We start from the raw sequence: 65,269 nt of genomic DNA on the forward strand, positions 1-65,269 counted from the left end.
GCGGAGAATATTATGGCAGAGCGCACTTTTTAGAGTACAGATAGTCAGCCAGGAGGACGTCTCTACGAGTTGAAGTGTACAGCTGAAGAGATTAAGATGAAGAAACAATCTACTGGGGAGAGGTGGAGGCTGCAGCTGCATTAGCCGTGCTAGATATGGTAAGTGGGCACCATCCACAAAGGGGGAAAGTTGCGAGGCTAACTACAATCAACCAGGAAATAACGTAGTCGCTAAGTCGCTGCTAAGCTCTGGTAGCCTGTACTTGTGTTGTGTTGTGTTGTTTCCACAAAAACTGGGGAACTAGCAAGTTAATTACCCTTCATTTGTAAAGTGGAAACTATTTGTTTTCTTAATGTATTGAATTCCATTGGGCTTTACTATTATTTCATAATCAGGTACAGCTGTCTCAAAGCTGTATTTGCGACATTATACTTGATAATGCCATTTCACTTCAGTCTAAATTTCTTTCTACTCTTTGCCGTGAAATGTTTACACTTTCCGATCTGGCAGGTCCATAATGACATGTTGTGTCTCTAATTGACCAGCTGGCAGGGGTGCTGTTGCTCCTTATTGCCTACAGGTAAAAAGCCTTAAAGTTATTCACTCTGCATCCCAAAGGGATCCTAGGAAAACAAACCACCATGTTTGACCTTTGCAGAGACTCTTGTAGCAACAGGCTCGTCTTACAACTCATATCAGCTTCCATTGAAGTACAAACAAAGGCTTAGTAATAGTAACCAAATAGACAAGCTGAGCAGAAGTCTGACATGAGCTGCAGGACACGAACAAGAGGCAGATCCAGAGGGTCGCATGAAGGTTTCCTATGATATCAGATCCTTTATAATAATAATAATAATAATAACAATTAAAAGAATACATGTTATGGATAAATAACGATCAATAAAAGTTCCTATTTGACATCAAAAGTCACCATTTTCAAGCTTATATCCACAATGACATTGGAGAGGATGGTACTGCCAGGGGAGTAGCCCATTACTACTGATTTTATAAATATTTAAGCTTAGCCACATTAAGCTGATTTTGGTACTTTACTCTGCTGGTCTGCTGTGAACACTTGAGTATAAATCAGCTTAATATGTCCTGTGCCACTCTGCGCGAGTTTTGCATTCTCCCGAGATAATAGAAATGCCTGGTTTTGCAGTTATATCATTGTGCATTTCTTTTTACTTAATCACTCATGTATGTTATGCTGGTCTTTACTAGGTCAGAGTTTCTTTTTTGCAGCCGCGACTACGAGAAGAAAGGCTTCCGTCATCAGCTGGGAAAGTCTGAGCAGATCTGTGGCAATTGATTCGGGAAACAAAGACCTGGCAGTTGTGAGTTATGTGTGGTTAAGTATCCAATACCAGGTTATTGTGGCGAGACAGCGGAGATGTTGTGGTCAAGGGCTAGGCTAAACTCTCTGGGTGAAGAGTAGTGATCCCTGTGGTGCACTGAAAGAACAATTACTGGAAGATTAAAAAGGCATTTGAGAGAAAACACGATCGTGAGCATTGCAAGCTGAAATAGAGATGTTTGTTTTTACGTCGCCCCATTTTAGATCTGAGACATTTTTGTGGAACTCACTCAAAGAAAGGGATGCAGACGAAAAGACTGTGGTTCATCGTTCACCCCGGGTCTCAGGAACCGGCTGCAGAAGGGAACAGGATTCTCTCATGATGAAAGGTCGTGTTTCATACCAAACAACTCAACGTCAGGTATTAAAGATGCTGGAATATTGCAGAGGACAAGTGGAGCAGAAGAAAACCATGAATCGTTACTGTTTGTTCCGTTGTTTGCCATGAATATTTGAGCAAAACACATCAATTCATCCAGTGTTTGTTGAGATATTTAAATGTGGATCTAAATGGTGGGTGAACAAAGCAACAGTTAGTTAGCTGAAGGCATTCATTTGGACTTATATATTGCATGTTTGTATTTGTGCGACAAAGGCAGCCTAAATATTTACAGTGATACCCATCGGAAGCTCCTCCTCATGTGCATCAGTGCTGTGATTCGATCTGCAGAGAGCCTATTACCCTCACCAGCCTCTCCCTCACTGAACCTACTATCTTGGGCAAAATTCTTAACGCAGCCAATGACAAGCTGGTCACACAAGTATTATGTTTTATGTTTTCCCCATTGCTGTCTAATGTTTCACATAGAGGTTGGGACCATCAAGCAAACTACAGCTCACAAAAGAATGGGCCCATTGATTCTCAGAGGAATAATTTTAGTGGAGGGAGTATTTAGCACAGGCCCAGCTAGAGAGAGCTATTAGCTGCTTCTCCAGCTCTGTGATCCATGACTGGAGAGGCTCAGTGTGAGGAGAGAAAGAGGACCCTCGCCTGGCACAGCATCCACACCGGTTTCACCCTGCAGCCAGTGTGCAGAAGTCACATTTCATGGGCTCGACTAAAGCCATAAAAACATTGCTTCCTTGTTTCTTTCTTTCCCTTTTTTTTTTTTTTTTTTTTTATCTGAACGCTAAAACAAACAACGATTCAGTTTTACAAGAACATCAATTTGCGACAATTTTATCTCTTGATATGACGGGACAGGAAAAAAAACATTAGAAACGGTCAGCTGCGTCTGAATAGTAAACTTGCGTAGATGTGACATAAACAACGTTTGCGTTCAGGAAGCCGGCGCATTTGCTGTTGTTGTCGCTGTGCGCAAAAACCTCCGAGATCGGGGCCTGAATGCCTTGTTCTCAGGAGAAACCGAAGTGGTCCATCATTACCTCCTCCACACTCCCCCTTTTTCCCATTTCAGCACCACACTGAGCTAAGATATCAGCTAACACATTATCCTCTTAGCCCTGGAGACTGATAGCCAGCGAGGGCCTCGAGCCAGGAGCAGCCACACAGGTCAGAGAATAAAACTGGCATCACAGTTACAGCAACAGCAAATTTAACACACATCAGATATTGCGCACTTGTTGGTCTTTTTGAACAGTTGCACTCTGTATTTTCAGCCCCCTTTTTTTGAAGAAAAAAAAATACGTTATGCATAATTACTCTTTCAGTGAAAATATCAATTTTTTGGTTGTAGATCTATAAAAGCAGAAAATACCTGAATTAGCACTGGGACAACAAATTTAAAGCACATATATTCTGATAAATGCTTTTTATATTCACGTAGAAAGGAGCCCCGCCCTGTCCATTACAAGTTTACACTAACACTGCAGTGTAGTAACATCAGACCATTACCCCAGTATCACTGAATATCAGGTGACATTATCCTGTCTGTGTTGCCCACCATGACGGGCTTTTTCAAGAACATTTGATTGTATTTCTTGGCTCAGATCGCTCTGAGTCAACAGAGGAAGCCAAACCCAACAGGTTTTTATGATTAAGTGGACAAAGTCAGGAGGGTTTTATTCCAGACCGCTTGCCAAGTCATTTTATATCACTTCAACTAGCCAAAAACTGAACTTATGAAATTACATTAATAGCTGTCAATGTAAAAGAAACAAAAGTCTGTAATCGTTGAGAGATGTTTTACAAGCAAATCTGGCATTTCTCAGGCACAGTGCTTTTTTTTTTTATCAGAGCTCAGAGGCATTTTATGTAATAGCTCAAGCCCTAAAAGCTGAGATGTCACGCACCTAAAAACATTATAGCAGCCCCGCCGCATGCCGGCAGCCCCAAGATGCACCTGCACTGTCAATTACCCGGCGAGAGTACTTCGCTCCGCTAGTCTAGACACCCAACACCTGCTGCACATTAATCTGCAAGCGCTGCCGGATATTCCCAGTTAACAGAACAGCATCTGATTGCCACACCTTTTCCTCACACCCCCTCGGGGCTCGCTCTGTAGAGGTGGCATGCTCAGCCTTCTACCTTCTAACCAAACTGATACATGTCACCGAGTGTGTGGTTTGGGTCTCTGAAGGGGAAAACCAGGAAGGTGGCAGATCCGCTTCACATGATTTCGCCTTTCTGGCATCGTCGACTTGGATGAAATTGAACACCTCTATGCAGCTTCACTGGAAGGTTATAAGGGACCACATTCAATTTCTGGATGCGGTCCACGGGCTCGGTCCTTGCCAGCCACCTTCTTCGCGGTGACGTCACTATTCCCTGTGGTCGCAAATCAGAGAAGTAATCACAATTTGAACCGCATGCTCACATTTTTATGACCTCCCGTTTTTTAAACAAAGCTAAGCTGAGCATGCAGTCTGTTCCTGCGCCTAAACTGCACGTTTGCGGTCATTAGAAAAAATGTCAGAAAGCGGTGACGTGACGTGCTTTTTCACCAAACACTATCTGACCTTTGTTTTCGAAGGCGTGGACGGTCTGCAGAGCCTACGGAGGAGGAATTGTACAACAACAAACCTGGAACGGCAAAGCGCTCAGGAGAGAAAGCTCAGCAAAATGTGAGTGAACAGCTGTCCACTCTCACAGGAGTCAACACATTACTAATACTGGTATGTGACCCATATGTACAGTTTACTCAAGTGTCATAGGTTCATTACAGAAAACACACCTGCTTTATAATTAATTGTATTTCTTTGGCTGGACCAGCAAGTGTTGCAGCCAAAGCTTGCGGCATCGCTTAAATGAACTTCTCTGAATCTCAGTTGTAATGTCTGATCGATTGCACCGACATATAAATAGACACAGGATAAAAATAATGAACCAGCCCCAACTATTGTCATCGCCTCACTGCAGAGCATCGGCTCTAATGTGGGTGTAAGTGTGGGTAAGTTTACCCACATTAGAGCTGACACATTCACTGCAGAAGAAAATATGTGGGAAGTTTCATCGCTTTTTGTTGTTTCAAATTCACAAAGGAGCACACGTGCATCTCAGAGTGCTAGCGAAGAAGATGTCAAAGAGGCCAAAAGTGTGGTTGGTGAGAAAATCATTCACACGTTTTGTAGCAGTACGTGTTTTCTTATCAACTATCAAAGGAAAAATCATGACTTAAAAGATCCAAACACCTGGAAAATCTCAAAACTAGGAAGAATGTGCGTTAAGTCAAGCAAATATAGAAAAACAAAGTTCTATAAGATAAAGGACCAAAATCAACCTCTGTCAAAGTTTTGTAAAATGAAAAAAAGACAAAAAAACTCATCTGTCAAACATGACTGTGCTAATGCTAAAGGTTTGTTGCATATGTACGGCCAGAACAACCAGATAGATCTTCACAAAGTCGAGGAATAACTTCAGTTCAGTTGGCCAGTCATATATAATGTTTATCCCTGGAGTTGCTGTGGACCCAACCATGGAGAACTGAAGGTAGCAAAGAAGGCCGTTTGTATCTATCTAATGACAATGTGTATGTTGAACAGGCTGCACCTGACACTAATCTTTCGAATGAATGCAGACCAACGCAAGTTAAATTTGGGACATGGCAATCCTCAAGTCTTGAGGAGCAAAATTTGTACCTGCCCACATATCACACAACACATCAGTGTTGAGACACATGCTCACGTGCACTCTTCTAGCTAGCTAGCCCGGAGCCTGCCCAAATGTTCCCAGCCCACAGACATTTTGTTGGGGGGAGATGGTCCAGAGTGACTTGGTTGGGATTTGATTCTGCCTGAGATCTGCCTGGCCGGTCAAATTGTTTGAGCTTTATGCAGTGACAAGCAAAAGAGTAACAGTGGGGAAGTCAAGTCAAGTCAAGTCAAATTAAATTTGTTTACAATAAAATGATTGTGTTTTGTTTTAGGACTATCCAACTGGATGCACAAGTTATTTTTCTTTTCTTTGTATCATAGAAACACAATGAAATCCCGGTGCATGTTTCCCTACACACATTCTAGTAACAAATGAGTTTGAGCTACATGAACCATTAATTTTAGGTCACCCATGCACCAGTGTTGATACAGATTACTCCCAACTACAGCACATAAAAGCACTTGACCTCTTCCATTAAATGACGACATTGCAATATAAATCATATTGAGTCAAATTTTGCAGTTGGAGAGCTAGGTTCTCGTGTCATCTGACTGGTGTTTTGAGGAACGGGGTGAATGATAAAGACCTGAGGTCACTGTGATCTGAGACTGCAAGGTGCACTCGTCTACCCTGGCTGAGTGCAGCCAAGGAATGGAGCCCACACTGACAGCTGCAGCTCAGTGTTGAATAAAGTGAATGTAAGGAAACACAGAGAGAAGGAGACAGTTGCTCAACCTGTCGACAGCTCCTCCATAATTCAATAAGTCAAGGTGGAGGACCATTCCGGCGAGGCTACAGCAACTCCGTAAATAGCTGTCTAGCATGATGAGTGTTTTTTTTTTTTTTTTTTTCCATGGTAATCTTGCTTGTCTCTCTCAACAAGGCTGCTAACATAATTGAAAACACAGACGTGAAAAAGCACAAGTATCATTGACACGAGGAATGTCTCTTTGTCCTGGATGGTAACGCTTTCACTGTCCTGTTTTAACACGTTCCAAGAATCTCAGAATCTGTCTCCAGGTCAGCGCGTCTGACAATGAACCCCTTGTTCCATTATCTTTAAAATGAAATTATTCATCACTGTTTTCATGCATGATGACAATGTTTCTCGTGTTTGCATTGCCAACGAAATACTGTTCCATCAGTGCGCTACAAAGAAAAACATTTATCTAAGATTTTTGGCCACATTTGTGAAAGTTCTGCAATTTGTCTTTTCAATAAGTCAGCATAAAAAATGCTCTCATATTGCCAATGGGACTGTTTTCTTTGTAGTTCAAAAGGTCCGCTGCGTACCTGATGTTTTACAATCTGCAAATATTAGCAAAGGCAAATCACACCGCGTAGTGTGGTCAGTAGTTAAGGACATTTTGACAAACCTACCGCAGACTGTTGCTTCAATTTCCTCTTCAAATTCCCCTTTTTGTCAAAGGAAAGCGGCATTTCAACTTTCCCACCATCTCCTCTCAATATATCTGCTCCACTCCAATTGTGACTTAAGTCTCTGTTGGACCCGGGCCAGTGTGTTAACTCCAGCTAAATCAATGGATTAACAGTTTAGTCCAGCCCCACCACACACACTCACACCATCAACACCGGCAGCACTAATCTTGGGGAGCTGACCTCAGCCAACAAATGACCAAATTCACACAAAATGGAGACCCGCCCCCACCAACAATGTGGTCTTTCCTTTCTTCTGTCCTTATGAAGGGCTCCTATTGAAGCAGCCAACCACACTTGTTGAGATTGCGGTGACAGATCCTCAAGTACTTCTCTGTTAAACGAAACCACTATCCTCCGGGATTCAATTTAGTTGGCAAATGCTTGTCACAAAAACAGCAAGGGAAGGAATCCAGCTAAAGCAAACTATCTCGCATTTAGAGACGGGATTACTCTATGCTTAGCTCATATTCCCACACCAAATTTGTTGTTGGTGTGGTAGCGGTAGAAGCGATGAGTGAATGAATGAGCTGCCTTTCCGTGGGCCTCACGACTTAACCCTATTTGTGTTACACTGTCTTAATTTATGGGCAATAGCAATGGTTTCACTGCCTCCAGTTAGCAGCCTGCGCTGGTTGTGACCCATGAGGTCAGCGTTACTGTTGAACCTGTGCCACAGCGTCTGGTACAGTCAAGCGGGCAATGTGCAGCTGTGCAGCACTCTGGGCTGGAGGGCCGCTCAAACACACATACACACACACACACACACACACACACACAGACACACACTATGTTGTCACGCTGTTTGTCATTCCACATGTCAGTCATTCGGAGAGCTCCCAAGCCAACATGAACACGTTTTCGTAAGAGGATGCAGGAGGAAAAGCACGGCCTCTTCCTGTGTTAGCATCAATGTTTCCCATATTTTAAAGGTTTCCCAAGCTGTCTACTGTGCATATGTTCCAATACCTGCCTTTCATGACAAGTACAAATGAGTACATGCATAAGCCTTTATTTAGCTAGGCCTTTTTTTTTTTTTATGAGTGATCATGGCACATGTAAATTCCACCGTGTTATAAATGTCTAAGGCAATGGGATTTCAGGAATGTGCCATCTGACTAGAGCAAAATTCTTAATTGTGGTTTAAGAGAGTTCCTGGTTGTTGCTGTAGCTACATCCTGCTCCTGGGGCGGGGGCGAGGGGGGACTGCGGACAAGTGGTTAGAGAATTGGACCTAGGGCAGTACGATCACTGGTTGGAATCCCTTCTAGATCCACAGCTGATGTGCCAGTTAGCAAGACCCCTAACCACAAAATTACTTCCTTTGCCACTGGGTTTTTTTATATTTTACCCAAATGGGTGGGTTAAATACAGAGAGCAAATATAATAATATCCCCACTGGTGGACCAAAGTGCTTGCGCAACATCTTCGGTGTAGCTGCCCCCTCTTGGCCATTTTCTAACTTTAGTGTGTACGCTGCATAATGTGTTCCTCCTCAACTGGAGTGGCTACAATTGGTAGGTATGAAAATAATATATATGGGGACTGTGAACCCCTTGGATTGTGATTTATCATGGAAACTTTCTATTACAGATACTTTATACCTCAATTGCCTAATAGTTTCTTTCCTGACAAGTACTTTTGTACAAATCATCCAATTCATGACACAGCAGCTCCATACAAACCCAGCTATTAGAAGGACAATGTGGTGGCTTAAAGGAAACAAGGCAAGAAACATGGGCAACAACATGCAGCACAAGTCCAAGTGGATATTGAGTAGTGATGTGTTGTGGATTGTAAACAACAGGACTGTCACGGCACCCCTTGTTTAGTAATGTTGGCTACAGTGGACAAACCTTTCCATCATTACTCAGCTCGCCTGCAATGCATGACACGTTCATCTGGTGTTGCAACGCAGCTATCAATGGGCAAGATCTGAAACCATAAAGCATGACATGACTCACAAATCAGGGATAAAATTGTTGACAGTTCTGTTTTCAAAAAAGAATCTTTCCCGATTGCGTCCCGCCATCGGGTCGCATTCCACAGCCTTTAAAGGCAGCAACAGGGCGATGTGTCCTCTCGTGTCCTCAACAAAACCAGGTTTTATGTTGGGTGTTACCGGCCTCCACAGCATCACCCGTCCATCCTTTTTCCTCCCATCTCATCTCATTCTGCATTCTCCGGGTCAGAGGCGCCTGGTCTAGCCACGGTGCCATGTATCCTAATCACATAAGCACACGGGCTAATCCTCAGGACAGCTGGGGAATCTTTACTGCACAATTGAAGCATGAGCTGGACAGCAGCTTCACGGCCCATCTCTGTAAACCCCCTCGCTTTCATCAGCCCTCCATTGTAACCCCTGCTCCCAACCGACGCACACGCAGCCGCCGGCGCAACTGCAACTGACTTACCCAGCGTCACCCCACACACCGACGCAAACGAGTGGTCGTAGGTCAGCACAGCTGCTGATAGAAACTTCCAGGACCTCCTCGAGCCGCAGTTGTACAACTTTCCCTTATGTGCTTATATAACATCAACATTTCGGGAAAAAACAAAACCCACAATTTGTCCCAGTTGTTAATATCTCATACATCCTTGATGCACAAAACAGGTGTTGACCTGGTTGAAGGAAACTTCTCCTTCACAATTTCAAATCGCTGTTCTACTCTGACATTTTAAGCTGTGTAGTTATGGTATTGAATATCCATTCAGTGATCTCCAAAGTACTTACTGTCTAAGTAAATTGATGGACTGAGGAGAATATGTCCATCACATACGTCCTACTGGTGATACATCAGAACACTTTCTTGTCTAGGATATCTGCAATGATGAACTGTTTTCCTGCAAACGGTTTCTGCTAGAGCAGTTAGAGCATCCGTCTCCTCAGAGATTCTGATGAATAATGGAGTAATAGGAGGAATTTCCTCAAGAATAAAATGTTTCTAACCCTGCACCTCTCCTGGCAAGCGAGCCAATTCTCCTGGTGCATTTACAAGAGCATTAAGCTTGCCAAGAAAACCCAGGCGTCTACATAGATCTATGTTTATCCCATCCCCCTAGAAACCCCGCTATGGGGTCTCAGGGGCTTTCCCCGCGCCTTAAGTATGGTTGCCAATGCAAGAAACACATGCTTCATTATTATTTATAGAACAATTTGTTTGTTGATTATTGTATGTTTTATTTTTTTACCAGAAGGGAAATGTCAACTGAGGTCCTCTCAGATTTTGTACAATTTATGGGCCGTATAGAATTCTTCATTTGTGCTCGGGTAGGAGTGCAGCATGTTATAACAGGAGGAGGGTTTTTTGAAAAATGAGCTTTGTCATGTGAAGCTGACATTTTTATGATTGTGAGCAAGTGTTGAAAACCTCCCGAGCCGGTTATCATCATTATCCATCGCATTTTGTGGAGAGGCCTCAGTCACGGTCTATGAGCCTTCTCCCAAGACTCTGGGAAAAAGAAATGCTTGGACGTCCAGTCTGGAGTGGTTTGCTTCCAGTAAAATAACAAAAAAAAATGATAGTTTTTACAGTGATCACAAGACATATTCAGAATATATTACACTTGAGTGCTCATCCCGGTGTTTAATCATTTGAGCAGCCTCTTCTGTAATTTTTACTGCAGTGATTATTAAATGAATATTACTGTTAGCTCAGGAGTAAATGAAATGTGTCTCTGTTTTACTAACAGCTCCATAAACCCCCTTCACTCAACCTGACTGACAGCCTGCAAACCGATCCAAACAAAGTCATCCTTGTCTCAACAGTGGATCTGCACCAACAGATGTATACAGTACATATATATGTGTGTGTGTGTGTGTTTGTGTGTGTGTGTGTGTGTGTGTGTACATACAGTGAGCTGAGTGTTTTTCCTCAGTGCAATGCATTTTCTTAACTTGCTCCTGTTTTGAGAGATGCTGAGCTCACATGTTTTTCCAGGCGTGAGGGACAAGCAAGGAGCTCTGACAGGTACTTAACAACAATCAAAAACAGTTATAAACAGGGTAAGCTAGTGGGCAAGGTGCAGGAAGTAGGCGAGGAAGGCACTTACTCTTCAGACCCCTATCACACTTTCCAGAGAGGAACTCGCTTTTTTTCCCCCAGCAACCTGAAAAAAAAGCATAAATCTGTGAGTTACACAGACCTGCAGCATGAGCTAAGGTGTTTTCTTAGTGCTTTGCCCATACGTTTCAACCTGGTGTTTGAGAAGTTAATGCTTCCATTCTCATTAATTACCTTTCAATATCACATTTTTGTGAGTCTTGATTTAAACTATGTAGCATTTTAAGAACAAAAACACAGAATGAAAACGCTCTTCATGACTTTATAAATAAGTTCATTTGCAAGCAGTGGCGTGGACAGTGGGGTTTGCTGCATCAACACGTTTGTCGTTACGCTAATATAAAACATCATCCAGTCCCAATTCATCTTTCCTCGTTCACTCTTTGTTGCGATCTGGTCGCGCAGAACTTTAATTTCTTTGTTAATGTCGTCATTCTGCGTCGACCTCCGATCCAACAAAACTACAACACTTCTCTGCAAAAAAACTCCACGAGGAAGCAACAAATGCATCCTGTGCAGCGGGGGTGATGCTGGAATAACAAATCCTTCGTCGCTTTCTGCCGTTTTCTTTCTGCTTGACGACCACAACCCTGTGCGTGTCCGAGCAGACCAGGAGGATGACAGTGGGAGAGAAAAGGTAGCGGGGGGTGGGGGGTTGGGATGAAACTTGCCTGGATTTTTTTTTTTTTTTTTCAGCCTGTGTTTTAGTTGCACCCACTTCCTCTATGGTAACAGCTGTCAAAACGTTGTCGGATTACAGCGGACCGCAGTGTTACAGTTCATATTAGAGGCTGGTACAGGGCAGGAAGTCAGGAGGAGTCCAGCAAACGGGGTACATTCAAGCTTCTTGGTTTCCCAGAGCAAAGCGGGGAGGGCTCATGGGAGGAAGAGCTAACACCGGGAGGGTGCTACTCCTGCACTGCTAATTTAGGTACACGTGTCGGGGATAGCACAGGCTTTTCCACTGATGTTTTAGGTATTAGAACAGATACCCTCATAATTGTGTTTTGTTTTCAGTGGAAGCGAAGCTGCTATTCACAGAGTAGGATCACAAAGCCTCCGTTCCCTCGGATTAATCGAGCTTTGAGGCTCCTACGATGAGGCCTCGAGATATTTGTTGAAAGAGAAAACTCTGAAATCTCCCCTGCCGAAGGGATGGAGCTTGTTGAAATAATATCATTTCAGTGGGATAGCTCTCCGGCTCGCATGTACTGTATGTCTGAGTGCTGTAAACCCAAAACAGAAATGTTTAGATCTCACGCTAATGACTTTGTTTGACGTGGACGTGAAAACATCCCTGCTGTGGTAATGCGCATCGTAATATGACAGAGGCCTTGATAATCAGTTTACTGTAAATCAATATAAGATGTCAAAGCAAAGCGAGTCCGATCCTTCATAAACCTGTGAAGATCCGACAATGTCTGTATCAGGTTCGTGTAAACAGCTAACCTCAGACATGACGTCTCATTACGTAGCAGGAAAGGCTTTTTCTTTGCTCACTTCTTTTCTGTAAAAGGTGGGTCTGTAGGTCTCTTTCCCAGCAGCTCGGGGATTTGAAGTGGAGCTTCTTATGTCAGCTCCCACTGCCCTAATGTTTTATTTGTTTTATTTGGTGCTGTTGCGTGGGGAAGACAAACATGTCGGCATAGAGTCTCAGGGGTGAACCTGCGGGCAGACGAGCGGGCATGAGTTGTTCTTGTCCTGAAGATTCAAGAAAGAGTCCAAAATTAAATTCTTCCTTTGCAGTGAACGCCAAACAATATAAAGTCATTTAAATAGGGAGCAACATACAATAAAAACATGTAAACCGACGCAGTCCATGACGTAAACTACTGTCAACAGTTCAGGAGTCTGGTGGAGGTGGGAAAGAAAGAGTTCTTCAGGCAAAAGTTTGAGGGTAGAAGTGGGAACAGACCTAGCTAGGCGTGGGTGGAGTCCTTGAGAATGGAGGCAGCTCTCCTGTGGACTCTATGGTAGTAGATGCGCTGCAGAGAGGGTAGTGGAGTCCTGGTGGTCTTCTCAGCTTCTTCATCTCTCTCTGCAGGTTACATGGTCTCTACCATGCAGCAGTAGTAGTTGCTGAGGATCTTGGCCAAACCTCCTCAGCCTCCTCAGAAAGTGTTGGGAACAGTGGCCGACGAAGTGTCCTCTCCTCCTTCACGTCCACTTTAATCTACTTTGTCATGTCCTTGCACCATGACAACACACCGGGCACCTCCCTCCAGCAGACCTCTTCGTCCCCACCAGTGATATCATATCCTCGAACATTAGGCTGTTGTTGTCCTTGCAGGAGGCGACACTGTCACAAATGAACAGGGTGTAGATCATGGGCCCGAAGACGGATCCCTGTGAAGTGCCAGTGTTTGTAATGATGCTGGCTGACGTCCTATTGCTAATCATCACAGATGGGGTCTGCCAGTAAGAAAGTCTAGGATCCAGTCATAACGGGTGGAGTGTCGGCCAAGTGTGGACAGTTTGTGGGGGACTTTAAGGGACTGCAGGGGGTCCGGCATGTTGCTCTGAATGTGGGCCAGCACCACTCTCTCAAAACACTTAATGATGATTGGAGTGAGTGCCACTGGCGTGTCGTCATTCAGGCTACTAATCAGAACAACATCCCTATCAGGATGAATGTGCCTCTGTAAGCACGTCAGTCAGAACAAAGTGGCCGAGTGGGAATCCTTTTCGATCAGATCATTTTTCTCTGGGTGGAATGAATAAAGTCTCGAGGCATATTTGTTCCACATGGGGTAAACGCCAGATGATGTGATGAGTTCCCGGAGGGGTAGAAACGTGGAATTAATGAAATGTATGAGCAAGATCAATGTGGGCTGCACGATGGAAACAGGCTCCGTCTTGATATTTGTCTGCTGAATGAATTCAGTATTCTCAATAAAAACTGGGCATATTCAAAGCTCCACAGCAAAAAAATGTTATGCTGAGGCTGTTATTTTGGGGCATGTAAACATATATATTTATGGTCCATGTAAACTGTTAAGTTGGAATCTCTGATCAGAATAATTGCAAATGAGTTGACGAAATATTGCTCATGTAAACATGACCATTGAAACAAATGTCTGAGTAAATAACTGAAAGTTTCCATTTCTTCCAGTTTGAAGGAATGTTACGACCCAGCTCAAGGGCCGCAACACGAATTGAGGATTGGTGACAGAGTTGAAAATGTATGGTTTATTTTAAAAAAAGACAAAAAAGAATACAGGTTAGACTTGTTGAACTTGCCTTCGAGCCACGGTTCTTCATCCACACATCCTCCGATGTGGCTGATTAGGACAATTAAGCTCATGAAGCACTTAAAGACAAGTTATCGGTTTTACCACCGATAATGAAAACAGATAACATAATGCCCGGGTTGTACTGCTGTGCGCTCCTGCTGCTGCTACCTGTGGGGCCCTGAGACGTTTACTGGCGCACGATTGATGACATTATCAAAGCGCACCCGGAGCCAAAACAACATAGTGTAGCTAGTGTGGCTAACAGGTTGCTTGCCCTTAAAATTAGTCTGCATATAACGGTATACCATATCGGTTGATATCAGAAATGAAGAATTTGGAAAATATCGGCAAAAAGTCAGTATCGGGCATCCCTACAAAAAACACTTCTTATTTTTTAACTGTGTGCCAACTTTTTTACTCAAGAAATATACCACTTAGAATGATTCTGACTTTTGTGGTAGAAACGTGTCTTGGCTTTCAAACAAGACCAAGACCCTGTATGAACTCCAAAATGTTCATGAGCAGCATTCAGTTTACTTTGGGTATGTTATACACTAAATACATGTTTTTCTGCAAAAGGTCTTATGACAAAGCTATGGTTTGGTGTTATGAAATCCATTATGGTGCTTCTGTCATTAGTGCGATATATAACATTTTACCAGATCCTCTCACATTTTGTTTTAGGTTTTCAATAAGCAGAATCTGAAGATCCGGAGAAATGGGAATGCAATTGTTTAAATGTTTAAACACAGGCCATTGTTTAAATGTTTAAACACAGGCCATTGTTGAAATGTTGCCTTTTAAAAATGCCTGGTTAACTGTACATAATTCGAACCACCACCACTACTCAGACCTTTTTTTGTTTCATGTTTCCTGCTCTTTTATTTCCCTTTCTGCCTTTTGCACAGCCATATTTCTTTTAATTCTGTTGTCCTTCTTTTTGCACAGACATGCATGTTAATACATTATTCTATATATACGTTACCAGTCTTCTGTTTGTTATGTTATGTTGTTGTCTGTGTATGTTTGTGTACAAGCTACTGGACACTTGAATTACCTTGAAAAGGGGATGAATAAAGTATTTTCTATTCTATTCTATTCTATTCTATTTTCTAAGTATAAAACAAGGATAAAGTAGCAGGAGAAATAGGGAATGAAAAATCAAGACACAGAGAGAAAAGATGTGGAAATACAGTGCATTGGGACCCCAACACACCACCCTGCCAAAAAAAAAAAAAAAATAGTAGTTGGCTTTTTCACTCATTCTACAATTTTATAGAGCTTCCACTCTTAATGGTTTTTAATGTGAAATTTGGTTTATGTGACTTTCAAATTAAGAGCTTTACAGATTTCCCTCATTCAGAAACCACAAGCTACCGCGATGTTGGCCTAATAACCATCAGAAGCAATTTAAGTTTTAATCTGGGAGTTCAGCGGAAAATGCACTCCGCAGGTCTTCCATAGCATAGCCACAGTTTTTGTTCATACTCTGTACACAATATGTTTGATCATCTACCACCGACGGAATTAGTTCCTCAAAGCAGACTTTAAGTTGTGCATGGCATGGCTCCAAACTCATGGCACTAACTCAAACCGAGTCACTAGGGCCTCTGTTAACAGAGGTTGTGAGGTGCCATTTAGAATAACCTCTTTCAGACAAAATGTCCTGTTGTTTAAGGGTTAAAATATATGAAATAATCTACCTCCATCTATAAAGGAATTCCCCAGCCTCGCCACCCTTAAGTCCCATCTGAAGGCCTGGCCCAGATCAGTCCTGTAACCATGGAAACAGCCAGTAAAGCAGTATTAGCCCGATGTCTGGTTACTTTGGTTGAAATAAGTTTGGGTACGTTTGGGTACGTTTGGGTATATGTATTCTAGTAGTACAGTGGATATAGGGCTGCGTGCAGTTATAGGTTATGTACAGTCTGGGTATTTCTCCTTTCCTGCCTTGGTCACTAATGACTAATGATGATCCAGAGTCACGATGTGTTCTCCTTGTACTTGCTTGTCTCACTAAAATTGTATGTGTATGTGTATTTATTGATATTTTTTTGTTCCTCCCAGGGTATTTTCCACATTTTCTCCTATGTATTTTTCCCCCCCTCATGTTTTTATGAACATCAACCCGCCGTAGGGACAACAGATGGAAATTAGCTTCGGCTACAATCTGGCATATTTACCTTATTTCTAATGTTCATTAATATGCCCTGACGCTCATTTAAATAAAAAGAAAAAAAAACTCGTCCTATTATTTGTGATGATTTGTGGGACACCTTTACAGCAACTTCTCCAGAAAATGCTGTTACGTGTCAACTATTTACAGTCGTGTTACACTGATTTGTGAAAGCATGAGTCGTTGCCACAGTTGTTGTGTTGATGAAGAAGTAGGGCCGTAACTACAGGTTCATTTGACTATCTCTCAAAGATGAATTATAATTTAACAACGCATTATCATGTTTTTAATGAGGATTTTATTTACAGTTGCATTATCAGAAAGCACTAAAGAATGTTCATAATTTGTTCAGTTTTGTCGTGAGTGATCACAGTGAAGTTGACACCTGTTTTGCCGGATTCAGAAGTCATTCTCCATTTTTACTTGATAAAAACATCAAGTTTCACTAAATGCTGTGTTGAGTGTTATCATAAATTGACCATGTATTTCAGGATACGAACCAAAAGCTCCAACCAAATAATGAAACGTGAAATAATTTAAAAATTCATTTATTATTTCTGATTTTTTTTTTCCGCCTTTGTTATACAAAGATGTTAAATAACTTAAATACATTCTTACCAGTCATTTGTGATCTGTTTATACCTACAAGCTATACACATGAGGTAGAGGAAAATAATTTAGAGTTCCCATAAGACATGAATAAGTGAACATGGACAAAGCTTTGTTGGTGTAATATTATCACAAAAGGGCAATACATAGTTGGTGTGTTTTATCTTTGTTTTACAAGCACAGCACAAATCCTAACATAAAGTACACGTAAAGTAGAGTGAGAATATATAAATCACTCCACGCTGTTGCAATCATGCGGTGTTCACCAACATTACAAAAGAAAAAAAAAAGAGTCTTTTCACAAAATATTCGATTACAAAAAAAAAAAAAAACAGATCAAATCCTATAAAAAAATATTCTTGATTTTGATTGAGAACTGTGTCATGTGTTACTGCGTGGCTGAATTAAAAAGGCAGCTGCGGGGTGAGTCGATTCTGCGTTTGTTAGGATTTGTTAGTGCTCAGAGGACAGACAAACGGTGAGATATGAAATGAAACGTGTCTACGTTGTACACTGCTTCTTGAAGCCTCCACCCCAATAGGAACAAACACCCAAAAGACAGAGTAAAAAATACAGGATATAAAATCAATTTAGACTTTGACGTTATTTACACTAAACACATGCTCATAATATATTTTAAAAATAATTTATCTTTCATTTTTTTTTTTTTTCTACAAAATAGAATTTTGTACATGATCCACTGACGACTAAACAGTGCAGAGTTTTGGATTTGAGACTATGGACGAGCGTGACGTCTAAAAAAAACGACTTGCTGCTGCTGCTGCATCATGCTCCTCTCTTCTCTGTTACGGGAGAAATGTTTGGGGCTATGTACAGTCTATAAACAAACAAAAATGCACTCTGTGTGCATTTGGTATTCCTGTCGTGTCTGTTTTAAATGCATCCAAACAGCAGAGAACCTCCTCGCTGTCTCCGGGCCGAGGAGTGTGCGGAACAAGCACACACCAGAAGCTGCGGGAAGCAGGCATTTATGCTCCGAGTCTGAGCATAGCTATTATGGTTTCCATGTAGCGTGCAAAGTTCTATGTATATGTTTTGACCAGTCTTTATTTGGCATGACTACTCATATCAAAATGCTTGGAATTCATCTCCTCGGGACAAATATGCCAAGCAGGGTTCTCTTCCTGAAGCATGACTCTCAGAGACGGTAATTTGGTTTAAATTACCGTCATAATCGTATTTAAATACTAGACGATCAGCTTTGCCATTTCTAAGAACGCCTGTAATCGTCCTGTTTCGGCATGTGCGTGCTCTTCCGCGAACGCCTCACCCTCCGTGTCCGCTGTCAATGTCTGTTTCCGATGCTTGTGAGAGTTGAACATGTGCCTCACTTTTGTCTCTATACCACAGGAGAAGAAACCTTTGCTATTTACATTTAAAAAGAAAAAAAAAAACAACAGAAGAAGAAATAAAAGATTCTGCACTGCACTGTATCCATAAATACAGATCTTTAAATACTTTAAAGGGCTTTTGGGCTTCAGTGCGTGAATGGTGCTATAATACAAAGCTGGGTCCCTCACTCAGTAGTTAATTCACACCAATCTAAAATATGGCATACAAGGTCCTTTTTGTATATATAACATAATGTTCCCAGAAGCGAAGTGCTGAGAATACAATGAAATAGTATTGCCTGCATTGTTTCTATGTACAAAGGCATACGGAAAATTGTAATAGTGTCTTATGGTAATAGCTGGACATTATGGAAACACACTTATTCACTTTCTTCCTGAGCGTTATATAAGAAATTCAATATCACTCTCATTTCTTTCTGGTTGAGGAGCCAGTTAGCTCGGGCTTAGCGGAAAAAGAAACAAAAAAAACACTGGAATCAGGACCTGGCACTGTCCGAAGATAACAAAATCCCTAAAATTTCACTGAATAGCATGCTGTATCCCATTTAATATGAGTGAAAAAAGAAGTCAAAAATGACAAGTTGTGGCTTCTTCCTGCGTTAAAACAACATAACATGCTAAATAATGAGCTTTACAGGTGGCTGATAGGCTGATTTTGTAACAGAGCCATGCAGCTGTTTCCTCCTTTTCGTGCTGCTGCAGTTTTGTATTTACCAAAAAGACCTGAGAGTGGTATCAGTCTTCACATCCAACTCTCAGCAAGGCAAGTGAACGTATACCCCCAAATGTCAAGCGGTTCCTTTAAGGTTTTTCGCTGTCACTGCAGTGGCGTGATGCGCTAAGTATGTCGCGTTGCGTTAACTGTGTCGCCCGGTGCCTGGCAACGGTACGAAAAAGCAAATTATCTCATGTATAAAAACAACTTCGCCGACTTCAGGAGGAAGACAGCAGATTAGCAAAACTCCTATGTATACATTTAGACATCAATTTACGGAACATTACACAAATATTAGTCTTATAAAATATATTTATATTAGCTACGAGGCTTTCATCTTCACTTGAGCAAACTGCAGACCGGTCGAGTTAGAATCCGGTCTCAGCTGCTCCGCACTGTTTGAACTTCTACTGTACACACTGCACGTCTACATGTGGAATATGGCTCAATGAAATCGAGGCAGCTGAAGAGGAAAGAAGGATATGAAATGGTGGGGAGTTACATTCCTCCAGTTCTCCACAGTTTTCTTTACAAAGTGTTTTATTTCTAAAAAAAAAAAAAAAAACGTACAAGTAGATTTAAGCTCCGCGGAGCTCCATAAATTTTGATCTGAGTCACACGTGGACCGTCTGCTGATCACCCGATCACCTGTTGCAATGATGTTGGCTTTAATAATAAGGCCACTGTCAAGTCCATCTTGGATATTTCTTGCATAAATGCTTTCGATTTTATCCAACTAGATATAGTGGTTTAAGTTATTCCCTGAACACTGGTTCGCTCAAGGCCGAGAATAGCCTAAACTGACTGGTTTAGTTATATTCTGTTAATGCATTTACTAACAGCTTCATATATTATAACAAAAAAAAAATAAAGGAAACATGGCATTTTTTTTTTCTCTCCTGGTGAAGGAGTAGTCCCTAAGGGTCTATAAATGATCCCCGGCAAGACGTGGGACACAAGTGTGCTGCTTTCCAAAGGGCCTTGTCGACATGAATCAAGAAGAAAAACGAGGAAGTGCACACAAACAACAAAACATTTGTGTGGTTAGTGGTTTGTTTTAACATAGTTAGATAAGTGGCTTATATAATATCATTAAAATATAACTGAATTTATGTACATACGTATGCAAACACACAACGTGTGCAAGTGTAAATATGTGCGTGTAGAGTAATTCTTACACCCTGTCTTTTTATTTTAGTTTTTTTTTTTAGCAGTCTCTGAATATGGTTTCTGTCGCCATAAAAAGTCGTCGCTTGAACTCCGTGCGCCCCCCACCCCCTCCCCACCCGACCCCCCCATCCCCATCCCTCAACATCTACAAACACACGCCTGTAAAACTCACACACACACACACACAACTCACGCACACCATTCCTCTTTGGGTAAATCCCCAGAAACCAGTCTGTTCTCGGTGTCATCGGTGTCGTCGCGTTGGGTCCTCGTTAACTCGACGCTAATCTCGTTTCTTGTGAAAGGATGCCAATGGATTTTTTTTGTTTGTTTTTTTTTTTTGTTTTTTGTTTTTTAAAGAAAAGTAAAAGGCTTCTATCTTCAAGGCAACGCTGCGTTAAAAAGCTTGAGATGTTGACCCAGTTGTCTGAGAAAGTTTTTAATTCTGCAGGACCTCTGAAAACCCAACCCACAGAAATCCCTCAAAGTGCTTATTGGCTCTCGGCTCGCGGCTCGCTCCTCTCTCGCTTGTAGAACACTGTTCCGACGCTGGAAGCAAAACTTTGCATGAGAACGAATCAACCAACCCCTCTTTCGACGCGACCACCTTTCACATGCCGGGCGCTGACGGGGGCGACCGGCTTTTAGCCTTTGCAGGTGTAGACCTCTTCCCTCTGCGTGCACTGCTTGCATTCCACGTAGCAGCACCAGCGCACCTGGCACTGGCACGGCCTGGTCACCTCCCTGCTTTGGGTGTTGTGGCCTCGTCCGCAGCAGATGGCGTCACAGTTCTTGTCCTTGTAGCACTTGCGGGCCGCAGTGCCCGATGAGTATTTGCTGGGTCTGCAGAAACTCGGCGAGTCCTCGATGTGGAGCAGGTCCATAGTGCGGGGGATTTGGTCGTTCAAGCCAGGCAAGGGCTGCTGTTGCTGTTGCTGCTGTTGCTGTTGTTGCTGCTGCTGCTGCTGCTGCTGCTGCTGGTTCCGGCCGGTGGAGATCTCTCCTTCTCCGGTGGCCTCGTTGGTGGAGCTGCCGACCTTGACCGAGGTCTCGTAGCGCTGCTTCAGCGTCTTTCCGATCTCGTGGAAGGGCAGGAGCTGCCTCCAGCAGGTCTGGACCGTGCAGGAGCCGGAGACGCCGTGGCACTTGCAAGTGGTCTCCACTCCAGCCTTGATTACCTGGGGCAGAGACGGAGCAAGGCGACGTTAACCACCGAGGAGCTTTAAAGGCGTGCGGTGATGTAATTTCATAAGGCTTTGTTTAGTAAGCAGCACTTGAAAGAGCCAATTACCCAAATATGCACGTCATTAGATGACTACAGTGTTTCTGGGAGACACGACGGAAAATTATAACGTTCATTATGCGTTTTCATATCATAATAAAAAGGAAAATCGGACGCTTTGATTTTCACTTGTGAACTAACGGAGAACAATATAACACTGTCTGAGGCTCCATATAAAAGTGAATAATAGTCGGTGGGAGGGTTGATTTTGTTATGATAACCACAGATGAAATTTTGATTAAACTCTGTTGTGGTTTTATGATAAGTGAGTGGAGGTTGCAGCTAAGAAGGACCCACAAAGGCAATTCATTCAGACAGCCCTGGGAAAGACGAAACTTTAATATTCGTCCTTTGACAGCAAATGTGTTTCCTAAACCAAGAACTGATTGACCCAAACTCCGAGTGTAGTAATTTTGTCATAACGCAGAGTTAAATCGTGGAAACAACTGGACGGAGACGGCTCGGCAGAGAACGTCAAACATAATTGCGAATGAAACGCGGAGATCGTAATCTGTAAAGACAATAACGCATTGTTTTAGCGCCTCTTGACCTCCGAGCGGGCAGCCATAGTTCATTTCTGCGTCAACCACAATGTTAAAAGCAGTGCGTGTGCAAAAATCAATGACAATAACACACAGTCTTAGACGGGGCTTTGGCCAGAATCTACATTTCTTTTCTCAGACTGTGAAAGAGATCGTGGAACAGGAAGTGCATATTCATCACACCAGCAGGTCAAGAAAATTTGATAGGTCAGCTTTTAAAATGTCGGGGGGATGCAGAGGCTAGCACATTCCAGTTTCGTCCTCCGTGTGGGAATCCATCCTGAGTGAATGCGGTGCACCTCGCTACATGTGCAAATCACCCCCCCTCTCCAAAAAAAAAAAAAAAAGGAAAAAAAAGAGGAAAAACAGTGTTGTAAATCTTTTATCACAACTAAAATCTCCCGAGAGATTGGTTTTGGAGAGCCAAGCTGAAAAGGAAGAGCCTGCATGGGTCTTCTGGGAGAGTTTTGTGTCTGCTAACATTTGGGAAGTGTGCCTCTACTATAATTCATTCCGAAAACCAAAATGAAAATGGCTACAATAGGAGAAAAGTAGAGTCAAAGAAACATATTCCAGACCGTTAGTTTGCTTTGGCTTGACAGATTAAGACCATTCCCTCCATTCCCTCCTTTTTTATTTTGCCATTAAAAACACTTCCAGGATGAAAAACCCATATTTGCTCACCGCAAACAATCGCTGACTAGTGCCAGAGCACAAACGAGAGGCTCTGCTAATCTAATCCGAGAGAGAAAAAACAAAAATATTGACTAATGAGCACTTTCAGAATCACCAAATTTATCATAGCAATTACTTAAATCAATTTAGGTTTCTTTTTTTTTGTGTGTGTGTGTGTTTTTTGGAGATTGGTGAAATTCTACACAAATTTTTCCCTCAGTGAATCGATCCATGTCGATGTTCTACCGTGGCCGGATTAAATTCGTCTTCGGCCGTTTTAACCGTATATTTGGACGCAGCGCCTTGTCTTGGATGGCCTTCTTTTTTTTTTCTTTACCAGCGCCGTGATGTTTAAACTGCAGCTTTACAAAAGCAGATGTCAAGATATGGCGGCACGTTATATCTGGGATAAGGCACACAATGGGTCGGCGTTTCACGCTGCTGTTTGTCTACGTAATTACACAGAACTCAGACTGTATTGTGTTATTGCATTTTTTCCCACAGTTTAAGTGACTCACGCGAGCCAACATTTCTGTTCAAATATCGCTCCAAGTGAACTCTGACCCTGTTCAAACTGGTTGCTTTATGAGTGTGTCCTGGTAAGACTTTGTTGCGTTTACATGTGGAAATTATGACTTTAATAAAAACAAAAAAAAGAGGCAAATTAAGCTGACAGTTGGAGCAAATATACGGCTGTGAAATTATGTTGTGTTGAAGTTTTCCTTTGAACGTAACTCCCTAAAACCTTTCTAGCATCACTGAGGTGCACATGAAAAACTATCAGCCGCATCTTTGACTTTAAGGTTTTGCCAAATTGTAAGCTAATAAAACACTTGATTTGCTGTCAAAGTCACAGACAATCCATGATAATCGGTGTAGGAGGGACTGTAAACTGAAATGAGACCATCTATCATGAAGCCATGAGCTCAAATGAGGCAAGAGGTTTCAAAATCAGTGAAATCTGCTTTGTCTTCGGTTAGATCTTTCCCGATTTGTCCTGCTCTTACCTTCATGCCCACATTTGTGTTGTGCATGTCCACGCGTGCACGCAAGTCCTTATTGGAGCGTTTGCCCAGGAAGTCCTTCACAAACTTGTTGGCGTATTTGAGGTTGTCTCCGCACCCTCCCCACTGCCACGCCTTGCGGTTCTCCAGGTCCGGGGCCTCGTCACACGTGCAGCGCTCCATGCGTCCCGCGCTGCAAGCTTTGGCCATCGCGTGGGTCAGGCCCGCCGAGGAGATGGCGTACAGGAAGGCCGTCTCTTTAAATCCTGGAAAAAATTTTTTAAAAAAGCATGTTGAGATGTGAGATTTTTCGGGCTACAACGTTTTTTTTGTTTTCAGAGTTCGCGCACGCGCCCGGGGGTCTTCGCCGTACCTCTTTTTAGTATGTTGGCTCGGTGGCGTCCCTCTAAGGTGCAGTTCCACCTCTCGAAGCGGAACTGATACTGGCATTCTAGGGCGCTCATGGTGATGGCCTCTCTCAGGGTCTCCGCCACGCCCGGGTCTCGTCTGCACATCCTGCGCTGCTTCTTTTCCAGTTTGAGCCGGTCGCACAGCTTGAAGTGGGCCCTGCCCATGTTCTCCTCCGGTAGAGAGTTCAGTGGCAGGATAGACAACGGTTCATTACCTGTCAACCTAGAGGAAAAGATCACACACACACACACATGCTGTCAGGTCAGCTGAAACGCTGTACACAGAGGGAGTGGATACAAAGTGATAAAGTATCTAATAAAGCACAGGATGCTGACCTTCCTGGATAAACAATAAAAGTTGCAAAGATATACTACATAAACAGCACAGGAAGCACAGCTGGGGCATATAATACTCAAAAGTTTGGTTAATGTTCAAATGATTTCAGCTGCTCAGTGGTTAATGTTCAGGGGAATTCAACATTTGCTGGAGATTGAGATCAACCTCCAGCGCGGCGCGTTTCGAGCAGAGAGCAAATTCTCCGCAGAGGTGCACAGGTTCTTCCTCTCCAGAAAGTTCCCGGCACCATTCTGTTTGGTTTAAAAATTATAATGTATGTGTGGGACGCATTTTAAACAACAGCTCACGTGCCGCGAGTGTGACGGTCCCGCCATGCCGCATGTGAAAAAAAAAGTGGGCAGCACATGCAGGGTTTAATATTTATATCGTCTCCTCACAGCAGCATTGTGTAGGTTTAAACATGATCACACAGCCGGATTTACACTCTCGTTATAGAGCCCTCATAACAAAAGTCCAGTGTTCAGGATCTTGAAGCTGAATCCATTTGAAATATAACAAGCACAAGTCTCAGCTCTAAACATGGTATGGAGAACATGTGGTGGACTTGCACTGCTTTCGTCAGTTTATTTAAGGGAAGCGTATATAAAACACACGAAGCGGGGGACTGCCACATAGCTGGCAAAACCCACGACCAGCGTTCTGAGGTTGTGATGGGGAAAGCAGAGCATTACTTTCATAAACACACACAGGGGACATGACTGTCAGCCTGGGACCATTTTGGTCACAGCAACTGACAGGATTGGCACTGCAGTTGTTCATTATGTGCAATTTCTGGCCTCCTTTACACCCTTAAAGTGAAACTGAAGAATAAATGGATTTACAGAACTCGCAAAAGCGCGAGTCCACCCGACCCACGCGCCTTCGCAGCCGGACTTCAGGCTTTTAAAGGACACTGGTGCATGAATTGACAACTCACCGTTGACTTTGATGGCAGTCGCGGTAGACTGAGATTTTGACGCTCTATCATTCTGAGGGAGCTAAGGCCACATATTTGAAATCCCTGCATTTCATTTTTGCTAAAAGTAGCTATATAGAGTGTCACAATATGGCAAATGAGGACGTTTATGAGGAAGAATTAACCCACATTTAAACATTTGATGTTTCACAAACCAGATTCTTCACAATCTGTTTGATGTCATAAATTTAGACCAAAAACAAAAGTGCGTCATCCCCATCCTGGTTGCTGAAAGTCTATGCACAGTCAAACAAATTAAAAGAAATCCAGCAGCATGACTGTGCAGAGTGATCGCAGCAAGTTTGAATCACACAGCTGTGTTAAAAAAAAAACAATATTTTTGTCAATGTGCAGAGCACCTGCCGGATGTCCACACCAGGTTAGTTAACACAGCACAAGTGTTGACCGGCGATTCGCATTAGCTGCATATTTTTAGATTCGTCACCGCTTATTTTCACTTCGCGTCTCAGAACAGAAGGTCACAGGAGTTCTTCAACAAGAGATTTGTTTTATTAAGTCCAATAACTGACTGAAATGTTTCCCCCCCGAGTCTTCAGTTTCATACCAGCGGACTTAATAGCTCGCAGATGCTACACGTGATATATTCTTTACAACGCGCCCGTAGCTCGGTTGAGGATCCGACGCAGACGAATCGGAGAGGAGGGTCGTCGGGATTGGCTTTCAGATTGGGTGAAACGCTCTTTCCTTTTCGCGTTGTGCGCTCGCCTTCTCTCGACTCGTCTGACAGCTATGAATTTCAAGTGGAAACGTGGCAAGCTGCGTCTTGACAGAGGCCGCTCTCTTACCACGCTTACGTATGGTTTGAGGCCTGCAGGGTGAAGACTCACACGAGGCAGGAGAAGAACTGTCTCCCGCTTGAACGAATGACATTTTCCTCTCAGTTGTTTCATGCTTTGTTGAGAAAAAAAAAAAGGCTCTGATAACAAAGCCAATGGAAACACACTTAAAGTCCTAAAATAAATAAACCCAGCTGACGCGATATGTGTCACGCATATGATTGACAGTTGTTCCACGGCATTTCTTTGGTAAGCGAGCAGTCAGGAATTGAATAATGGCTACACATCGAGTCCGTTGGAAATATCAGCAGGGAAGTATAACAAAAAAACAAAATCTGATATTTTTACCACTACAAGGAAGTAGTTTACTACTGTACATGCCTCCAAAGGACACAAACATTAATGGCTGCGCTGACATATACATCCAGCTGAGAACTGATGAGCATAATTCATCTAAAACCACTAGCATGACATGCACATTCCTCAGCGAGACGTGCACAGCAACGCGAATCAGTGTCAGATCTTCCAGCGACCCACAAGCCTTCAAAAACAAGAGAGCGTTAGAATGACAGGCCTCAACTGCCTGTGTGACGTTCGCCTGTCTGGGACAAAAAGACGGACCGAGTGGAGCTGGAGGGAGGCCAAAGATGACATGACACTGATGTCAGCGCTACTGCCTCTGTGGCTTCTTTTTTTTAACACAAAGGAATATTTCTGAGCTGCTTACAAACGCAGCCTGAGGGGCAACGTGCAGAGAAGAGAGAGCTGAGAAATACTCCTTCGCATCTCCAGAGAAGAAAATCATCAAGCAGCATCACGGCCGCTTCAGTTTCTACTACGCGCAGCAGGACCCACCGTTGAATGTTTTACGGAGAGGAGCCGGTGGCTTCATTTGACGTTAATTCAGATTCGCAGGAAATTAAAGACAATATTTTCTCTGGATGCGGGGACTCCTGCTGTCACACCAAAGGGTCCCACATACCAATATGGTGATCCGGACAAAAGAAATATCGCTCTGCTGGAGGACGAACCCATTCAACTCACTCGGAGGAGGAAAGAATGGGAAAACACGTCGGTGGTTAAAAACCGAAATATGATTAGACATCTGAGCTCGAAATCTACAGACGAATGGAAATCACAAGTGTTTTCCTACGACAGAGAACAAATGGGAGACAATCAGCAAACAAACTGTGGGACATTTCCTTCCTTTACTGATTAAACTAAGAACCTGGACAAAAACAACTCACACTGTTTTTAATTTCGGTGGCTAGGTTAATTGTATCTCATTTCTTACATAGGTAGAAGGATGAGATGTCCTGGTCTGAGTGTAGTTGCATTCCCATCATCTCTATTACCTATTGCTGGTGTCCAGGCTAATTAGCTGGTGTTTTTTATTTCTGTGGCCAGGCTAATTGTATCTCGTTTCTGACATAGTTGACCTGCTGACCACTGGTCTGCTGGTTGGTTGTCCAGTTGGACCTGGCTTCTAAGGGAGTTTTGCCTTAGATCATAGCACAAGGGATTGTAACATCTTGTCCTGTGTATTAATAAATATTTTAAAAAACTATATAGATATATATAAAAAATGTCTAATCAACCAAAGATTTTGCGACACCCCCTGCAGTACCTCTGCGGACCCCCTAGGGATCGCAGACCCCCTGTTGAAGAGCTATGAGCTAAAGCATTACTAAAATGTTACATCTTATTACCTTCATTCCTTTTTTTTAATTCATTCATTTATTTTTATCTCTCCCTTGTCTTCTCTTTTAAATGATCCTTAGCTTGATTGGTAAAATGTCGAAAATGCAAAAGTTAAAACTTTTAGGGTGTTTTTCATGGAACATTTCAAAAAGCTGTGAGACATTTATAACTTGATGACAACAAAACATCAAGAATAAACATCTGACAAAGGGACAAAGCACAAACTGACCACACGTTGTTCATCTACCCTCTATTAACAAAACCAACCTATAACCCATTATTAAATAGTTTATTGACAATGCCACTGATTACAACTGATGATCATTGTAGCAGGTGCCTCACTGGGAGGTGGGTTGAGTTGCGTCGAGTATCACACAAGGTGATTTAAAGTGTTGCACGCATCTCCATAGTGAATCGGAGAGAGCACATGTTTTCACATCATGGACCATTTTCTGTAGGTGTTTTTGTTTGAGGTGTTGGCACAGCAACACCAATTACACACGGAATATAACACCAACATATAAAAGTCATTATTATCCTACGCGAGGTGGGATTCTTGCTGATGTTTGCTCAGCTTTGCCTTTTTTTTTTTTTTTTTCCACTCACGCCAACGTGCCTCTACACACTCGTCGCAGACGCCACTGACCTACTCCCACGCTGCGCCTCCTCCGCTGTCTTTCACTTAGTAACGCCGGAGTTTGTTTAGTCCTTTCTCTCCACCTGTCAGCACCTCCCATTGCCCATGACATTTACTTTATATACATTTTCCAATGCGGCGGGTTCGCCCGCGAACGGCTCATTTCACGCGATGGAGCCTCAGAGTCAAACCCCTGGAGGAAATCATTGACTAGCTCTAAACTTCGCCATCATCACCCCCTCTCTGGCTTTACATTACAGTCCTAGGAGTGACCCTCAGCTGGTAATTCTGCTCATTCTTCATTCGCTTGGTATGTAAATAGTTAAGGAAGTGTAATAATACCTAAACTCTCTGGTAGTGGAAAACGACGCCATACGTTAACTTTCATTCCCCCTCGACAGAGCGCCTGCTCCGAGTATCAGCGACAAACACACACACACACACAGCTTTGTAACTGCTGGTGTTATTCATATACTCACACAACCGTATATAAACAAAGGAAGCTCAGTCTGTGTGTGTACATTAATCTCAAGAGGCTAAAGCGGCCCTAGCTTAAACTTTACAAACAGTATAGATGTAACACAGATTGATTGCTCACTTAAATCCATAGTGAGGTGCGCATGCCAAATATTCGCTGGGTGTTCAGATTTGATTATTTGTCGCATTTCTTTGCTTTATATTACTTTAAAGAGCGTGTTTTAGATTTATAGCGCAAACAAATTCATGTCAGAGAGGATCGGATTTATTATCAACTCATATTGCCGCGAGTCTCAAATGGATAATAAAGTGGACTCTAACTATAGCCACATGTGGATGCTTTTTTTTTTTTTATCACGAACATTTCAGCTGGAATCTGCAAGTTTTGAAGAAGGAGATACTGCGCAGACAAGCGGCTTCAGATATTCCTCGGCTAATGTGCAACCTCTACAAAAACCGCCTGTTGAGCAACATCGGCTCGAAAACAAATTAAAGTGAATTCAGGGAAAAGTACTTCCAGCATTGTTTTTCCGTGTCCCGTTGAGTTATTTTTGGCAGTTTTCAAGCCAGTGTCCGTTTTAACGCCACACAAGTGCTGAGCACATTCGCGCGCGCAATTGCAACACACACGAGCACGTGCGTGCACCCATGGGCTCATGTACGGGGGGAGTGGGAGTGGGGGGTGGGGGTGGGGGGCACTTACAACCTTAAGTCAACACCTACGGGAGTCGGTCGTGGCTGAACGCGCCCAGGCAGAAAAAGCACAAAAGCCACAATTTCTCCGTCAGCCTGAACTTGCAGGTTGTGTGGTCTGATGTCTCCTAGATCACAACCGACCCCCCACCCCCCTCCTTTTCCCCCCTCTTCTCCGAACTTCCCCTATTCCCACTGGTCAATTACTCTAAACGAATGTCAATCACTTGGCCCAGCTGTTGGCTCAAAACAAAGCCTCCTCTAGACAAAACCACCGCCGTCTACGAACCTACGCGAGACAATGACAGACGTGAACATGTGTCCTGGAACGGTTCAGCTGTCACGAAGACAAACTACCACGCTCACCTGAGGTTAATCTGCTTAAAAAAAAAACGGCATTGCTCATTAACTTAAACACATTAGTTTTTGTAGGAAATTAAACTCGCCAGTGCTGATCTCCGTTTTCGCTCTTTCAATTTTTCCTCCTGCCTTCGCACCGTTTAAAACGCTCCTTTTGGAGGGAAAAATTGTCTGCTTTTCTCAGAAATGTTGGATGAACTTCAGACCACCCTGCCCAAGTCCCATCTGGTGTATCACAGCCCGGGCCATGCCAGAGGTTGTAGGAATGTGAGCGTGTGTGGTGTTTTCCCTCTGGCCCACTCCAGCCATGGCTGACAATGTGCTCCGCAGTGTAGACGTGAATAATTGAAGAAACCATGAATCAGTGTCGGATGACTCTGGTTCAGGGAGTCTCCAGCCCATTGTCCACCTCGGAGGAGAAATCCTGCCCTACAGTCAATTCAATTTCTCTACAGTGAAACCGTTTCCTGAATCATTAAGGACAAAGAACAGAGGAGAGAGAAAACGATTAAGTGCAAGGTTAAGACGAGATTAGTAGGGTTAAAAGAAGCGCTCTGCGTTGTAATTAGTCCTAGCACGCTGTGACTGACACAGTACCGTAAAGTGACAAAACGACATTGAAAATAAAGTGGTGCTAGGGGCCTGGGGACTTAGTAAGTCATTATTTGTTGAGTAACGGGCCTTTCTGCTTAGTGGGAATGTCATGCAACGTCTACAAGCTCGGCTATTCACAGAGTGTGGGGGGAAGTCCGCTATCTTGTATGACCTAACAGGATATGATCCAATGTTATGTCATGTGCTGTCCCTTCTGGTCACTCACAAACCCACACAGTGCATGTCAGACTGCTCTAATTAACAGACTGATCGGACACGTAAAGCTCTTAATATTTTAAATGTGAATTACATGTTGCATTAGAAGTCCGATTAAAGTCTAAAGGTTTCCTGCACAGAGTTGTGACAGTTTAAAGAGTTGTAAAAGTTTTTTTTTTCTTTTAAGAGGAGAAAGAAAAAGGAGGCCTGATTTTTTTAATCCACAGAAGTGAATGCGTGCACTGGTAGCTGAGCAGCAGGGCTATGGGACTCGGGTTCGGGAATGGGAGTGTGGGGCATGGTAAGAGGTTTAACTGCTATGTGAGAACTCAAGGCTTCTAAGGTCAGCAGCTCAGTTATAGTCACTGTGTGACTGGCACAGATTGGGCGAACGGCGGTGTCCGCATGACTCCCCTGTTCTAGCCCACGCCATGGCACAGAGCAGCCCTGTACCAGCGCACCGACACACCAAACACACACATACTGTACTCGGCTCTCACCGATCCGCACGTGCTGACACAAGGTCCAGACTACGGCGATTTGGTGAGAGAACAGCGCGGCGTGACTGTGGACTGAGTTCACGCGGCAGATATGTCAAAATGTGTGCGGTGGCCGGGACTGTCAGCTTTGCTCATACAGTATCTGTTCGCTACCCTGAGGTAAAAAAAAAAAAAAAAAAAAACAACAAAAAAACACTTCTCTGAGTAAACTGAGCATGCAAAGTGAAACCACAAAATCCAAAACAAACCCTTGCTGTTTTGTTTTGAGTCACTCATGCCTCCATAACTTCAGTTCATTATTTACTCTTACTACTGAAAGATTAGTTTGTCCCCAAAGGCCTACCGACCCCCACAATCCAGCATGTTATTTCCATTTCAAAGCGCACACACACAAGTGAAAGACAAAAGTGCTGATAATTCGCTTGACGTGACAATTATTTTTCTAGTGTTTCGGTGCAAACGCACGCACACCTCGCGTACCGCCTGCAGTCAAAGAGTCTGACTGTCGGTAACGGCCTGATGATTAAAGCAGTGGCTGAAAGGCGAACGGGCCATTTTCAGATGTCTGACGGTGTCCATTCACAAACAAACGGGCCTTCTGGGGCGAACCTTAGTGTATATAATAACACCCATTTGTGTTACACATGTCGTATGTGAGTGCATGTCAGGTCAGGCTGCTTCTGGAGGCTCTGTGTTTAGGCGGAGTGACCATCCAGATAAAGTGTAGTAAAAGTCTAACCCTGCCATTTTGAAAAGGTCTGGTCAACTTTCTGTCATCTGTTATGAAAACCTTAGAAAACAGGTGGATGAGATTAAAACAGATTTCATGTAAACTGGTGATGAGACTTTCAACTGTGCAGAAAAAGAAATACAGACGAAAGTTCTTCAGCTGGACATGAGATATGCAGCTATTCTCTAGAAGACCAAACCCTTAAGTGAGGGTTTTGTCAAACTGCTAATCTTGGCGTATGTGAGGTGCCGCGTCTCTTCTATCCCCACATATTAGTCGGAGAAAACTCTCCTGTGGTCAGTGGAAAAACACAAAGTGGAAAACACAGGACATGGCGGTCGCACTAACTAGCATCATCTCATCAATGGCTGACCACTAAAAGTATCTTGACTCTATATTAGTTTTCCTGTTTTGCAAATTGCCCATGTCTCCAGCTCCATCTGCAAAAATCATCAAATGTTTGAAGTCCCACGAACATAAGTTTCCTTCGCTGGGAGTTTCCTCGCCGCGTCGTCCAGCTACCCACCAATGAAGTATGCTGCAGACTGGGTGAAATGAGCCGTCCTTTTAAAAACATGCTGATGACACCGGATCTGTGCGTCCCTATGACGAGAGCGTGCCAAATGCATTTTAATAGCCTCGTCAAACAAGCAAGCTTCAAAGATGTCCAGTGAAACCACGTTATTATAAAGTAGGAGCCTCATGATGAACCACTGCAAAGGCAACTGAAACCTTCACAATAAAGATCTGTACCGACTGCTGTATATTCTCAGTGATTCAACCTGTGAAATCAGAAGATGAGTGGTACATCATTCAATTTACATACAGGTATCTTTGCAGAAATAACTTTTTTTTTTTTTTGCTTTGTTTTCTTTATTCTAAATGTCTTCTGCGCAGACCTGAACGCCTTTACGTTTAATTTCCTATTCTCCTGCTGTTATTCAAGTCCAGGTGCTGATTGAGGACCACGATGCGCTCTCAGAAGATGCTGCACCACCCGGTGGCCTCCACCGGCATAGCATTACTTTCCAGATGGATGTTACACAGAGTAATGAACTCAGCTCTGGACGTATTAAACAGACACACAAAGAAAACAAAGCTCTCTCTTTTTTAAAGAGGCCATGTGGTCATTTATCTAAGCCTCCAGGTTTGTGTGATCTCACCACACTGCGCCGTCACAGAGCCAGCGCTGAGAGAATCCTATCTTCTTGGCTCATGCTAAAGTGATACCCTTTGAGGTGTGGCTGTAGCCACAGGATATCCTATGAAGTTGGGAAATCCCTCTATCAACGGCGCTCCCCACCCTGCTGCACGTCAGGGCTAATCAGTCCTTAAGGCCTGGTAATGAGACGCTTGCCACCACTGTCTGCCAGGCAACGCCAGCCTGAGCCCACACTAACTCTGCTCCTTCTAATGAGCGGTAATCACCCAGCAGCTCCCCACAAACCACTGCAGGGATGCCGGCACGCACATAAGGGAGTCATACCAGAGGACCGGAGGGGAGAGTAGAGGAGGGAACCAAAGGAAATGGTTACATCGAGCTGCTTAAAAAACAAATTGTAACATTTTTGTGTCGCGCAAGCTCGGGGCCGAGGGAGAGACTGTGGCTTTTGTCGCGTCGAAAGAAACGAGGCTCCTTTAAAACTTTAAGCCACGCTGCTTGTTTGATACACACCAGAAACTAACTCACCAGCGAAGTGATAAAACCCTTTTACAGCTGCATACTAAAAAAAAAAAAAAAATCACTCCTCCTCAACAAATGTACACACATCCCATTTGTCATCCTGTTGCTTTTGGCGCGCCGCCTCGCTTAATGGAGGCCTGAAAACAACAATACCAACAACGGGGACGGGGACGGGGGGGGGGTGTCGCCGTGATTAAACGGCGAGTCCGCGCAGCCGCTATATTTGCTTCTTCCGGGTGATGCGGTGCCTCTGTGATTGGTAAATCCCGGTTGCATGACTGTGGCCAGTCTTCCTGTATATGTCGCACTTGAACTCAATAAAAACAAACTCTTGACTCAGTGTGAGGACTCACATTCTGTACAGTTTACAAGACCACAGAATGACATGCCTTTCACCAAAATTCAAATTTAAACCAACGCAGCAGCCTCGGAAAGCAGCCTGAGCCCCGCCGGGGTCGACTGAGCAGACGGATCCCGTCCCCAGAGGAGCACGAAATCTGCACACAACCTCATCAAGGTGTGTGTTTGGCTAGGGGCGCGTGGCGAGCATCCTCAGTTGGATCTCTATTGATAACGGATTTAGCAGGCCCAACACCTGCCTCAACAGTCTGAGGGAAAGAAAATGAGTGTTCAAATTCTTGTGGCAAAGGATGACAATTTCAGCGGGTGCCTGACTACGCCAGGAATCCCACCCCACCCTCTGCTGAGCAGACTATGGGCAGGAGAGATTGTGTTTATGTTACACTTACGCTCCACCGCACTCTGGAAATTGGGTATGCAACATTGACCCTCTATTTTGAGTAAATCAGTACCCAAGAGGCCCTAGGATGCCTCGTGCTTGTGGAATATTTATTTGAACAGGTTTGTGTTAGTGTGTCCCTCAGTCAAAGCGGTGCTGGGGCCGCTGCTGGAGCGTCACCGGTGTCGAGTTTCTGAGAATCTGGCCACGGGGGCAGTCACATTTTGTATCTGTGTCACCTGTGCAGGCCCTTTCAGTGTGTTTCATGTTCCTCAGCTGCAAGGCTAAATCATTCACTGACACTCATTCATATTCCCTCCTCGCTGGGCCGCGGAATAATAAATCTGGAGGAGTATCGTAATACCACATGTCTCTCTGCACTGCACCGGCCACAGATAGAGAGCAGGCTGACAGAGGGAATTGAAAACAAGTGCTAACTGAATAAGTAAATATGCATTACCATTAGGACCATTAAGGCTGATGCGAGTGCCAATTTGGCACGTCAGTCTTAACACATACTTCTTGCCAAGGGCGACACTGCAACAGGAAGGGAGACAGAAACAGAGAGCGGGGTTACATTTGTCCTTCCAATGCAATTTTAGAACTGAATTGAAACCAAAAACCATGGCAGAGACAGAGGAAGCACTTGATATGTGTGTGAGCACTGAAGATGATGAGGCTTTACTCAAGAGGAGGCGAGATATTTCCATCGTACAGGCCTGACACAGGTGCCACGCGCGCTGCCGCTGCCAACATTTCGTTGCAACACCCCGAGAGAACAACATTTACGGAGATCCGAAAAAACTCGGCTCGAATTAGCGCTTTCGCAATTGACGCCTCGAGACTTACACTGGTTCGCATTATTGAGGATAGCACATGCCTCCAGGAGAAGGCAAAACCCACTTCAGCAGGTCGACAGGTCTAACCCATTAGTCTAACGGGCCCTCAGGGGACATTTCTTGTGCTCTCTTGCAGATTCACAACAGTTCCCAGATCACCTAACACTCCTGGATCCCGCACAACACCCATACCTACCATAAATTTGACTCCGCTGGAAAGGCTTCAAGTGTCATCACTCTGCAGCCTACAACCATTTGTCTGTGTGTGTGTATGTGTGTGTGTGTGTGTGTTCGCAGCCAAGAGGAGCACTAACAACAGCCATCAACACAGAAACCGGCACAAAAGCGCCAACGTCTTGTTTTTGCCTCGTCGGTTTTCCAAAAACAGTCCCCTCTTGCTCAGATTTAAAACTCTCCAGCTCCAGGTGAAACATGGCCGCCCGTCCCACCTGACATGCTGACCTCATTTGAATGACCTTGGCCTCCGAGCACCATAAATGTTCTTCTGCAAGCAAGACAGAGGAGAAAGTTGAGACTGCCCTCCTCGTACGAGCAGACAAAACTGGAGCGCAGTGCGTTAGCAGCCGCTGTGAAGCGGAGGTCATAGTGGGCTACACCTAAAATCCAAAGGCGTTCCCAGGGAATGACTTACTTTGAAACATACACCCCTTAAGCTCTTTCTAAATTAAACACAATTGTGCGAGAGACATGATTCATGAAAAAAAATTACATTTTTTTTTCTTTTTTTTAATGGAGGCAGCAGAAAAACCCCTGCCACAGTTGTGTGATGTTTATGCTGGATGGGGGGAATTTTCTGTGCAAGCTGAGCAGACGTTTCGGCCACCAGTTCAGTCAGTCAGATTGCTTTATTGTTACCAGCTGTTGAGTCTGAAGCATATACACTCACCTTTAGCTCCGCGGCTGTTTTCAGAGTCGACTAAGGATATGATTGTACAAGTGTTTCAGCAAAAATAATCACTCCGACCGCTACCTGCCATTCAAACGCGCCAGGGGTAACTTTACAGTGGGCGCTGGCTCAATTGTCCAGGAAAGAATGGGGTGAACTCTCCGCAGCCAACATTACTCCGAGGCTGCGCAACTCAACCTATAATAGATGCTGCGTTAATAAGCTGCTCATGTCTAAGGTTTGACTCTGCTTGTTGTATTATTTATTTATTTTTTTTTTTGTTAACCTGTCAGCAGCTTCGGGGAGGTAGAATCACGCGCAAACAACCTGTTGCAGACACCAGCTGTGAGGCCTCCCACTGACAACCTCAGACATTAATTCAGTAAATCACGGGATAAGTTAGAGTTTCTTTGCTTGGTTCCTGATCTGATTTGCGGGCAGTTAGTGTTAAAAGGGCAGCAAGCGCTGTTACCTGGTTTGCTATTCAGGTACCAGTCAAATCAATGAAAGCAGCATCATAGGCATCAGGTCCTTACCCGAAATATGCTGCGGTGGGTCCAGGCAAGTTGAGAAGATAAACTATAACTGTGAACGATAACCATCCCAGGAGTAGGTGTCCATCCAGCATTTTGCTGCGGCTCCAGGGCAGATCATTTCGTTTCTCCTGAGTAGCTGTGTAAAATCCCTTGTTGAAAGTTCAACACTTCTTATACAGAGAGGAGCTCCGCTGCGCTCCTCCCATCAGAGAGAGGGAGAGAGAGAGAGGGAGAGAGAGAGAGGGAGGGAGAGAGAGAGAGAGAAGCGGGGGGAGAGAGAGAGAGGGAGAGAGAGAGACGCACTGACAACTGAACTGATTCACAATTCCCTCTCAGGTTTCACGCAGATTATTCATGCGAGCGTGTCTTAATTTATGATTGGTGTGACAGCGTCTCCTCTGTGGGCGCTTTTACGCGGCGCACAGTCGGTCAGTGTTTGTGCAGACTGAGGTCAGTGTGAGCTGGACTGGACTCTATGATAAAATACCTTGAGCCAGTGACAGCTACTTTCCACAATGGCACAAACCGCGCATTGGTTTGATCCAGCACGAGCAGCAACCCACCACACTGCCTCCAAATGGTGTTATGCGTTGAAACTATTTTTTTTCTCCTTCTTCTTCTTCTTCTTCTTCTTCTTTTTTTTTAACAACTTTGCTTCCTTAAAGCGCTCTGCTTGTGTACAGCTACCGGGCCGAGGCAAGCCTGTCTACTGAAGAACGGCTTTGCAATATGATTGGAGCTGCTGGTAACATCATTTGTTGCATCATGAAAGAACTTTAAATCAGGAGGTATGTTTGATCAGGAGGTCTGATAAAAAGTATTTTACTGCTGGGAGACCTTAAGATCTATGATGTCTTTCCAGGGGTTTGATTTGCTGCCAAAACAAATATGGGTACCTTATATAAAAGTGTGACAAGTCTTGCAAAACCAGTGTGTAAGTTACATGTGCTGAAGCAAAAAGTGTCACAATCATATGGTCTCTCCTGCTGCTAAATTGTAAATGAAATCATCCCCAGAAAGCGTGAGGTTACACTGCTCAATAGCAACTAATATTTACACATGAATGCTTCCGTATTCATTTGTGAGTCTTTGTAAGTTGCACTCACATAAATGCTTTTTTTTTCTTTTATCTAAGACAGCGAGATTTTAAATTCAGATTTCTTTTGACATAATAGATAATAGAATATATTAATAGATCTTATGTGAGTCATTCTTTGGCTCTTTGAACGTTTATTCAAAGAGGGAACAGCACCTCTGCAGTAGGGATTGTGACCTCAGTTTGTGGGGCAGTTTTATCACTAATCAATGGAAATATTTATGGTCCAGCCGGCTCGGATTTGATTCAAAAGTCTCGTTTTTTAACCCAGTCCACTCCTATACTCTTATGTTGTCATCGTTATATTAATTTCCCTTATCAAAGGCACATCGTACGCTCCAGGAGATTTCCTGTTCATTAGATTTTGGCTAAAGACTCTCGGTTGAAGTTGAATATCAGTCTGGTCTTGCCTCCTTCTGAGACACAGCGAGCAGTCCTCCTGAGCCACATGTGCTGAGGTGAGTTCACCAGAAGTTCACAACGGAGCAAATTTGTCCGCAAATACAACTGCAGGCGATTTCACAAGAAATCTGAACGCTGAAGACGAAACATTTAATCACTCTGCAAAATATCATATTGAGCTCCATAAATCAATTGGCAAACTATCAATCATTCTAGCGAGCAATCTGAACCCTTTGGCAGACCTGCTCCTGAAAAATATTTACCCTTCCTACGCATTGATTGCATAAGATTTGGAGATTACCAAAAATGTTTCGGTTTCTGTCACAGAAAACCTTCTTTAAGATGCGAACTACGCTTACTTACATCTGAAAGCGGCCTCCGTTGACAATCGCTTAGGTTTATTTCATTTAACAGTAAATTCTTTTGCTAATAAAGGGCTGAAGTTAACAAGTGTTCGTCCATCTTTATATAATAATTACTTCCAGGAATGTTTCACTGGCGAAATAACGAATGTCTCCGAATTTTAAGGAGCTGTAATTCAGATTTATTGATGAAGTTGACCTCTTGATTTGTAAATAATATCCAGCGACTGTTTGCCAGCTGAGAGTGTCTTTAGTCAGGGACAGCCCCACTTAACTCCTGTGTAAATACCTTTCAATGGCTCAGCTACTAACCTAACATATTTTGTGTCCACACACACACACACCTTGAATTCTGGCATGTAAAGAGAGAGGGAGGGAGGGGAGGTATCTGAACTTGGGAAGGGTCCAGGTTTTCTCAGCTACACCTGGGGAGCGCTCCTGCCAGGATTCGGGATGAAGTCTATTCATTCCCAATCTCAAACAATATCCAGCCCGCTCACCGCAGATCACCAGCAGCCACAGATGGGCCAAGTGGCTCCCCCGAGCCAAGTCTCTACTTACTGTGTGTAAACACAATAGCGCCTCAAATTAGAGATGAAAGCGAGCGAGCTTGATAATCATGGTTGCATGTTTCACAAGATATTGGATCTCTGACGACGACTGCCATCAACACATCACCGGTCAGGAAGCTTTGCGCATACGTAATTTGAGTATAAGCGGAAAGAAAAAAAAATCTTTTTTTGGGCATATAGATTTTTGTCTTTCTTGCAGATATATATATAAAAAAGTATACGCTATACTCAGGTTTCTGTTGAATGTAATGGTGCGGCCAGCAGCAACAACTTAACACAGTTAGCAGCACAATCCAATAAGCAAAGCAACCAATGCATTCAAACATTTTACATTGTGGGGAACTATTTAATGGCTGCGAGTTGCTATTGGGCAACCAGACACGAGGAAACCAAAACTAAAACAGAGGATTAGGGCTGTTGCTCTTTTATAGACTTTATAATTCGGTTATTGCACAAGTTAAACAAACAACACTTGGACTTAGTGATGATGATTTAATTTGAAGTAAGTCAGGTAAACTGTTTCCCCCTGTGTTCTCTCTTTGCGCTAAGCTAAGCTAAGCTAAGCTAACCATTTATAGACAAGGACAGAGAGAGGGTTAATATTGATCTCCTCATCTAACAGAATGCACATTTTCCAAAATGACAAACCACTCTGTTAAAAATATGAATCTACACTTCGCATGATTTCACCCTAACACATGCTCAGTATCATTTGAGAATTCACACAGGTGAGCACATGAAAAAAAAAAAAAAAAACAGGAATGTGATTTTTTTTTTTTTTCCAACATCATAAGCTTGTCAGTCATTCCTAAAGGGCAGTTATTCAAAGAGCATATAGGCCCCCAGTAAGGGCCCTGCTTCTTAATAACACCTGGTGTTAAGGAGATCAGCGGGAGGGTTTGTCAGTACATGACAAGAATGGACACTAATCCCGGGCAATACCCACTGGTCGTGCATGTCTTGAGTGGGATAATTGATTCCCACACCCGTCTTAAAACACCCCCTCCTCCTCTTCTCCTCAGATCCAGCGGCCGAGAAAACAGAGCTGGCTTCATTCTGGTGCTGAGGGAACACGGCGTTGAGGACAAAAGCGCGTGTTGTTTTGTTTTTTAACCGGAGCTCCTCTGAGAGTTGAGCTGAGGCCTGTCATAAGTGTAGTAGGTGGTAGCCGAAATTTGTTTGGTAATGAACACTAATCTCTTCAGGTTGTCGGTAGTAGTTCCCTCTCCGCCGGTGGAGGTTCAGCCTCCGCGCTCTAGCATTCTTTTTCACCCCCTCGCTCGTCTTATTCTCTCTGGAAGCTAACATGCATATATAAATGAAATAAATACATTATTATAGATATTCCACAAAACCAACATATCATATGTCCATGAGAAAGTCACCCTTAAGGAACGGCGTAGGAAAATCCACTTTGTTTCGGCTCCAAGTGTGACTAGAATACTCAGTTCAGATTAGACTGCGCGCCTGCAGTGTTACATTTCTTTGCAATTACAATGAGGTTCCTCTGGGCATTGAGGTTAGTCTGTGCACCGACTATTGAAATGGAATGCGCTGTAGGATGTCGATGGAGTTTGAGGTATTTCCTTGAAAGGAGCAATCTCCTTAAATGCATTCAAAACATTTCAGCGTTACGGTATATACTTTGATAGACCAGGAATCTGCTGCGTGACCGTTCAAATTAGACAAGCAAAAAAAAAAGATGTAGAGAGATGTATGCAATTGATCTAATGCAAGACAGACTGCTCCTAGAAAGTTACGCAACATGTGGCGATCATACAAAATTTGGTACTGCGCTCTATATAAAACGCGCTTTTTGGGTGAAGACCAATGATTCGATTCCTCCTCCCTCTCCTCTGAGTCTTATGTATTAGCCTTGGTCTGACCTTGTCTTGATATCACATCCCTGGAGAGGAATGTAAATCGTATCCGTCCTATCCCAACCCAGTTACCACCAAACTCCTCGTTCTCACCACCTCTACTCCGCTGCAGGGCCACATGATCTTTTCCATGTACCAGACATAATTTGTGGCTTAGGTTTGGAGGCTGACGGTGCGTCTGCGCCACTCTGCTGTTTCAGGCGTCGGGTGCACCATGTGCAGCAGTTCTCAGGATTCAGGAAAAGTCTGTCCTCGGGGGCTGCAGAGGTAGCTGTTGTTTTTGAAACCTTAACACAAGCACCGTCCGCCTCCTGAGTTTGTCACATTGTTTCCTAGATGACAACAAATCAGACACCGCTTATGTATATACTTAAGCTTGGCTAGGTGTAGAATTGGTCCCACAATATCTAAAGAACAGGATTTAAATTTTGTTACCACTAAAGTGTTTCGTGGAATCCTTGTGTGAAAACCAAAACAGTAGCAGCAGCTTTAAAGGGGAGCACCTAAAACACTGTAGTGGAACTTAATCCTGGTGCTTCATTTGTGGCATGTAACTTATCGTCCGTGCGCATTTTCTAGTGAAGTGTTATGACACACTCGAGCCAAATTGTATGTGAGCATGTGGTGGCTTGTCCCTTCTTGACAGTGCTTAAGCTGCTGCTGCTTTGTAATTGTGGGAGGAAACACCGAAATGCCCTTAATGCAGTGTGAAATGATTAACTACCGTAAACAATACCCTCAAGTTTAGTTTGTTATGATATTTGAGAACTAAAGAAATCTTTTGGTTTATCTTATATTCGCACAGCGGCTGTGATCATATATTACATTTCAGTGTCTTGTAAACACTGATATTAATCCAAAACCACAGTCTACAAGGTTTTTCACTGACAGAGCTGCATAATACAATCTGCTCGTGGTTTCCCAGAAACCTGTCAAACACCCTGCACGCAGGTGTTTACAGAATTGCAATTTTCTATTTGCCTTTGAGCAAACACTGCCATTCATCCAAGTTGACTTGATTTCACTTGAGAAAGCCTCTACAACGACACAAAGCAGCCTCAACTGTAAAGGTAATGACATGTTAGCAGTTCGTGCCAGAAAACCACAGGTTTCTGCACAGACAGATGATACGCTTAATGTATAGTGAATGGGTCGTGGTCTTGACCAGCAGGTGTTGTTGATGGAATCAAATGGTATGATCTGCTTTACTTAGCGTTAATGAAACAAGACAGAGTCCAACTGAGCAGCTGCAGCCAGAGCAGCCTTCCTCTCGGCTGATTACAACCTGGGATGACCCAGAGGGAAGCGCCATTACATGGAAAAGACCAGAGAAGAAGAGACACAACGAAAGGTGGGGAAAATGAAGAACTTATGTCTTTCTAAGCAGCTGATAGAAAACACTGCGCCCTGATATGACGTGCAGGGCTGTTCTGAAATTAAAGCTGGGTTGTCTCTTCTTGTTTTCTGGCCTCCGAAGCTTCATCCTGCTACTTCGTTGCGTGACCTCAGCGCTCACAAAACTGTCTGAGTCTCTCAGAGGAAAAACCATGGGACCAAAGGCTTCCACCACAGACTGTTTAAGACTTCAGTTGTAGTCAAAATCAGATGTTGCAGGATATGCGAGCAGACAGACCTCCAGTTTACTCTCAAGGCTTGAAACGTTAGTTGTGGCTTCTTTAAAGCAGATGATTGATCCAACCTATCGAGATTGGTTTTATTTTTAGTCCTTTAAAATAACATCTGTATGGCTATAAATCCTCCAGTACCCATTTCACCAGTGGAGTGCCACAGGGGTCTGCTGTAGGTCCTTTATTATTTCGTTATACAATTGGTAATTTTAGTTAAATATTTCAAATGTGGCACCTCATCTCATCTTCTACTAACGCTTATCCTCACTAGGGTCAAGGAAGTTGCTGGAGCCTATCCCAGAGAGGCAGGGTACACCTTCGATAGGTCACCAGTCTATCACACGGCTAATACAGAGACAAACAACCATTCACACTCACACCTAGGGTCAATTTAGGGTCACCAATTAGCCTGATGAGCATGTCTTTGGAGGGTGGGAAGAAAGCCACACAGACACAGGGAGAACCTGCAAACTCCACCCAGAAAGGCCTGAGCTGGACTCGAACCCGGACCCTCTCGCTGGGAGGCATCAGCGCTAACCAAATGTAGCATATAAGGTCATTTTTTTTGCTAATTATTGTCAGATCTACTTAAGATTCGGATAATCTCACATGGTAGCTTCTTTCTTTCTTTAAATATCTCTCGGTAGATGGTGGACTGAGATCTGATGGTTGTGAAGAACATAGCACATGATTTGCATTGTACTTTTATTGTTCTCTTCACACTATTTTAAATTGCATGTGAACTGATCGCCAATTCCGATAAGTAGAGATGTGATGTCTTATGCTTTTCCTACGTGGTCAAACACAACAAATCTGAGATCAGACACTTTGAAACTGTTGACCATGAATGTGCTTATCACAAGTCTTTTTACACCCTGTATTACCAGGAGGCTAGCATGCCAGATAGGGACGTCAACGCCTGGGGTAATGCCCATCCTGAAGATAAAGTCAAAGCAGGAGCAGATCTTTTGCTTTGTTTCCCATGTCTGGAGACTGTTGGAGCAGTACAAGGGAAAGTGATGACTTGTTTCCAGGTGTGGAGCTCGTGGGGTGTGTCAGGACTCATTGAGGCGCAACTCTCTCACCAAACATGTGATTCTGTTTAGAATGATCACTTACGGGAAAGAGCATTTATGGTTGCAACACAGCAGAACAGATGAGATAGCAGATGAGAGAGATATTTACTTTTGTGGGTTTTTTGCTAGTTTTTTGTGCCTCATTGAGCTGAACAACCATACAACCCAGGCTAAATAATCTTTAATCTAAAGGGTATTTTATATCCTGAGCAGACTAAGAATCTGAGTATTTCCCACCCTCATTTCTGATTAGTTATTTTTGTTTTTGCAGTTAAACATGTTATGGTATTTCGTTGCGCTTTCTTTTCTCTTTAATGTGGCTGTAAATCTAATGCATTTCTTCGCTTTCTGTAAAACACTTTTTCAAATACCTCTGTCTGGAAAACGTTTCGTATAATTCAACTTGCCTTGGTAGGTCCCACATACTTTCTCTAGTTTCTTTTTTCCTGTTTCAAACTACGATGCTGACATCTAGTGGTGCTGTCACATTTGTACACAACACTGATCTTGAATTGCATTGCACAATAGTTTCTTTGATTAAATCCTTTTTTTTTTTTTTTTTTTTTTTTTTTACACGTGTGTGTGTTTGTTTCACTCTAGCGTCTGAATGAGCATTAGCAGCTTCAGGAAACACATCAGGAAAATATTTGTGGAAAACGGAGTGAAGTAATGAAAATGTGATTAATTCGGTATTTTTCTACTGCATGATGTTAGCGTGGCTGTGCTGTGTCAAACAGAGGGAGTCTGACTGAGGCCTGTAATGCAGAGCGATGACAAGACTCACTTGTCGGACATGACTCGCCGCTGTGGGTACTTTTCTAAATGACATCAGCATCACAGTGAGGTTGCCATGGGAACACATGGGAAAACCTAAATGGACGTACTCCAGAAAATAAAGGCAGATCTGGGAGAAACATGTTGATGGAGCTATAAATATAGGCTAGAGTCCACTATGTTACTGAATATATTGTGTTGATTGTATGATTAATTAAATGCAGAAATCACAACAGATGTGTAACAAATGTCAGCACTTGTATCTCCTGGTATTAGGTTGCCGCTTCCTAGTGGTTCATCTATAATTACAAAAGCAGAACAAGCATCAAGCATCAAGCATTTAACACCCTCTCTGATTCGGCCTGTGTACTAGTGTTGACAACTAGTCCAGTTCTGTAGTCATTTAACCTCCTGAGACCCTGCGTCCTCATATGGGGACGTTAAGTTTTAGGTTTGTGGCAGCTTATTCTGCTTCATTTAGACCTGTTGTCCTCATCAGGAGACACTTTTGTCTGCCGTGCACTGGTACCGAAGGGTCAATAAACTTGTTTATTCATGCTTATTAACTTTTCTAGTTTGATATGACATGCAAATTTAATTTTGAGGACGTTGGGATTTCATCGTTTCCAATTCTGCTTGCATTAAAATAAACTGTTTTATATTATGGTTCACATTGGTGAATTAAGTTGTAAAATACAGTGAAATAATCCCTGTGTCCACATAATTTATTTCAAAAACTACTTCCAATTCAAAGATGATGCTTATTTATTTATTTTTTTTATACTTCTTAGCTCCTACTAATCCCAAATACTTAAAGAGCTTAATTTTATCTTATGCATTCCAACCAAATACTTGAGTCTCAGGAGGTTAAGTTTAGCCATTTACTTGGAACAGAAGAAATACGAACTGTAGTATCCAGTATCCAGAATTTTCAGCTACTTGCATTAAATACGATCATAGTTACGGCTGCTGTAAATATTACACCAACAATTTCCATCGCTGGGAAATATAGATAATCAAGAGCCATTAATGTTGTCATCTGTGCGGATGCGAGCAGAGGTGGTAAAAGCCTTTAAGTCCTGCTCTTTAAGTGTACGTCCTTCTCATAACTTTTAAAAAACACATCACATCAATAATTCTTAGGTAATCTATGAAAAGAAGATGTGCAAATTTGAAACAGGAAATAACGGAAGGGAATAAATTGTGTTTGATAGTTTTAAATGAAGTTATTAATGCAAGTGTAAATGTGTTAATGGTAATACCTACAGTGCATGTTTGAAATTTGCTTAGTTGTATCATGTCGGTATTTGTCAAGGAGGTCTCCTGTGGATTCTGCAGAAAATTACTACCCTGTATTATGTGCTTAAGACAATTTTTTGAGTACAGATGTCAGAATTTAAAAAGTGCAATATGTTGCTTCGAAATGTTCTTTAAAATAGCAATAATAATCATGTAATTTATTCAAATTTGCTAGTATTTCCCGAAAGGTTGTGTTCTCATGCCAGATCTGCAATGTGCCACTACATCCACTAGATGGTGCAAACATCTCGTCTTTACGCCACCTGCAGAGGCTTTCAGACGTGTGTAGGTATGTGTCGCCTCTTCCAAGCAAATCATTGATAAACACTTCAGGAAATTAGAGAACAATGACACAGTTGGGTGAATTAATATTATATAACTGAATGCAGAGTCAGTGGACCAGAGGACGAAGGAGCAACAAAAGTAAAGACTCAGGAATATTTCTGCAGCAGACACAGACAGAGTGGAGATATTTAGAAAGTGTGCGAAAGGTAAAGGGACACTAGACCGTGGGAAGGGAATATGCGGAGATGCCCACATTCGTTGGGACAGGTGAATTTGCGCAATAATACCAAACGTTCAAATCAAAAAAATCTTATCCAACTGGTTTCTATTTAAACATTTGCTACAAAGTTGGAGCTGTTGGACTGATAGACATAGCCCATATTTGAACTTAACTATTAAACAGTGTCTTGTTGCTAAATGTTTCTGCTGACACACCTTAAACATCCAGCAATCAGCAAACGGCAACATGAAAACGTTACAGCTCAGTAATTCATTTACAGTTCCATCCATGCAAAAACAAACTTTACTAAAGTGTTGCTGCAGCATGGATTCGCTTTTTATTTATTTACAATTAAATAATGCCTATTAGCCCAGTACTTCATATCTCACTAAACAACAACAAGCTTTCATGTGTTGAGAAATTATGTTTAAAAAAATGTTTTTTTTCTTCCAGAAAAACTGATTTAATCTTATCCTCTTCCTTTGACACAACCTGATAAGTCACTGATGTTGCACAATAAGACAGATTAAAAAAAAAAAAAATTATCTTAAGATATGCCCCACTGCCTTTAAATGAGACACAGGTCCTTGTCCTATTAGATCAGCTATCAACAGCTACTTGACAGTGAGAAAAAGAAACAGACAGTTAAAGTCAGTGGTGCGGTCAGTGTTATCGGATATTTTCGTTCGAATAACATGGAAGCTGCAGACAGTTTTAAATGCTCATCAAGCTGGGGACATTTATAGCAGTGTAACAGTTGAGAGTCCTGCCTTAATTAATACTCGGAGTTTGAAATTTTATGCATATATGCACATCGCAGGGTGCGTCTAATGCAAAGAAAAAGTATCAAAGCCACAGTTTTAATATTTCATTGCCCATTTTAAAAGAACTATCCTGGTTTTAGTTTTTTCCACATATCACATTATAAAATAAATAATCAGGGGGTTATTTGGGGAATAAAAAAACACAGTTTTATTCAGTTCATTGTCCCCCCATCAGTTCTCAAGGAAAAAACTTATAAGCTTCTAATTTTACATTCATGGCAAACAGGCACAAATAAAGGATTTGGGGGCGTTAATAGTGGTCTTAAGCAATTCACACATATTTATTTCTGCATTTTAGAAGCTTCAAGCCAGGGAGTGAAATCCGGACAGGTTGTTATAGCTACGCAATCCACAGGGGTTCCGATGTCTATTTAAAATCCCTCAGACCCTCCCTCTCTCCTTTAAACAACATTATATATCACACACACACTGCATGCTAATGCGACCAATACTCAATGAGCACTAAAACACATCTTAAAATTAGCTCATTCTGGTGTTTGAGTTCAAACTGCCTGACTAGTCAACAGAGGGAACATATCATCAGAATTCCCCCTTTGGCAATACCTGCTGATTGGGTCCTAAAAAAAAGCAAGCAGCTTTTAACTTTTAATATTTGGCTCCCGAGTTCAGCCACGAGTAGTCGCGAACGGTAGATTTTCCTTCCGTTTTTCTTGGCAGGACAGAAATTAAAGATCTATCAGTGCAGATTCGTTTTGTTTTGTTTTCCCTTTGCTGCTGTTAAATATCTGTGTGCGCGGAGGAGCGCGCATGTAGGCATTCTGCTGGAGACGTTTTGCGAAACTTTAAGGATGATATACCTTGGATGTTTCCTGTTGCTCTGTGGGCTTACGCATGTCATGGCAGGTTATCCCATCTGGTGGTAAGTTTTATTTTCATTATGTCCGGACGGCACAAAAGAGAGAAAAAAAAAATGTTGAAGATGATCTGATGAACCGATTATGTGTCAGTTGGAGCGCTTATAGATCTCATTTCTCCCCTGACAGCAGCGGGACATGTCTGCGTAAAGTCGCTCCATGTTTCCTTAAGGACTACAGAAAGTGCAATGGAACATTTTAATACTAGGCTATTGCCACTTTGATCATGTCAAAGATACAACATACCTGTAGAAACCAAAGCTAACTGCTAAAAAAAGAGAGCTCGTTTCCGTCTGAACTTAAGTTCATATTTGATGCATTTGCGCACGTTTGCAGCTGAATGGTGCAATTTGATCATTTGATCATCGAGAGCAAATTTGATTTTCAGAGTGCAGCAGGTGCAAACTTTGAGTGCGTGTTTATATGTGTACGCGGACAAATGTGTGTGTGTGTGTGTGTGTGTGTGTGTGTGTGTGGGGGGGGGGGGGGGGGGTATGTGTGTGTGCCTGCGTGTGTCTGTGTGCGGGGGGGTGTTAAAGTGGCACAGAGCGAAGATGAAATCCCGTCTGCGGTCTAAGGATGTTCATGCATACTGCTTACATATGAATAATTATGAATGAAACTCTGTCAGTGCGTTTCTGTTTTATAGCTCCGGCGTATTCTCACTATGAACCATGCACGCAGACACAGCTGGAGACAACGTCAAGTCATTTGTTGTCAATTCTGCGATTTTATTCCTCTTTTTTGTCAAATGCCAAAAAGCAAAAAAACACTTCTGCACGGCGCTGAGGAGTCTTCCCTGCTTTTTAATTCATTCCACAATCAGTCTAATGCAGTTCTTGTGTGATTTACTGGCAGTAGTGTTATTGCAAAGTAATGCCCAACACGTCCCCGTATAGCTTATCCTTTATTGTCCTTTCTCTGCATTCTCTTGTTTCTGAGATTTATTTCATTTAGATTCATGTGCCTTGTGTCTCAGAGTGACAATAAAAAAACTTGAAATCTTGAAAATAATGTCTAACTAGTCCCCACAGTGAAAAAACTATTAGATTTGATTTTCTGGATGTTTTGGGCCGCTGCATCTTCCCGAGGGAACTCCTGTTCATCCATCAGCTACACAGATCAATCACAGCCTGCACAGAAACAACAAACGATGACTGATTTCTAATAAATCATTCAATATTTGGGGTTGCTTAGGTGTTGGGTGTACCCTAATCTACTTCCCTTAATGGGTCCCCTGGTGGTAAGACTGATGAGAAACTAATTACATGCTCAGCTGGAAGGAAATCCTGATCTAGGCCCTCTGGACCCGCAGATGGAAAAAAACTGACCCATTTCAGTTCACTGCTGATTTATTATTTTCCAACTTATTGGTTCGGACATTAAGTGTTTAATCCCCAAATGTGGGCATCTTTTGGTTGTCAGTGCATGTCAGGGTTGTGTTTTCCCCTTACATAGGCATACAAATCTTTTTTTTTTTTTTCTTCCCCAGGCAGTTGTGAGTAACACAATGGAAGGCAGGTCTCCATTCTGCCACAACTAACCTCAGCATTGATGGTTTGATTTTGGAGGGTGGGTCAGGTCAGTGATTGAAGAGAAGCAACAGGGTGGCGAGTAAACAAAATGAGAGCAGGTTTGCTGTATCACTCCCACCAGTTCAAACAATCTTTGCCTGCAAAAAAAAAAAATAGGACGTGAAGTCACCTCTGGGTTTGAAGTGGGACTGAGCTTTTTCCACTTGAAAGATGTATTTTTTTGTTTCATGGCAACTCATCCCAAGTCAAATAGCGCGGTTCCTTTTGGATTGCGTTCAATGTGCCTGCATTGTCTCCCCGTGTGCAAACAGCATGCCAGCTATCTGAGAGCGCATCGCTTCTGTGAAAAGCAACTCTGGATGTTTTGCTGACAGAAGCTGCCGAACGTGCCTTCAAGTGGCCATCAGAGCCGCATCACGCTCGAGCTCCGCGCCACGGCAGTCTGAGGGGATACAGGTTCATGTCTGTCTCTACTCGACCTGCCATGACATAGCCTGGCTGCACCCGCCACCCCACCGCCTCCTTCCCTAGTCCACCCCACCTTAGAAGATAAATACCTGGAGGTGAAAGCTTGCCGCACATTCCTTTTCCCAAACATATTCTCTTGATGTCAAAGTCGGCTCCAAGGCCTCAGGGCCCACGAGTAAAGTGGTAATTCTAAGGCACCCTGCTTGGGCTTGCTGAAATATGCATTAAACTTGCGCTGGATACACTTAGATGAGAGGGGGGAAAGTCTGCACCGAGACAAAAATTGAATGTCCCATATGTGTTGCTTGAGCATTTATTTATTTCACCAGAGTGATCATTTGACGACATAAACCTTAGCAGCACCAAACTCTGTGTGTTTGGAGATAAAAGCATGTTCAGAAGGGACCAGGGGGGATTGAAGTCAAGAGCGTTCAGTAAATGCCTGAATTCCAAGCAACACATAAAATACCTGCAGTTGGGTTTAAACAGTTGTTGGAGCCGGTATCCAACAACACTGTTCTTTATGCAATCACATCTTAAAAAATCATAAATCACCCCTGGTGGAACATGCCCTGCCTCTTGTCATAGGCCATTTCCAAACACAGGAAGAGGTGGCATGGATTACTCAGCCCCGAAGAGACAGAGACACATGAGTGGAGCAGTCTGAGCACACTGACTCATGATGACTTTTGAGAGATTAAAGAAGATGACCTGGCACAAATGCATGCAAATTGACCCGTACAGGTGTAGTCATATGGAGTACAGAGGATCATCAATAACTCTGGTCAGGAGGAATCCGCGTTTCATTCGCTGTTCCTAAAAGCATTGACCTGTGCTGTTTTCTGCTGATGAGATGCATTTGATTCATACACGTAAGAAAACATAGAAAAAGCTGCTAAAACAGCAAAAAAAAAAAAAAAAAAAAATTTGTGCCGCAAATGCAGAGTAGGTTCAAGCCCAGACTGAAAATAGATTACAACTTGCAAAAGATTCATGCCTGCAGCAACTGATTTCGCCTTCTGTCAGTTCCATTAAAAAACTCACAGTGATGGCCCTTTTAGGAAGTGCTGTGCGCAGTGCGCAGTGCGCCGTGTGCGTCAGCGGCAAACCCAAAGCCTGTACCAGCTCAGCTTTTTGCTGGGGGTGATCTGCTTCAGGGCAGATGGATTGACAAGGGCCAAGAAGAGGTCAATTTGTAACAGGAGCGCGGCGGCTCACCGACGGTTGTAGGCAGCAGACGAACTGCAGACAAATGTAATTTCCTCCGCAATAATTTTCAACTTGCCATTGCTCGCTCACTGGATGTCTCATTTATGATTAACTAGCGCGGTCTCGTCTGCAGAAATGAAGCAAGAAACTGTGTTCAAACCGATGTGACGCATTACTCTGACATTCGCTCGGGGGAAATAACAGCGGTTCACTCCCTGGGTCAGCTGACGGCTCACCTTGACACCTGACAGACAACATTAAAGCATGATAATGAAAACCGAAAATCTGTCTTTAAATTTCAAAGCTTAATTGAGGTATTCAACAGGCTGGAAATTCATCGGAAGCCTCCAGCGTGGGGTCGTTTGTCTCAGGAGCTGCGAGGATTTAGAAGAAGAAGAAGAAAAAAAAGTACTGCCTGTAGGCCCGTGTCAGGAATTTTGGTAATCTTGCTGTGATCAGCTATTAGTCCTTGAACGACGGTGAACAGGTCAGCGGATAGTGAGCTAACTGAGCAGCAAAAAAACACAGCACACCTGCTCCGGGGCTGCCACCGACAAACTCCGGTAGCTGTTATCAAGCCTTTAACACTCAGAGGATGATGATGATGATCAGAGTGCGCCTGCAGTCTATAATAGACAGATGATGGGAAATTGTCTGGATTGCCAACAAGCCACTTTGTAACTACTCTGTCATCCATTTGCCAAGGATAATAGAGGTCTACGCTATTAAATAATTTCGCTCTTCTGTGACAGTATGCAAGAGTCTAAATATTGATTGCGGTACCTTAATCACAGAAGGCAAACACTACAGGCCGGCGGCTCATTGTAGATCTGATTTCGGAACAAATGGCTTAACATCCACATCAAGCCGTCTAGAATAGGCTACGTAAGGTTTAGGCAAAGTGAGAATGCTGTGTAAAAATAATGAACTGTTTTTACAGTCACTGACGTAAGGTCTGTTGCATGCGGCTGTGGTTGAAAATAACTCTTTATGTTTTTAGCTGTTGTCACGCTTCAGGATGAATAAGAGACAGATCAAACGTCCTAGGATATTACATGATGAATAAGTATAGAAAGGGACTAGTGTGAATCGGTACATCTTTCTGGGGTGTGGAAATGCCTAAACAGAGACGTAAAGGCCAGATACAGCAAAATGCGTCCCCAAAATTGGTCCGATTACCCACCATGCACCGGTACAATGGATATCCCATTTCAGTGATTACTAGTTCCACAAAGTCCTAATTGAGAGGACACAGAAAATAAAGACAGAGAGAAAGCAATAAAGGCATGAAGACAGAGAGATGTAATCAGTGAACCAAGTTTGCACTTGTTGTATACCTTCCTCAAAGGAAAAAAGAAGGAGGGGGGGTTGTTCACGTGTTACTCTTAATACACTCTCTGAAGTTTCAATGTGGGTTTGCACTCTTATTAGTCTAAGCTGAAGGCCTGTTAAGTGTGCGGACAGTTAATAACAAGGTGCAGTTTTCCAAGTTGTCAGCTTAAGGTCTATGAAGACCCCTAGATGCACTGTGGACTTTCATCTTAACCAGAAACACTGGCTGCTTGTGCGGCAGCAGGGCTGCAATTTCAATACACACAAAGGCCAGGTGTCTGCGGAGAGGGTAGTTGAAGGGATAAAGGACGGACGCCTAATGGTAGCATCTGATACAGCAAATAAACACACACAATAATACTCAGACGTGGCATTACACCGCACCAAGAGGGAAATTAATCTCCCGTTTGAGTGGTGTTATGTCAGTGGATGAAGGCTCAGACAGATGTAATTATGAAAATGCAGTGACACCGTGGCTTCTTCTCTTCATCCAGGTCACTGGCAGTGGGACACCAGTACTCATCAATGGGCACTCAACCTATCCTTTGTGGCAGCATACCGGGTCTGGTACCCAAGCAGCTGCGTTTCTGCCGCAACTATGTGGAGATCATGCCGAGCGTGGCCGAGGGGGTGAAGATTGGCATACAGGAGTGCCAGCACCAGTTCAGAGGTCGGCGCTGGAACTGCACCACAGTCAATGACAATCTGGCCATTTTTGGGCCGGTGTTGGACAAAGGTAACACTGCACATAAGACACAAAGACTGTTCGTTAAGTTTTACCTCTCAATGCAGAAACTGGCTCTCAAAATTACCGGTGTTCCCTGGGTTTGCAAAACGGAAGCCAAAGCCACTGTCTAAAGTTTCCTTTTCCGAACATTTCACAAAACGGTAAGAAACATCAGAATTCAGTCAGAGATCTACATTACTTGGACAAATACAACAGACGCTAGAGTCTACTGCCTCCAAACTTGTGCAAAAAAAACCCAAAAAACTGAAAAATCAACTGTCCCATTAATAACTCTATATTCCCTCTGTCTTATATTTGCATTAGAAAAGCTGCACCCCCTGTGTGCATCATTCATTGTGCCGATTTAAATCCTTGTTTAAATAGACTTTAGAATGAACAAGCTCCGAGAGGCCTGTGTGCATGAAATAATGTACACAATTAGTAGAGTGAGTTCTGTCTTGTTGGAGTTTTCTTTAGGAGGGGATCCCCTGTGATCGCTTCTCCTCTAAAGTGCCCAACGCTAGATTTTCAACGGAGACCAAGTTTTCCAAAACTTGTTTTGTTTCTTTATGTGATGATGACTTTCAGGTATGTGTCTGATCATGAGCACTGTAGACTACAGAAATCCCCACTGTCCATCGCACAAACTGTGCAAAAACAACCAAACAAAAAAAAACAAGCAAGAAAACCAAGAACTCCGCATCTGAATGTGTTCACGTAGGCCGATGGAGGTGTAGCCAGTGTGACTTTCAGACAGAGCCGAGTTTGAAGTTTCCCTCCGTATCCAGCCTTTGTGATAAGCTAACCAGCCACTGGCTACACAATCATATTTGGAGTACAGACGTTGTGCTGTTAATCTTTTAATCTAATTCTTGGAAAGACAGCTAAAAGCAAACAGGCGTATTTCTCCTTGAATAGGTTTTCTGTACGTTCTCCTCTTCGGTTGCTTCTTGCTTATTTCCAAAATGAGTTATGGGCTTCAAAATTGAGAATGAGCTCAGAACGCTGTGGCTGAGGGTCGGGGGGGTGGGGGGAGCTCAACTTGTCACCTAGTTTGCGGAAGATTGATGCAAACACCAGAGGTTGGAGGGCAATTGCCTTTAATAAACTCTTGAGCCACTTGATAGAAGAGGCTTGAGCTCAAGTAGGTGGCTAACGATAGGGGTTCTCGATCCCAACCCTATTGTGGTGCAAAATGCCACCACATCTTTCCCATTGCCTCCACTCCCAGGCCTAAATTGCAGGGGTACTGACTGGAAAGAGAAAGCAGCCACTGGGCTTTAGTAAATCATTTTGATTGGATTAAGGTCACTCGGGCCCTTAATAATGTGAGAGGTCAAAGTGGCTGGATTAAGTGCCTTTGTCAAAGGCCAAGGAGAGTGGCTCAGGGGCTCACAAGCCTTTGATAGGGCTTAGTAGGAGAGGGCTTCCATTTCACTGGATTTGATTGATGCTGGTGTTTGTCAGTGCAGCAGAGCCATTGTCCTCTCTGGTGTCTGTTTGTCTGCAATTCAGACTGTTGTGTGTCAGTTTCCTCCTGCTTTTTTTTTGTGTGGAGGGAGCTGAAAGGAAGAGTGGGCACCTTTATAGGCTTCAGAGGCTTAGTTCCTGTCAGTTAGGCCGTCAATGCCCGTGTCCACCTCACCTTCACCAAGGACACTGGAAGTTTGTTTTACAGAGGTGGATTAAGATGGACCCATGAAAGAAAGACATGGGTATTTAAGGACAGAAAACTATTTTGCAAATTCACCAAAAACTAAAGAGGAATGCAAAATATTTGATAGATTTTGCATCCAAGAGCATTTACATAACTCCAAACACATATGCACAAAAGTGCCCATGTCCCCTGTGATTAAACATTATCAGTCCTTTGTGAGCAATGCAATGTAATGTGTGTATCATGTTCTCCGCCTTACACACAGTCAGATTTTCTCTCCAAGTTTCTCTCTCCATCCACACCCCAAATCACGAGGCCTAGCTCTAGGCTATGTCTGCGTCAGCACTCATTAATTTACATTAACTAAAGTGTCAAAACATGCACTGCTGGAATCTGGCTTTGATGAAAGGTAATAGAAAGCTGTGCAGGTGTTCTTAGTCCGCGGAGCCGATCCCAGAGCAGTTTCGGCATTCTTGGTATTTACAGAACACCTTCATACTATATGGGTATAATCATGCTCCCGTTTCTGAGTCATGCGATAGAATTAGAAAGGACAACTTAGCTGCGAGAAGTGGACAGTCACAATTTCACAGGTATTACCACCCATACAAGTAGAGGCGTGCGCAGCTCCCATTCTCCTTGAAACCATTAAATTAAAATGAAATTCATGGCAATCTCCCATTATGCAATGGAAAGTTTCATGCTCTCGTGGCTCTGCCTTATCTTAAATTCCCCGTGGGCACCTCTGCCCCATCCAGGCAGCTTTGTGTACCAGGAAATACACCTAATAAATTAACCCCTAAGTCATCAAGTCCCATCTAAACTAACCAGGAAAAGGTCAGGGGATGTGTGTTACGACCTATGACCTGAGGATGAGAAAGTGTAACTATTTAGGATGAGCTAAGAGGTCTCTGCTTTTCATGAGACGTATGTCTCTCCGTGCTGGGGGAGGGAAGCTGGCGCACCAGTATATCATTAACTCTGGGCAAGAAAGAAAGAAGGGGTGTGGTAAATGGAGTTGATGGGGGGACCTTAGCCCCACTCCCTGCTGGGCACTGCTCAGAGCACAATATCTTCGCAACCATGAGATTAAGCAGGAGAAAAAGTGCTTTTCCCCATTCACACGCCCTTTAGATTGTTTTATTAAACCATTTGAATAGGGATTTCCCTGTCTGACGACAAGCGGGGTCCAGCCAATGCATAGTTCTCTGTTGCTATGACTTAACTTGGTCCCCACTAATCACTAGCCAGGGCAAATTTCATATAAAATATCTGGGGCCATTGTGGGACTAACACAGCGTGACAGTGGCAGCACAATAGGGGATTCAACCCCCCAGCAGGTTGCAGGGACCACTTAGCCTGACTGGGTCTGGCAGAGACCGGTAGAAAAGAACTGTCCGAGGAAAAGTGTCCTTAAACGCCGTAAACTGGTCATAAAATTAAGAAAAGCGGCGGCGAGGTGGTGTTTCCAGGTGAAGTCGGCACCAGTTTGCAGGTGTATTTGTTTCCAGGTTAGCGCCTCCCATCACACGCACAGAAAGATGCCATGCCATTGTTTTATGTGCCCCAATCCTTCTCTTTTACTCAGTCCATTCAAAGATAATCCTCATTTTCCCCCGTTTTCACTCCTGCGCCCTCTTATGCACTGCAGTATGACTGTACGATCTCCAGTAAGCATTCCAGAGAAAGAATAACGCTCTATGAAAAGCTCCGTGAAAATTAAATCAATGCCTATGCTGTACGCTATAATCTTATATATTAGGGAAAAATCTCACTACACCGCCAAGTATTTGTTTAAACAGATGAGTATACTCGGAGATGTTTCGCAAATAAGTTTGAAATTGTAGATTAACGCAAGATTAACGCCTCAGATATTCATTTCCATTCACTCGTGGTAATTAAAAACACGAAACTCATACTTGGTGGGTTTTCAATGATGCGTGGCGGTGTGCAATCAATCATCGCGGGCAGCTTCCAAACGCTAGATTTTGCTTACTTAATATAAGAATATATCAAGTGAAATGATCTGTGTTCGATTCAGAAATTAAGACTGGACGAGGGCCAGCGGCTCAGGTGTACTGTGAACAATAGTAACTTTGTACATATACAGTAGCGTTATAAAATGGGTGGCGGAGGATGCCAGTAGTTCTCTTGCATCATTGTTTCTAATGCCCTTTAGTCCTCAAACTGGTTGGAACCTGCTGTAAAGGAGGAGCTCGTACTCCCTTTATACGCCTTTCTTCTTTCTGTACTTCTATCATTTTTGTTCTTTAGACAGAAGCATGTGCTGTTCCTCTGACACACACTCGAACACATGCACAGGCAGCATGCGAGATTTCAACACCGATCGTTAACCATTTGTTCGTGTCTCTTTAGTCTCTTCCAAGTCGTGTGTTTTCATGTTTACTCCCCTCTTTCTCTCGTCTCCTGTCGTGATTGTGCAAGACCGCGCGAGTGCACACGCAAGTCGCAGTCATGATGAATCAGGCGAAAGTAGCCGACAGGGAAAGGACACGAGAGAAACGGGGGGATTGCATATCTGGTCACTGAAGACTCATCTCCATGCATCTGTGTGTTGTCCCCACAGTGTGAGGCTGTTTCCTAACCTTTCAAAAGCTTAATTGAGTCTCTTAATTATAGGCCTGTCAGGCTCGTCTCTTCCTCTCATCTCTCTGGAAGATCCTGATCCCTCTGACTCATCAGTTAGCTATGTCAGACAGAGACACAGAGGCCTTGCTGGCCTTATTCAGAGACAGGACGATTGATGTCTGGGCTGAATGAACCCACACGCTTGTACACTTCGCTAGATGCTGCACAAGCTAATCACAGGCGGCCAACAATAACAAATGAGTGCGTTTAGCTTGTTTGAGGTTTTTTCTTTTCGCCTCGGGTTGAGTTTTCTTTGCTGACGCAAAGGTGGCACAGGTGGCGACCTACATTTTTTCTTATTAATCACAGCTATCGCACAAAAAACGTGTAATCTTCAAAATGCTAAAAAATCAAACAGAGAGCTCTAGTGGCAGCCCGTGATTATTTACACCCGAGATGTTTTGTGCAGCGCGTCTCACAGGTCTCTCTAATTCTCTCTGCAGCCACTCGGGAGTCAGCGTTCGTCCACGCCATTGCCTCCGCGGGAGTGGCGTTTGCGGTGACCCGCGCCTGCGCAGAGGGCTCAGCCACCATTTGCGGATGCGACACGCGCCACAAGGGCCCCCCCGGCGAGGGGTGGAAGTGGGGCGGCTGCAGCGAGGACGTGGACTTTGGGAGCATGGTGTCCAGAGAGTTCGCCGACGCGAGGGAGAATCGCCCCGACGCGCGATCTGCAATGAACCGCCACAATAACGAGGCGGGAAGAATGGTCCGTTTCCCTAAATGTCTCCTTTTCTAGTTGTGTTCTTCTGCTTTCGGGTGTTTTTTTTTTAACATATAGCTTTGTTTTCTTTTTCCTTAGTCGCTCAACGACAACACGTTCCTGAAGTGTAAGTGCCACGGGCTTTCAGGCAGCTGTGAGGTCAAGACGTGCTGGTGGTCTCAACCCGACTTCCGAGTTATTGGTGACTACATGAAGGATAAGTATGACAGCGCTTCTGAGATGGTGGTGGAGAAACACAAGGAGTCCCGTGGATGGGTGGAGACCTTGAGGCCCAAGTACAACTACTTCAAGCCCCCTACAGAGCGCGACCTGGTTTATTACGAAGGCTCGCCCAACTTCTGCGACCCCAACCCGGAAACCGGCTCCTTCGGCACCCGCGACCGCGTCTGCAACCTGACGTCCCATGGCATAGACGGCTGTGACCTCCTGTGCTGCGGCCGAGGTCACAACACCCGGACTGAGAAAAGGAAGGAGAAGTGTCACTGCATCTTCCACTGGTGCTGCTACGTCAGCTGTCAGGAGTGCGTGCGGGTCTACGACGTGCACACCTGCAAGTAGGACAGAAACGCCGAGGTTCTCACCTTTTCCTCGCCGAAACCCGAAAGACTTCAGTCGGCGGACGAACCAGCAGAGGTTCTTACCTACGAGACACGAGAGACTGCGAAGCCGCCCGGCCCGTCTGCAGACGCAGCCGCCTCGCGTTTTGTGCCGCGATGCCGTGAAGAGCCAGTCTCCGCCTACATCGCGGTCGAGTAGACGTCAGCATCTGAAAGCGTCGCCCGTTTGAACTGTCACGGCAATAAAGTTGATGTCTCTTGCTGCGATGATGAAAAAGTTTCTTCAAGTGCTGATAGAACTGGTGGCTATTCGACAAACACCATATTGGTGATTTTTTTTTTCTGTGTTGTGAATAATTACTTTTGTTGAAAATAGCACAGCACTGCCGATGCTTCATAGTCGATGAAAATGACATTTCAGTGAGAATGAACACTGAATAATCATCAGTCGTTTGGCCACGAAAAGCAACATCACCGAGCATTTTACATGATCAGACGCTCAACAGCACGCAGTCTGCTCCTCAATATTACTAGTACATATGCGCATATCTGAAAAACTAACACGGCCGTTGTGTGAGTGAGTATCTGTTTCATAGTGTTATGTGTTACTGATGTTTAGGTAAGAATGCACTTGCACCTGAGTGAATGTAGTTATTTGCTGTTTACATATTCTCAAATCCTTAAGCTAACGAGTTAACATCCGCTTTACCTGCTGACTAATTTTATCCGAGATCACACACGAGCCACGTCTGCCGGACATCGGGCGGAACGAAAATGTACATGGTCTGCGCATTTCCCGAAACACCTGAAGCTTTTTTTTTTTTTTTTTTTCGTAAAGAGTAACAACACTTTGAGCAACATCAAGAGTTATGACCAAAGACAAGATAAGAAAGAAAAGCCCTGTTAGCCTGTGATGGAGCTGTAACTGAGTCTGAAAGGTCAGCACTTGTGTCCCGTAGAGAAATATGAAGCATGTTCTCCTTGTTTTTTTTGTTTTTTTTAACAGTATTAGCTATCCATCGTGTGACTTGGTGAGGGGTGAAACTGTTATTTATAAAAAGGGACATCCCTGCTGTGTTCTTGCTTTCCTTGATACGTATACAATATTCTTTTACTTTGATCTAACGGAAGTGTGTTCCTCGGTAAAATGCAACGCTAATGGCGAAACAAGCAAAGCTGTATCATATAAGCTCTGTACAATGCAGGAGAATTTGCAGTTGCTGTAAAAGAAAAAAAAAAAAAAAGAAAGAAAAAAGATGACCAAAACTTGTGTATGTGATGATTTCCAGCTGTGGCTTTTTGTTCCCCAGACTAAAACAATGAGCAGCATCACTGAAACTATCAATACTTCCCTTATTTTAATGCTGCTAAGATAATTTGTGTGTATGCGTGTCTGTGTGTGTGTGTTTGTGTATCCCTACATACACTTTGTCTATCTGTGTTATATTCTTTGCATGAATTGATTCTTTCTGTGAAAGAAAGCTATTATATGTGTAGTTTGGTAAAATAAAAATGTGAAGTTTCGACTAATTCTTGCATACAGTAATGTCCCCTTTTTAACCAAATAGACCAAAATAGAGCTTGTAGTCGCCTATGAATTTGTAGTCGTGCTAAACATCAGGGCAAACACGATTCCCTTTAAGAAGAAGAACCACAAAACAATATTTATTTAAAATAGCTACTGAAAGCTGAGGCAGAAAGTTGCATAATGTTTATGAGAAAGTGTACGTGCCATTTGAGCCTCCGCCGTGGAGAGATGCCTACAGGTTTTTCATGAACGACGTTTACAGCCAGTGTAACCCCATGTCTCAGGCATGTACAGGTTTTATTCTAAACGGCCCCGGATGTGATTACCTTTACGTTGTGACTGAAATTATTAATAAACAGCCATAACCAGTTTGACATTTCCTTCTTTAACAAACCGCAGAGCGACCACTACCAGCACAAGATCTGCCATCTTGCATTTATTACTGTACACGTTACATGCGCGTGTTTGCCTGTGTGGACGGTTTGGTTATGTTCTAATTTTCGTTAAAAATCCAAAGTTTTGTACAAACTACTTCGTTGCGTTTTTATGAATTTCTAAAATTGGATGTTTTTTTTATAATTATTTATTTCACGCTATGTACATATTAGTAAGTAAAAGTATATATTTACAGAAAGACAGTTTTTTTTTTAAAACAGTGTTGTGACTTGTAACGCTGTAGCCTTTTTACCTCATCTCTGCTGTTTTTCTTTTTGTTTTGTTTTGTTTTTTTCACTGACTGCACACAGGTAATGTTTGTCCCACTGCCTGTAGTAGATTTTCTAAAAGTTAACTCTGTAACACCAAAATAAAACAAGATAAACAACCAAACTGCTGCTTGATTTTACTTGAACTATGTGTGTCTTAACCAACTGGTCGTGTTGCAGTTTACATTCATGTCTGTCTAGACTCATATCTGTAATATATGTTATACAGACTTACAGGGAACAATTCCCTTTAAGTACATTTTTTTGTTGTCATTTATTAATTAATTATTAATTAATTGATTTTCAGCATTTAACCCATCTGTTAATGTGCAGATTGGTCGGAAATCTGATTCTCTAATTACGTCATACGCTGGTATGACATCACAGCGAGGATTACCTTCGGTTTACAGTCATGTTATGCGATTAGTCGTTTGTGTAAAATGTTAGGATTATAACAATGAGGTGAGTAAAATTATGGCCAAAAGTGCAGTTTTTGACTTTTAACTGTCCAAGTCAGATCAGTTCACTCTTGAGTTGGTGAGAATGATCAGATTTAAAGGAATTCCTGCAAGATGTCCTTGAGATAATGTATTCACATGATGTACACACATATATATATATATTTAAATTTTCCCCCTTAAAATGACACATTTGAGATCATTTTCATGACACACTGAATATAAATATATGTGCGTGTGTATAGGGAGAATGGCTGCTCTTTTGTTTCCACGACGAACGCCCGTTCTCCCGTTTTGTGACTTGGGCTGATAGGCAGCCGTCACCCATGAGACATGCGTAACACTGTGTGGCGCCAGGGTTCTCACAAATATGTCTCTTAAATTCAGAAATCTAGGTTCTGAATTCTCAATAGGGCCCGACTATATTAAATCACAGACTGTTAAGTTATATTAGCTTGTTTGGTACGTCTTGTTGCCATGTCTACGTGTTGTTGTTCTTGCTTGACGTTTTACTGCGTTAGTAATGCTGTTGTTTGTGAAGATTCTCAGCCATCAAGGTCATGTTATATCTAAAAAGAAAACAACAACAAAGGTTTCGTGAGGATATTTCACCAGTTTTAAGTCAGCAGTGTCTCGTCCTTGCACGCCATGCTCACGTGTGTCTTAGACCAATAAAGTTTTCTGGACTGAATCCAATTCTGGTGTGGAGTCCAGATCTGGGTCTAAGTCAAGAAATAGCTGCACCAGTCAGGTACAACTGGAAAGATACACTTCTGTGGTGGCCAGTTTCTGTGTGCAAGCGCATCGGAGCCTTTTTATAATTAAATTTTGACATTTCCAACTAACAAGTAAATAAATGCTTTGATGTAGTTGCCATTTTTAATCCCTGAAGACACAGTTTCGGCCCGCTACACATAATATAGGTGCATTCCGTTGATTTTTGAAGCACAAAATGGAAAATCTAATCACAGTCACACACTCGGTATATGCCCATGAACACTAATAGATTTAGACCGTAATGCCCGAACGTGGGCCTCGGATTTGTCATAAGACGAAAGTAGGAAAAAAAAAAATAATGCTGGACTAATAATTTGATTCCTTTGAGAGGCTGCAGAGGCCAGCTGTGCTTTTTGAGAAACAATAATAACAGAAAAGGGATCTTAGTGATGAGAGTTTTGAAATAGATGGAGCTTTGTTGAGGATAAAGACCTGATCTCAAGATAGATTAGGGGTCGGGTGTGAATAGAGCCCACCGGTGCTCCGGCTCAGCCGCTGGACCCCTGATAGTCTTTGAGCCCTGCAACAATGTCACCACCAGAGGCCAGGTCTCGCTGCTATCTAACCCCATTATCACGCAGAAAGATTGATACACACCCCCCTCCAGAGGGGAAGCACCACAAAAACTGATACCCTTCCGTTCTCATTCGCGTGGATTCATCAGTCTGCCCGCCCCCCACCCCCACATCAAACTATATTTTAAGCTGTCTGTCACGGTTTTAGTCCTGCGACTAAAACTCACTGTTTGGGTGCACTTATTCCCCCAGACTTTCATTATTAAAAATTAAAAAGCATTTAAACCCTGCCTCACGACGACTGAGTTGTGTATGAACTCGTGGGATCGAGCCAGGTTCAGGTTTGCTTTAGTGGCCGGGGAGGGTGTCAGCAGCTCATTCCACACCTCGACCTTTGACACTCTTCACACCGTCTGAATGGGAGAAAACGAGTACAAAACATGAAACAGATCACAGGATGGACAGAAACTCCGGCCCTACAGCGATGTTTCAGCTGAAGGAAATGGGCCCTTCCCTTCAGCCAGACCCTCCTTAGCAGCTTTGTCACCCAAGTGAGATGAACATTGTTAGCAGATAGTTGCCAGAGGAGGCTGCGGCGGCTCCAGCGCGAGAGATGGCGTCCTGACTGTGAGAAATTCGACGCCGCCAGGCTGCAAGCGGCACCACCCAATAACCATATAAATGGGAGACAATGAGCCTAATCAGGGAATCAGGGTTCTCTTTTTTATTTTATGTCCCCAGTTTCACCCTGACATCCACCAGAGACTGCTGCATGCATTTCAATAAAGCCACGTTGTTGCGGGACAGGCCCGGAGCGGCACGTATGCAGTGGAGTGGTGCTAAGGCCCACACTCAAATGACACAATGCAAATACTCCCACAGAAGTCACACTTCGGTTACAGCCAGCTTCTGTTTCACTCTTCCTGAATCCTTTTGATGTTCGAGCAAGATTGAAACCAAAATACCGCGAAGGGCCGCAATCAATTAGATGCATGAGGAGTGATTTAAAGTCAGATTTTATTATTATTTGATTTAAGGAGCGATATATATATACTGTATGTATATACATATATATTTCAGTCTGAAACGTTCTTGAACAAAGATTACAGCTGTAAAGGACTCTCAAAGCTCTTCTTTGTTTTGCTCGTATGCACCAAAGGTGAGGGGACAAAACTGAACTACAGAGAGGAGAGCAGCGTGTGGGCGCTTCATTATGTAACTGACTTTGAAGCCGGCCTTTTGATGTCTATGTGTACTTCTGTCTGGAATCAGCTCACTCCTCTTTAACGCGTTTTGCACTGAGGGAACGACTTTTATTGTGTAAATGCTGCATCGATAACATTTTTGCTCCACTGTCGCAGTCTAAACGCGCTGTTACACAGCGTCCCAGGATGATAAATGGATGTCATTTTGCCTCGTTAGTCCCGTATTTATATACGGCCTGCGTGTGATAATGCTTCTCACTTCCATTTTCTAAATAGATCCTGACAGCGCTCACACCTCGACCAACACTTCAGCCACTAAATTCTAACTTAGGATTCTGCAATGTGTTGTTTATCACACAGTGCTAATCATTTTTTTTTTTTTTTTTTTTTGCCACTTTCGGGACAAACGCTAGAATCGCTAGTGAATCTACAGGTTTGCAGCAACACGAACGGAAAGCACATCTTTACATTGCAGATCTGCGGCCATCGCTGTTTTGTCTTCTACGGCTCGACGAGGGTAGAGCGAAGCAACGTCACCTGCCTCGAATAAGGATGATGGGTTATCTGAAAGATTTCTAAGGGGGACAGGCATCACGAGAAGAGCTGCGACACCTGTAGAGCAGCCTTATCCCCTTTTGAAGTGCCTGTTTGTATTGTTGAAGCCAACAAAGGAATTTTGCCACCTCTGTACTTACAAGAGAACATTAGTCAAGCAGGGGAGATAACAAGGTGGCGGTGGGGGGGTGATGAGGGAGACATACTAATGCACCCTACAGGTGTGTGTGTGTGTGTGCGCGCATTTGTCGGCTACTCCGACTGCTCCGATTGTTCGGTGTAGTTTGCGTTCAGGTATGCCGCCGTATGATGTGGTCTGGTAGCGGTGATGGGGTGCAGAGCCTGGAGGTTGACAAGAGGTCACCCTCCTCCAGATCAGTGTGGGCTCGGGTTGGACAGGGGGAGGAGGGGGGTGGCAGACATGATCGCTCATTAGTCACCCTTTCGCCTCTTTGTAGCTCAAAGCGGTTCGGCAGGTAGGTTGACCATGCATGTGTTTCCAGCAGGAGTTTCACTAACAACGCCGCTGGTGTCATGTCATCATCTGTGGAA

The 65,269-nt window shown here is 43.4% G+C and overlaps 2 protein-coding genes across 2 annotated transcripts; one reads left to right on the plus strand and one right to left on the minus strand.

Annotated features, from left to right (window-relative positions):
* Positions 1-20,323: 20,323 nt before the first annotated feature.
* Positions 20,324-37,127, minus strand: wnt9a (wingless-type MMTV integration site family, member 9A). The gene is made up of 4 exons (XM_047590574.1): positions 36,825-37,127; positions 24,065-24,324; positions 23,695-23,957; positions 20,324-21,366 (listed from the first exon to the last, which is right to left on the minus strand). The coding sequence occupies exons 1-4, from the start codon at positions 36,914-36,916 to the stop codon at positions 20,833-20,835; spliced, it is 1,149 nt and encodes a 382-aa protein (XP_047446530.1). The 5' UTR covers positions 36,917-37,127; the 3' UTR covers positions 20,324-20,832.
* A 10,408-nt stretch (positions 37,128-47,535) lies between these two features.
* On the plus strand, positions 47,536-60,513 carry wnt3a (wingless-type MMTV integration site family, member 3A). The gene is made up of 4 exons (XM_047588566.1): positions 47,536-48,122; positions 53,156-53,397; positions 58,138-58,403; positions 58,497-60,513. The coding sequence occupies exons 1-4, from the start codon at positions 48,052-48,054 to the stop codon at positions 58,974-58,976; spliced, it is 1,059 nt and encodes a 352-aa protein (XP_047444522.1). The 5' UTR covers positions 47,536-48,051; the 3' UTR covers positions 58,977-60,513.
* The last annotated feature ends 4,756 nt before the right edge of the window (positions 60,514-65,269 follow it).

Source organism: Mugil cephalus, chromosome 7, assembly GCF_022458985.1.
Source record: "Mugil cephalus isolate CIBA_MC_2020 chromosome 7, CIBA_Mcephalus_1.1, whole genome shotgun sequence".
Lineage (NCBI taxonomy): Eukaryota > Metazoa > Chordata > Actinopteri > Mugiliformes > Mugilidae > Mugil > Mugil cephalus.

Coding starts and splice junctions, on each gene's coding strand:
- wnt9a (XM_047590574.1), bottom strand. CDS start 36,916: ATGCTGGATGGACACCTACTCCTGGGATGGTTATCGTTCACAGTTATA. Junction 23,958..24,064: donor AGCCAACATACTAAAAAGAG/GTACGGCGAAGA, acceptor AATTTTTTCCAG/GATTTAAAGAGACGGCCTTC. Junction 21,367..23,694: donor ACACAAATGTGGGCATGAAG/GTAAGAGCAGGA, acceptor TCTCTGCCCCAG/GTAATCAAGGCTGGAGTGGA.
- wnt3a (XM_047588566.1), top strand. CDS start 48,052: ATGATATACCTTGGATGTTTCCTGTTGCTCTGTGGGCTTACGCATGTC. Junction 48,123..53,155: donor GCAGGTTATCCCATCTGGTG/GTAAGTTTTATT, acceptor CTCTTCATCCAG/GTCACTGGCAGTGGGACACC. Junction 58,404..58,496: donor ATAACGAGGCGGGAAGAATG/GTCCGTTTCCCT, acceptor CTTTTTCCTTAG/TCGCTCAACGACAACACGTT.